At 40.7% G+C, this 72089-nt stretch overlaps 3 protein-coding genes across 3 annotated transcripts; 1 reads left to right on the forward strand and 2 right to left on the reverse strand.

Annotated features, from left to right (window-relative positions):
* Positions 1 to 31195: 31195 nt before the first annotated feature.
* LOC120740564 lies at positions 31196 to 36353 on the reverse strand. Its single transcript, XM_040043014.1, has 4 exons — positions 35929 to 36353; positions 35756 to 35836; positions 34224 to 35173; positions 31196 to 31292 (listed from the first exon to the last, which is right to left on the reverse strand). Exons 1-4 carry the CDS (start codon positions 36253 to 36255, stop codon positions 31196 to 31198), a joined length of 1455 nt encoding a protein of 484 aa, XP_039898948.1. The 5' UTR covers positions 36256 to 36353.
* A 4-nt stretch (positions 36354 to 36357) lies between these two features.
* Positions 36358 to 41321, forward strand: LOC120740565. The gene is made up of 8 exons (XM_040043015.1): positions 36358 to 37768; positions 38633 to 38757; positions 39033 to 39389; positions 39478 to 39697; positions 40020 to 40243; positions 40419 to 40567; positions 40724 to 40781; positions 41013 to 41321. Exons 1-8 carry the CDS (start codon positions 37729 to 37731, stop codon positions 41319 to 41321), a joined length of 1482 nt encoding a protein of 493 aa, XP_039898949.1. The 5' UTR covers positions 36358 to 37728.
* Positions 41322 to 45081: 3760 nt separating this feature from the next.
* On the reverse strand, positions 45082 to 46637 carry LOC120740566 (protein ALP1-like). Its single transcript, XM_040043016.1, has 3 exons — positions 46533 to 46637; positions 46043 to 46480; positions 45082 to 45872 (listed from the first exon to the last, which is right to left on the reverse strand). The coding sequence occupies exons 1-3, from the start codon at positions 46635 to 46637 to the stop codon at positions 45666 to 45668; spliced, it is 750 nt and encodes a 249-aa protein (XP_039898950.1). The 3' UTR covers positions 45082 to 45665.
* Between the last annotated feature and the right edge of the window lie 25452 nt (positions 46638 to 72089).

Raw genomic sequence — 72089 nt, forward strand, 5'->3', positions numbered from 1 at the left:
CTCAAAATTTCGAGTTAGCTCTGCCAATCAAAAATATACGTGAATGAGGTCGCTTTCTTGTTACCCGGAAGCATATGGCGCAGAGGAACGCGCACTCAAAAATGGATCCCAACAAATTGGCGCTTTCGCGAGTACGTTTGCTGATAGTAACACCATGTGATTCAGCTAATAACACAGGGATTTCATCATTTGTGAAGCCAGGCTTAAAACACTCAGCAATCTGTGCATTCACGACTGGATGTAATACCGGTAGCTTAGCTGTAGCATTTGTAGCTGAGGGCTTCAGCTTCCGGGTAACAAGGAAATGACGTCATTCACATAGATTACTGATTGGCAGCGCTAACTCGAAATTTCGAGTTACTTTTCTCAAAATTTTGAGTTAGTAAATTGAAATTTCGAGAAAGTAACTCGAAATTTCGAGAAAATAACTCGGAATTTTGAGAAAATAACTCAGAATTTCGAGAAAATAACTCGAAATTTTGAGTTATGGATCCTTTTTTTTTTTTTAGTGGCGGAAACGGGCTTCCACAGTAGTCAGTATAGTCTTTTAATAATATAAGTTTGCATATGATAGAATACTGCATGATGACCTCTTGTATTGACTCAGACTGTTGTTTATAGTTCACTGTGACCCGTTATGCAGGGAAGGAGCAGTACCTGCTAGATAAGAGCTTAACGAGCAGTTTCACTTCGTGCCAGGTAGAGAAGCCTCTCCTGGCACACACACGCACACACACAAACACACGTACACATCCACATTCCAATGTAATAAACGAATGCACCTACTGTTGTATATAAATAAAGACCAGGGCAGTGGCGGAGCCCTCACTCTCGTGCGAGTGCTCTGTGACTGCCCTTGCATGCAAGTAAAACTGTTTGTTTCTCCTCTCTGACTCTCAGCTGAAGAAGTGTCTTAGAATGTATCTCTTGACAGAAAACCTTTTAATCAGTACTGCACATGCCTCTTTGTTATTGCTAGTGGTTGGTAATACTTGTTAGATGCATGTGATTATTAAGTTATGGCTAGAAGAAACTGTGTTAAGGAAAGTAATTTTAAAAAATTAGTACTGATGTTTTTGTAGTAGTACTTCAAAAAGAATGAATGCAGTGCAATTAAAAGAAGAGATGTAAAAAAGCTTGTGTATTTTAAAGTACTTATCTGTTATTTTTACAATTTCATACGTATCATTTTATTTTCTTGCATACAAAACAACTTTCAAGAACTTGTGACAAATCGCTGGTACCAGAATCAGAATCAGCATACTTTATTAATCCCTAAGGAAATTATGTGGGTTACAGTTGCTCCAGTACAGTAACAATAACAGAAACAGACTAGACTGTAGTCTGTTTCTGTAGCTTGCCATCACCAGTGTGTGAATGTGTGTGTGAATGGGTGGATGATTGTGTATAGTGTAAAGCGCTTTGGGGTCCTTAGGACCAAGTAAAGCGCTATACAAATACAGTCCATTTACCATTTACCATTATAAGTAAATATCAAGAATATTGACAGTAACATAAGAAAGCACATTCCCAGCGGTTGAGAAAGTAATTAGTGCCCTTGTCCAGAAAGCAGGTTAGAACCCTGAGCAGTGGAGCTTTGATACCAGGATTCGTTATGTCTGGTACTATGCCTTGAATCACCCCATTGCACACATTAATGTTATTTAAACAGCAATTGCTGCAATGCATGTCTACTGTCCACAGAGTCCAGTTTATTTGATTTTATTTGTAGCCATGATATTCACTGATCCTACGTCACTGAAGTAGCATTTTGAGTTTGCACAGTTGTAAACTTGTGCAAATTAAAGTGCTCCAGTATGAGCTTTGACTTCAACCGTCTTAATGAGAAAAGTGTCAGTCAACAGGACCTCAAGAGTCCATTACTGTGATAAATGACCCAGAATTTAAGCTCACTCTCTTTTAGAACAAAAATCACAGAGTTTTGGAAAAAAGCATCCCCCCTCCACCGTCTTCATGGTATACATTACAGAAGGAAGCTCTGTCAGTTGTTTTCACTTGAAGCCTTAAAAAGTCATTTAAATGATTTTGTGATATCATCACTGGTTCTTGTTTATGATACGACTGTGTAAACATTAGACAATTTTAGCTATTTTATTGTTTCTTTTTACTGTTGGACTTATTATGCTGTCTGAAACAGGTCTTCCTTGTAAGTGAGACAAAGGGTCTCAATGGGATTACCTGTATAAATAAAGGTTAAATAAAACCCAAGTAAACATATTACTAAAGCAAACCAAAAACAGTAATATAAGGGCCTGCATGAAAACTGTCCTCATTTGTAAAAAAAAACACCACATACCACATACTGATTTCCCCCGGCTAGCACTGAAGAACAGTTTTGTTAAAAAAGCCATCCTAATTACCCATGGTTTGACAAGTGGGGTGGTGAACTTCATAAAGCTTCATTTTTTGTGAAGTGCTAAAGATTAACAAACCCCCAGAGTGGTGTACCAACTTCAACTTAAAAGAAAAAGTGGTCCCTAAACACTAAGACTGTCCCTAATGCCACTCTGGAGCTTCAGCAGTCATAAGCAGCAGACATTAAAAGCTTTGATTAGCAACAAGGAGAACATGTCTGATTTTGTAAACGTGAGCCATTTGACCATTAATGCACAACACAACACCTCTGCTGTGAATTCAAACCATCACGATTAAGTGGCAGAATGTCTCTCTTATCTTGTTTATACTGAGGAAAGCATCAGCTCGCGTGCTGCAGCATGCTGCCCACTAAACAGTAGAACAGAAGAACAAGGGCAAAACTCTGCCAGCAGATTTTTCCCTATGAACTTTTGTGAAAAAATCTTAGAAACAGTGTTAAGATAGATGCTCTCAAAGAAGGTGACATGGTTACTAAATGAAGAAAAAGTTGACTGCATGAACTGCATGAACTCTAAAGTGCAAATAAATAAATAAATAAGGGGAAAGTCTACTAACTTATCAACTTATGAACAAGTTTTAAGTATAATTTAAAAGAAAAACCCGTTCTAAACCTAAGACCCACTATGTGCATCATAGTTGGTCATTTAACTATTTTTCAGTTTGTTGATATAACTCGATATAGAAAAATGTGCCTCTGTTCGCGTGTATTGATAAAATGTCAAATGTTGGCTCAGCAAGATTTTATTCTTTTTATTTGTAAGAAACCGCTATCCTCACTGTGCATAACTTTCAAATCATCTTCACTGCAGAGTCTCTGACATCGCTGTATATGTGTGTGAACACAGAGCACACTGAAAAAAAGGGATTGGCCAGCTCTTGGATTTACGTAAGCATCTTGCGTGTATTTAACACAATTGCCTCATGCTTTAAAGTTAAGTGTAACTACATAGTGTAGAAACTACATGATATGCAGAGAGGCTAGATTAAATTGTTCATATCATGTTCAAGTGAAGTAAGTCAATAATATATCAATGTTAAATCCCGCGACACTGCACGGGTTTCAGACTCGCGCTCTTTAGATTGTGGTTTCAGGAAGGCATCCATCTCAGTCAAGTCGAGCGGCCACCTCTACTTTTTTTAGTATACCAAAAAAAGTAAATTGGGTGGTTGTTACATTAAAAAAGTCTAACTTGTAATTTGAACACAATAATTTCATGTTTCTATGAACGTAATTAAATCATGAAGAATCTGTATGAAATTCAACAACTTAATTTGTTCTTGTTGAGACGACATGATACAATCTAGTAAGAGTGGTTAGTTGCTGAACTCATGAAATTCACAAGATCGCACAAGATTTCAAACTGCAGGAAAATCACTGGAGTTATAAGAGGCAGACAACTACACATGCACCACGTGCATGCTATTGCTATTTATTGTGTATTATTACAAAAACAAAACAATTCTGCATTAAATACAGGAAATCATAGCTTTCCTACATTTCCTAGATTGTTGGCATGGTGGTTAGTGCTGTTGCTTCACAGTAAGAAGGTCCTGTGTTCAAATCCACATTCTGGCTAGTTTGCAGGTTTCTCTCTGGGTATTCTGGTTTCCTCCCGCAGTTAAAAGTCATGCAGTTATTAGAGTTAGGGTTAACTGGTGATTCTAAATTTATTCTATAAATAAAATTGAATTGAATTGAATTGAATCTGTGAATGTAAGTGTAAATGGTTGTTTGTTTCTATGTGATAGACTGGTCAGCTGTCCAGGGTGTACCATGCCTTGTAACCTATCACTTCAGGGTTATTTCCCAGCCCTCCTGCAACCAGGATAAAGATAGAAGGATGGTAGTTGTTGAAGACCCATTCAATTTTTATGGTAACCAGGATCTAGACTTTGTTAAACATTATGTAATATGAAGACAGTATGTAGTATTTAAGTGACCAAGTAGTATTGGGGTAAAAGTTATTGAATAGTGTTGAAATAAAATGACAAAATTGTGAAGGATTAAAATATTCCAAGAGCTCAACTTACTTCATCTGAACATGTTTCAATCGCGTTTTATGAACACAAAATGCACAGGTTTACTGAATATGAAAAAGTTGTGTTGATTTAACTCAGTTGTTTAAGTTTCTGCGAAAGCAAAACATTTGTGTGCAACCAATGTCCATTATTGAATCAAGTAAATCCAACATGGCCTTTTTTTCAGTGCAGCAAGATAACAAATTACACAAAAACATAAAAAATTATGTTCAAAGAGCCGGTGTGGTTGAAGTTAATCAGTGTATGAACTTTAGTTTAGCCATGGGCTGTTCAATCAATACCTCATTTTCTCCATATACTACTTACTTTATCTTAACAGGCAGCACCATCTAAATGCAACATCCCATCAAAGACGCCAGAGAAAAACTGTTTTCACAACACGACCTTTAAAACTCAGTAACAGTTCAGTTACTGCTCTATACATGCAAGTGTTGCTATTTTCACTGCTCCATGGTTACAATATTAAGATTACCGTTGTGTCTTAGTAGTGAACATTGTCAATAACTCTGTGTTTTGTTTTGTTTTTACTGCAGCTAAAGGCCTTATGTTGTAAACATGTCATTCTGTCTGTAAACATGATAGCTCAAAAAGTGCCCAGACAGTGAGCTGACACTGGCAGAGGTTTGCACTCTCAGAGTTCTTGTTGTTGTTGAAATAACTCGAGTCCACAAACTTTGGTCTGATTATTTTACCTCCATCTCAGTCAGATGCTAAATTCTGCATGTGGTTACATATTGTCTTAACAGCTTAGTGAAAATAATATCATTACATCGTCATCTTTTATGTTCAAGTTTCAGTTTTCTGAAAATCTTTTTGATTTTTTTTTCCGCTAGCTATTTGATCTTTGAGATATTCTATTAGATTCATGGTAAGTCTTTATAATACAAACTGTGAATAGGGTGCATGCACCCTGTAATTATGTGCAACTTGTGGGTAACAAGTCAGGTTTTGCAGGAAATTCATATCTGAATAATAGTCACATAAACATCAGCAGAACATCAGATCGTCTTGTATTCTCTCCAACTTCTCACAAACGTGACAGATCCATAAAAAAAAGATTCTTTTTCTTTTTCATGCTTTGCATCAGTGTATCATTTGCATCAATACCTCTTTGAACTGCATATTAAAAGTTCCCATAAGCAACTACAAATGAATATCCAAATTCAAAACTTCACACCTTTTATGTCCTTAATTTGTCACAAAATAATGAAAAAAGAGGCCACATAGGAACATTAAAGTACTTCAAGTTAATTGTCTAATTACTTTTGAGCCTATGAAAATGGATGACCTGTATTAAAAAAAAAACCAAAAAAAACCAATCCCTAAACAGTTAATGCAGTACTTTCTGTTAAACTCATTGAATTAAAACCAAAGGACTGTGCTTCAGGCACATACCCGTTGCCTTTTTTCAGGCAACTATGTAAATTGCACCACTGTACCAATACTCCAGCTGCATGTCTGTCCTTGAGACTGCAAGTTCATTACATCCATCACTGAAATATGAATACATGCATGTTTATGCGTATGTGTTTTCTTCCAAATGCCTGTGCATGACATGCCTTGTTAGTCAAACTCATAAAGGCTGCCATGGGACATTGGTTCTGGGTGTCACAGCTTCACACCTCAAAGGACCACTAATGATTCCTCTGATTCAATTTAAACACCCCCATCCAGTCACAGTATATTATCAGTGACAATATCTAAGAATGGGGGAGTGAGATACTTTTGTTCAGTAGAGGGCAAAGGGTCTGATATAAGCAGAGAGTGTTGGGAAAAAGAAAGGAGAACAAAGGAAATTAAGAGAACTGGGAAGGAAAAAGTGAAAGTTTGAAAAAGTAGAGAGTAGAAGAAAAAAATATCATAAATCCACTGTACATACACAGGAAAGAGAAAAGATGTACAACGTCAATATGTCGATCCCATCAACTGCTTAGTGGAGTCCTGTTGTGAATCCTAACCCATAAGTAAAAAAAAGTTTGCTCCCTTCCTGATTTCTTTCTTGTTGTCACACTTTGATATTTTAGATCCTCAAACTGATTTTAATATTAGACAAGAAAAACAAAAAATACAAAATGCTCTTTTTTTAAATAATCATTTCATTCTTGGAATGAATTCTTCCAGCTGTTATTGTGTCTGGTGCTATATAAACAAAATCAAACTGAATTGAACTGATTTCCCCCACCCTCTGCCAATTTGTTAAATCATAAACAAACTGAATGATCTGATTTTCTTTGGAAAGCTGTTCAGTTTCAATAGCTACACCCACCCAGGTCTTATTACTGCTAGACTTGTTGAACTAGGAAGTCACTTCCATAAGACTCCCACATAGCAAAATTGGTATGGCCCGGATCTGGCCCACACAATGTGCTTACACATGGTCCACATACCGCAAAGAATGACAGCCCTTTGGTGGCCCAGCTCTGGTTTGCCAGATGTGGCCCAAACATGGGTCAGCACAAGGCCAGTTGCAGACACACTGCTGGCCCTGTGCTGGGCCAGAACAGTTTCAGCTCTGGCCCCAAATGACAGCCTAATATGTACCTTAATCAAGCCATGTACTAACAACATGTTCGAGGACATAATAGTGCAAAGGTAACATGACAAAACTTATATAGCGCTTTTCTACTCTCCCAGGACTTAAAATGCTCAATACAACATGCCACATTCACACACTTTCTCTGAACTGAGTGCTTTCCAGCTACATTCATACACATTCTCACTCTTGACGTGCAGACTGGAGGAGCCAGGAATTGAACCACTAACCTTCCAATCAGTAGGTGACCTGCTCTACCTCCTGAGATACAGCCACTAGTTATGTGTTGGTCGCAAACGAAACGGCTCTTAGAGCCAGATCTTTGAAGTGAACGACGCGAGCCGTGGGTTTTTCTTTTTTCTCTCACCCTCTCTCTCGCACTTTTTTCTGCTTCACTCTGCATGCGAGCCTTGTGCTTTGTGTTGGGAAGAGGTGGGAGGGGTGGTAGTTACACTTGCAGTAGCACAGGAACAGAGCGGGAGGGAAAGAGAGAGAAAGAGAGCATGGGACAACAACGTCACATTAGAAAGGTATAGTAATCATCCACAACTATTTTCAGTTGCAGATGATAAAGGATTCAGAAAGTTTATTCATGCAGGCCCATATGACAGAGAATGTGCATCTTCTTTTTGTTTTCATAGTTTAATTTATATTTAATAATTAAGAGCCGAAAGAGCTGGTTCTCTAAAAAGAGCCAGAAATCCCATCACTAACAGCCACCCACTGGCAAAGACGAGTAAACCGTCACTAGGTATTGGATAAAGTGGACTCTCACAAACCTGTCAAACCTGCATTTGAAACGTTGGCTACCATAGCAGTATAGTATTGCAACATGGCATTTGGGTCTTCTACCCTAAAATAGGAAAATAGTAACATAAACAGTACCATCATTGCCAGACCTGGCCCACATCTGGTCGAGATACACTGTCATGACACCAGTTAGTCAGAAGTGCCAGCTTGATGCCCAATCTGGGCTAGACCTGTTTTCTATGGGCCTGGGCCACATAAACCAAACCACAATCGGGCCAGATATGGCATGCCATCATATAGACAGTGCCATCTATGCCAGGCCTGGCCCATATCTGGATGACATACCACTTACCATGCCAGAAGTCAGCCAGCAGTGCCGGCTTGATACCAGATCTGGGCCAGACCAGCTTGCTATGTGGGTTTTGTCTGACAAAGTGAAGTTGGCTAAAAGAGCTCAACACCTCATACCATGATATAAAGAAACTCAAGAACAGGTGAGTAACAAAGTCATTGCCATCTATCACTCTGGAAAGGGCTACAAAGCCATTTCTAAGGCAAAGCGACTCCAGCGAACCATGATGACAGCCATTATCCAGAAATAGAGAAAACTTGAAACAGGGGTGAAACTTCCCAGGAGTGGCTAGGTTAGCAAAATTACTCCAAGAATGCATTATCTAGGAACAAGCTATATTTAAGTGCTATTACCATTAAAAGAGGCCGAGGAAAAACTAAACATTTGGCAAGACACACTGAGCAGGAAAGTGCTGGTGAAACAGCTGGACGACCCCAGACCATTCTGCCAGTGGATTACAAGAATATAAAGAAAATGTGCTCTGATAAAGCACGTGTAGGTTACACCATGAAATAATCACTATGTAAAAGTTTGAAATTAACTGTGTTGCACAGACCAAGCTACACTCACCACACTTGAAATACGAACACTAAGTGAGTTTAGAAAGATATATAATATCTTTATATATATGCCATAATTTCACCTTTAGAATTCCTTAGTATAGGTCAGTATTCATGGGTTCTTTGGTTGACTTTGCAGAGCAATGATATATGTGCCTGCTTTTTTGCTGTATTCATCTCACAGCAGGAATACACCCTCCTGCTGCTGTGGGCAAATGATCTACAAAATTATTTAGTTATGCATGAGATTCACGTACTGTAGCTTGATCATGTGCAAAAAAAGAAATCTGAGAGAATTAATGGAGAAGAAAAAAGGAAGCATGTCATTTTATAATACTGGTATGATAAATAATGCTTATACTTCTAAAGTTAAATGAAATGTGGAGACATGAAGAGCACTAGACCGGTGACCTCTACAAGCACTCTAGGTGACCTATCACACAGGACGCTGATTCAGAGTAAATATGCCAGCTCTATTTGTGCCTCTCGTGTTCATTCATCAACAGTGTGTCATGGTACATGCACGGTGAGAAATAAATCTCCTCCACTTGAAATCACTCATCCTAATAGACTGCTTTTCTTTTCTTTTGAGAGATGGATTATTCGGAAGACTACAGCAGGTTCCATACTGAGTCCAAGCTTTGGCCTTTCGCTTCATTCATCCACACATGTTGTGCTCTTCCACATGAGCAGTGAATTAGAGCTGCACTAATCCTGAAAAAGTGAATCCTCTCCCCACCCCTCCACCACCACCACTCAGCAGATAATTTAGACAGTTTCAGAAGCATAGGGGGAACACAGAATAGCAAGCTTGTTTGCACAGCATTAAGTGCAAGTGGAACTTGCATACTTTATAATAATAATTATAATTATAATAATAGGACACTTTTAGGATGTTAGGACGCTTTGTTGTTTCTCCTCTACAACAGTATAGGAGAAAAAATGCTACTCTTCTTGCTGGGCACGCTGTACAGAAATTACACTACCTCCATCATTATTGCAATCACTAAAAAACTAGCCTTTCTGGCATGACTAATTTTTTTGTTATTCACACAAGAAACTGAATGAAGCAGTTTTAGGGAGTTTAAGCTTGTAAGCTCAGTCAGGTGTTGGACGTTGTGTTTTGCTGCATTTGGATAGGATTGCTGTTGCCAACCAGTTTCTATCTATGTGTTCTTTACAAACGACAATGCAATCAACCTACATGAACCCCTGTTCAGTTCAAAACACATCTGACAGTCACTCTTTTAAGTCAGTTCATGTTTTAGTATACATGGTTACCTGCCTCTGACATATCGCCGCCTCATGGTGGTTAGAGGCTTTTGCAGCCATGTTATCCTAGGGGTTAGAATAGTCCATAGTGAATAGTCAGTGGCAGTTTTTGGTATGGGCGACATGGGCTGTTGCCTAGGGTGGCATTGTGGCAGGTCGGCATCATGGCATCAGCAAAAAAAAGGTGCTCGCACCCATGCTGCCCCGACATCATAGCAGTGCATTTTGATTGATTGATAATACTTTATTTCATCCCAAGGGAAATTGGGTTAAGGCTGCCAGCCGTGCCAGCGCCATCTTACCCTTCCGACCATACATGCATTACACAAAACATCACATGGGGAAGACAGGTCAGAGAGGTATAACAATGGAAAATGCACCACATGAGGAAAGATAATGAGAAAAAAATAACTCCCCCCAGACTGAGCTCCAACAGGGAGATCAGTTTGAGAACAGAAAAAAAAAACACCTCTGCACATAGCACATGAAAAAACTCTTAATACACCAAAGAAACACATGACAAGCAACAGGGGTGGGTAAAGGGTGCAGCATCGGAAGGGAATAAGCATCGAAGGCGTTTGGAAAGGGAGGGGGGGATGAGTGTGTGCATATCAGTGTATATGTATGTGTGTGCGTGTCCAGAGTTCAGCTGAGACAGTGTCCTACGCCCTGCTAGGCTAAGTAAACAGTCTTCCAGCCAACCCGGGTGGCCTTGCATGGAATGGGAAGGAACAGACTAAATACAGTTGTTATCAGGGTGTTGTTGTTCAGCTCCAGCCTTGAGACTGCAGCTGACGCCCAAGGGGGTATCCGCATGAAGTGATGGTGGTTTTTACTTTAGTGCGAACAGCTCATATTAATTTCAAAGCAGTTCTACTTTTTGGGGATTGCATAGGCACCAAACGGTTTTCTATTGCCCATTTGCTAGGAGTAAGGGTGGCCTCCATTTACGAGGTGCACCTGCTGAATGCTGCACAGGCAGGAAAGGGGCGGGACGGCGGGGGATTCTCTGGTTGGCTGGAGCAGCTCCTAATAACCAGCTCACCAAATAAAACTAAATAAAAACAAACCAACAAACTAGGCCTGTCAACGTTAACGCCGTCATCACGATAAATGCAATTCAAATTTTTAACGAAATGAATCCATCTGGAGCGCAGAATGACTCAAAATCCCTGAAATGTCTCTGTCAATGCATTTCGGGCAGTTTGTCCAAAGTTTATCTGCGCTCCAGATGGGTTGATTGCATTAAAAATTTTAATAACGTTAATCCTGATGACAGCTGCAAGGGGCGGCAGAGGGAGTGTTTGCCCAGGGCACTAAACAGGCTAGGAGCACCCCTGTGAATAGTGATTCAAAGTAACTAAATAAAAAAGAAATCTCTGAGCTGTATGGTCCTCTGGGAGTGCAGAGATTATAATTCTTGATAGGGGATCCTGAGGCGTTTCCAGGTCAAGTGAGATCGTATATATGAAGTGTCCCTCAGGAGAATGTCTGGAATACTTTGCTTAGCCTGCTGCCACTATGACCTAACTAATAATAAGGAGATTAGTATGTCAACAATTTGACAACTTTAGATACTTGTCAGATACTCTTTGATAAGAAGGTAGACCTTTAAAGTTAGGTATATAGAAAAGGACATTTCACTAGATCAGCATTACACACTAAACAACTAGCAATACTTGCAAAAGTGACAGACCTTCATAAGTATGGATATGCAGCTGTGCTTGCTCCATTGTTCCATGATCTGTTACCATCAGCAGAACTGAGCAGGAAGTCACGAGTGTGGAAAACAAAGCAAACAAAGAGTGAAATCCAGAGCACAGGAGCTCAAACGGGTTTCAGGCCTGAGGAGGTGAACCTGCAGACTGAGGTGGAGCAGTGCTGGATGAGAGGCTGCAGGTTTGGTGATCAGAGGCAGATGTGGATGAGATGATAAATTTTGACCTTAGAAGTAAAAGATTTAATATATTTAAATAATTACAGTAAAAGTATTTGAAAATGTAGGTAGCTGTTCAGTCTATTTCAGTTAGCCCTCTGTTTTTATTCAGCCCTGATTTTGGTGCAACCAATGCTAAACGTTATCCAAAATTAATTTTAAATTTTTCATCATTCTTTTTTTAAATAATTCAATTGTTTCATGTGTTAGCTGTTATGTTATTTGTTGTATCTTTTGCTTATTATTTATAATTTATTCTAAAGTGTATTTTAACCTTACAATTTATAATGAAATCAGTCAATTATCAAGCTAATCATCTACTTAATGAAGCACCTAAAATCTTAAATACTTTTTTTTTTCAAATCTTATTTACAATAAAAAGCGTCTGGCAGCACAAATGAACCAGCTGCTAGTTAACGAGAGACACCCGGAATGGCTAACCGAAGGTCGAACGGTCCTGATCCCCAAGGACCCCAAGAAGGGACCGGTCCCATCCAACTACCGACCAATAACCTGCCTCAGTACTACATGGAAGCTCCTGTCAGGCATCATATCAGCTAAGATGAACAGGCACATGGGTTAATACATGAGTGGGGCACAGAAAGGGATTGGCAAGAATACCAGAGGCGCAAAACACCAACTACTGGTAGACAGAACAGTCAGCCGAGACTGCAAGACCAGACTGACCAACCTGTGCACTGCCTGGATTGATTACAAGAAGGCCTATGACTCAATGCCCCACAGCTGGATACTGGAATGCTTAGAATTGTACAAGATCAACAGGACCCTAAGAGTCTTCCTCAGGAACTCAATGGGGATGTGGCGTACAACACTAGAGGCCAACTCCAAGCCCATAGCACAAGTCACCATCAAGTGCGGGATCTACCAAGGAGATGCTCTGTCCCCACTGCTGTTCTGCATAGGCCTGAACCCCCTCAGTGAGATCATTAACAAGACTGGCTACGGATACCGACTACGGAACGGAGCAGTTGTCAGCCACCTCCTGTACATGGATGACATAAAGCTGTATGCCAAGAGTGAACGAGACATCGATTCACTGATCCACACTACCAGGCTATACAGCAATGACATTGGAATGTCATTCGGACTGGAGAAGTGTAGTCGGATGGTAACAAAGAGAGGGAAGGTAGTCAGAACTGAGGGGATTGAACTACCAGAAGGCAACATTGCAGACATAGAGGACAGTTACAAGTACCTGGGGATCCCGCAGGCTAATGGGAACCATGAAGAGGCTGCTAGAAAGGCTGCAACCACCAAGTACCTGCAGAGGGTCAGGCAAGTCCTGAGGAGTCAGCTGAACGGTAAGAACAAGATCCAGGCCATCAACACCTACGCCCTGCCCGTGATCAGGTACCCTGCTGGGGTAATAGGCTGGCCAAAGGAGGAGATAGAAGCCACTGACATAAAGACAAGAAAGCTCCTTACCATGCATGTCCAGCACCCTGAAGCTGTACGCTAAGCGGAAGGAAGGGGGCTAGGGACTGGTGAGTGTCGGCACCACAGTCCAGGATGAGACAACGAAAATCCAAGAATACATTGGGAAGATGGCCCCAACTGACCGAGTGCTCAGTGAATACCTCAGGCAGCAGAAACCCAAGAAAGAGGAGGGAGACGAGGAACCATCATGGAAGGACAGGGCCCTGCACGGTATGTACCACCGGCAGATAGAGGAGGTGGCTGATATCCAGAAATCCTACCAGTGACTGGACAAAGCTGGACTGAAAGACAGCACAGAGGCACTAATCATGGCAGCACAAGAACAAGCTCTGAGTACAAGATCCATAGAGGCTGGGGTCTATCACACCAGGCAAGACCCCAGGTGCAGGCTGTGTAAAGATGCCCCAGAGACAATCCAGCACATAACAGCAGGGTGCAAGATGCTAGCAGGCAAGGCATACATGGAACGCCATAACCAAGTGGCCGGCATAATGTACAGGAACATCTGTGCTGAGTATAACCTGGAAGTCCCAAGGTCAAAATGGGAGATGCCCCCAAGGGTGGTGGAGAATGACCGAGCTAAGATCCTGTGGGACTTCCAGATACAGACAGACAAAATGGTGGTGGCTAACCAACCGGACATAGTGGTGGTAGACAAACAGAAGAAGACGGCCGTAGTGATCGATGTAGCAGTTCCGAATGACAGCAATATCAGGAAGAAGGAACACGAGAAGCTGGAGAAATACCAAGGGCTCAGAGAAGAGCTCGAGAGGATGTGGAGGGTGAAGGTAACAGTGGTCCCCGTGGTAATCGGAGCACTAGGTGCGGTGACTCCCAAGCTAGGCGAGTGGCTCCAGCAGATCCCGGGAACAACATCGGAGAGTTCTGTCCAGAAGAGCGCAGTCCTGGGAACAGCTAAGATACTGCGCAGGACCCTCAAGCTCCCAGGCCTCTGGTAGAGGACCCGCGCTTGAAGGATAAACCGCCCGCAGGGGCGTGCTGGGTGTTTTATATATATATATATATATGTATATATGGATCCTGAAACGTGTATAATTCCTGCTATTCAGCTAACATTACAGTGAAAATTTAAAACACTCCTGAACATGCTAACAAGTCAATTATCTCAAGCATCTGTAACGCTATACAGTTATATCCATTTATTTGAGAATTACTACATTATAGCCTGCTTGCTACCTGTGAATGCTGCTTGAAAAAGTTGGTACAAACACTGTCATTAATTTAAAACTCTCTCTTCTCATGTTCATGAGTGTCCAAGGCTTTTACAGTCATCCTGATACTCAACTCCATGTTAATCCATCTTCAGCTAGGTCTTTCCTGCTTCCTCTAACATCCAACTAATATCCCTGCTACCTTCTGTTCCCCTCCATTTCTCCCCCATGTCCATCGTCTTTCATCTCACTAACTGTCCTGCTCCACCTCGCCTCTGTATTAAGATCATGTGTGTCACCTTAAGGCAAGTGTCCTCCAGGATGCGTCGCTTAACCTTCTGGTGTCGCCTGTTGTACCCTGTTCACTCACATGCACAGACACAGTCTGACAAACCTGCGAGCGGATCAAGACACATTCACACAGACACACATGTGTTTGATACAGTGACAGCAAGTGTGCTCAAAGATTTAATCTCTCTCTCTCTCACTCACACACACACACACACACACACACACACACACACACACACACACACAAACTGAATCAGAGGCAGACAGAAAGGTTACATTGATCTTAGTCATGGGTGAGATTGCAAAAGCCTTCATCCCTCATCTCTATCTCTCTGCGCCTCAACCCCCCCTCTCTTCCTGCACGTCTATACCTTGCTCTCTCGTACCTTACTTTCTCTCCTCCTTTTCTCCATGACCTGCTTTTCTTTGTTTCAGTCCTCTTCTTTATTCTTTCATTTTCTTCCTCCTTCTTTCTCCTCCTCCTTTTTCCTCCCCCTCTATGAGTCCTGGTAATATTTGCTATAAATCATGACCACCCCAACACACAAACAAGCAGTCTGCTAGACATACACAGACAGTGCGGCGGCCAGCTGTACACTGCTTGTTTATGTAGTTAACCATGCATTAACTGTAGCTCTCTGCATATTCTCACGTGTGAACATGGTAAAGATCCGAATGATTTAACTCCACAGTCAAATAGCCGCATTAGTCATCAGTGTGTGTGCACACACACAAACAATACAAACACACACTCAGATAATCATCGCATCTTCTGAGACAACATTGGAGCTCCTTTTATAATAACTTGCCACTATTCAACCAGGCCATTGAGTTGGAAGCAGACAGATTTTTGTGATGAGATTCTGAGCTGCTGAACGTGATCAGAGTTCAGATTGCTTTCACACTCCAAAAGGAAGAAGGCCTTTCATTAAAAAAAACAAAAAAGAAAGTAATTTCAGCTGGCATTTAGCAAAGCATGTGAGAAGTGCTGTTTAAAATCCTTCCAGGGTGACTAAAGAGGTTAAGCTATGATTTATTGGATTTCATTGATTTACAGGGTAATTATGCAGTTATGTTAGTTTGAATCATTTCTGGCCATTTTTTCAATTTTTCTACACATGAAGCTGAAGTCCTAAACAGGAAAGCATGCCCAATTTTAGTCATGGCTATGCACCATGTTTTTGCTCAAATACTAAAAATAAATAAATAAATTCTAATTTTCTGAATACCATTTTTCTTTTTTTCTGACCTGTCCAGGGGTCTATCCTGCCTATTGGCCTATGGTTAGTGGAATAGGCTCCACCCCCTCCATGACAAGTGATGGATGGATCTGATGTTTTTTTCCACAAGTGGCATTTGCAAACATGATTCTGATGTTTTGTACTACATCTGTGGATGTTTCAATGTAGTGAAACAGCAACAACAACGACACCTTTTGAGAAAAATACATATTTTGCTTAAGTGTAAAACTGGGTGACCAAGACAAGCCATATGCACCTCATTCAGTTTGACCACCAAGCCTGGACTAAGCAAAAGAGAAAGAATAGTATGTTATGAAGGGAGCCACAGAATCACTACTTGAGTCAGTTTCTGGATACAGTTCCAAAACGAAATCATCTGTTACTTACCATAACCTGCCATCAGTAAAAAGACTTAAATACTAGTGATGTGTCGGTCGCGAACGAAATGGCTCTTAGAGCCGAATCTTTGACATGAACGGCGCAAGCCGGCTCCTTATCGCGAGCCGTCGGTTGTTTTTTTTTCCTTCTCTCATCCTCTCTCGCACATTTTTTCTGCTTCACTCGGGAAGCGAACCTTGTGTTTTGCGCTGGGAAGAGAGTGGGGGGGGGGTTGTTGCATTCGCAGTAGCACAGGAACAGAGCGGGAGGGAGAGACAGAGAAAGAAAGCCAGGGACAACAACTCACATTAGATAGGTATAATTCAATTCAATTCAATTCAATTTTATTTATATAGCGCCAAATCACAACATAAGTCGCCTCAAGGCGCTTCATAGATACAGAGAAAAACCCAACAATCATATGACCCCCTATGAGCAAGCACTTTGGCAACAGTGGGAAGGAAAAACTCCCTTTTAACAGGAAGAAACCTCTGGCAGAACCAGGCTCAGGGAGGGGCGGCCATCTGCTGCGACCAGTTGGGGTGAGAGAAGGAAGACAGGATAAAAGACATGCTGTGGAAGAGAGACAGAGGTTAATAACAGATATGATTCAATGCAGAGAGGTCTGTTAATACATAGTGAGTGAGAAAGGTGACTGGAAAGGAAAAACTCAATGCATCATGGGAATTCCCCGGCAGCCTATGTCTATTGCAGCATAACTAAGGGAGGATTCAGGGTCACCTGGTCCAGCCCTAACTATATGCTTTAGCAAAAAGGAAAGTTTTAAGCCTAATCTTAAAAGTAGAGATAGTGTCTGTCTCCCGAATCCAAACTGGAAGCTGGTTCCACAGAAGAGGGGCCTGAAAACTGAAGGCTCTGCCTCCCATTCTACTTTTAAATACTCTAGGAACAACAAGTAAGCCTGCAGAGCGAGAGCGAAGTGCTCTAATAGGGTGATATGGTACTACAAGGTCATTAAGATAAGATGGGGCCTGATTATTTAAGACCTTGTATGTGAGGAGCAGGATTTTGAATTCAATTCTGGATTTAACAGGAAGCCAATGAAGGGAAGCCAAAACAGGAGAAATATGCTATCTCTTTCTAGTCTCTGTCAGTACTCTTGCTGCAGCATTTTGGATTAGCTGAAGGCTTTTCAGTGAATGTTTTGGACATCCTGATAATAATGAATTACAGTAGTCCAGCCTGGAAGTAATAAATGCATGAACTAGTTTTTCAGCGTCACTCTGAGACAGGATATTTCTAATTTTAGAGATGTTGCGCAAATGGAAGAAAGCAGTCTTACATATTTGTTTAATATGTGCATTGAAGGACATGTCCTGGTCAAAAATGACTCCAAGGTTCCTCACAGCGTTACTGGAGGCCAAGGTAATGCCATCCAGAGTAAGAATCTTGTTAGATACCATATTTCTAAGCTTTTCAGGGCCGAGTACAATAACCTCAGTTTTATCTGAATTAAGAAGCAGAAAGTTAGCGGCCATCCAGGTCTTTATGTCTTTAAGACATTCCTGCAGTTTAACTAATTGGTGTGTGTTATCTGGCTTCATGGACAGATAGAGCTGGGTGTCATCTGCATAGCAGTGAAAATGTATGCTATGTCTTCTAATGATACTGCCTATGGGAAGCATGTATAATGTAAACAGAATTGGTCCTAGCACTGAACCCTGTGGAACTCCATAATTAACCTCAGTGTGTGAAGAGGACTCTCCATTTACATGCACAAACTGGAGTCTATTAGATAGATATGATACAAACCACTGCAGTGCAGTACCTGTAATACCTACAGCATGTTCTTTTTTTTTTTTTTTTTTTTTTTTTTTTGCCTGTCCCGTTTGGCTCTTTTGCCATCAGAATTGTTGTCTAAAGGCAAAGAAAGATGCCCAACGGATTTACTTTACCAAATTGACCATCCCAGCCTTGCCGTAATGGTCCATTTGATTCACCTTTTATTGTTTATTTTATTTTCACTTACTGAATACGGGACAGACTTGACTGGGGGAAAGAAGGGGAGAAAGAAAGAGGGAAAGAGAAACAGCTGAGAAGAGGGACGGGGGAGAAGGGCAAAAGACAAAAACCAACAGAATGAGCAGAAGAAAAAAAATGCATATATCAATCACCTGGATCACCTGCTGAGAAAGAAAAAAGAAAACAAGCAGAAGAGAACAAGAGTAATAGAATAAACAACATCACAATGATATATGGGAATATGACAGTAAATACTAAATATTAAACATTATTGTGCAGCACATAAGATCAACAGAACACAGTGTGCTTTGAGGTAGGAGCCAAAAAGGGTGTAGTTTGTGGGTGTGATCACCCGTGTGTACACCTGTGAGCATGGACGCGCTTGTTTTTTCAAAAGGTTCCTTCATGTAATGATCTGCTAGAGGATGTGGGGGGGCCGCAGCCCCGTCCTCCAGGGCATGAAGCAGGTATGGAGGAGATCAAAACTCCAGACATCCAGAGGCCCCCAGAACACAAGAGACCAAGGAAGACCAACAGAGGGGCAGCCGCGCCACTGTCCCAGAAAGAGCTGAGGAGAGTCCCAGATGAGGGCTCACTCAGCAGCCGCGGAGCAGAAGCCAGGGGGAGTTGTAGTGACGCGCCCGTGAGCTCCGCCTGTCAGCCAGCCGTGCCTGAGTGACCGAGCCCCAGGCCGAGAGGCTGGGGGCACCCCACCTCCGAAGTGGCCCGAGCGAGCCCCAGGCTCCAGGCCCCGATAAGCGGCCGCCAAGGAGTGAGCCGGTGTGTACCCGGACGCCCATCCCCGGACACAAAGAACCACCAACGCACCGATGTCTGAGGGAGTCCGCCACTGGCAGGGGAAGTGGTGGTAGGGGGAGATAGGCCTCCAAACCTTGGAGGGCCTAAGATGTCCCCAGAGAGGTGGCGCCTGACACCTAACCTGACATATAGACACAGACATACAGGCACACACAGACACAAACATCCATTCCCACCCTCATGCTCTCATATGCACTTACTCCACACTCAACCAACGTGGAGACAGACATAAAGAGACGCTGTACACACAATCACACTCCCCAAGCATACTCTACAAACCGGGTCTAGGTACCCTTGCCCCCTGGAGGGGGGAACTGCACCCAGACCCAGGTGGTGTTACCCTTTTCCCTGCGGTGGGGGGAGGCAGACTGCCCCGACTCCGCAGCAGCAGGGAGGCCCCACACTCCAGACCGCAGTCGGACGGCCAACTCCTCCTCCTAGCCCCCCCGCTCCAGCAGGTCGCAGAGAATGGGGGTGAGAGAAGACTCCAAACCTCCCTCCACCCGCTCATTGTAGTGTTGATGCGTGTGTGTTCTAAGGTGCATTTAAAACCCAGGAGGGCATGGAGCTACCTGCCAGAGAGCAGCAGGTAAGTGCATGGTCCCTCCTGCTAGCCCTCAATGTCTACGTGTATTTAACATTGAGAGATGGGCAACGACGCCAGGGGTGGGGTGTACACCCTGATGGTACTTTGGATTCCGTGTATCGTGCCCACCCCCAAGATCCTATATGTATGTGTAATGAGAGTGTGAGTAATGTGAATGTCTAAGTTGTGGGATAAAATTGAGGCAGAGGCAGCCAGAAGGGGACGGGGGGGGGGGTAGCCTCCTCTGCACCCTGGTGACATACCCCTACTCCAAGGTCCTGCATGTGTGGGTGGTTGTGGTGGAGCGGGAAAAGGGAGGCAGCTGGAGATGGGGAGGGAAGGAAGGGAGGGGCAAGTGACCCCTCCCTGGGGCCAGCTCCCCCGCTGACCCCAGTAGGCACCCCCACACTCCGCGACCCGCCAGGGAAAGGGGGCCCAGGCCCATCCAGACCGGGGCCCAGCGCAGCAGCGCCTCCCGGCCCCACAGAGCCCGGGACAGTCCACCCAACCCCACCACAGAGAAAACTGCACCCACCCCACCATCCACTCATCTTCCAGACTACATAAGACAATAAACACCCAGGCTGAGATCTTCCTCCACCTCTCCTGTGTCTCCCCCTCCTGCAGAGAGAGCCCCTGAGGAGAGGAAAGCTCCTGCGAGATGTGACAATCTTCCCCACCAGTTGAAGAGCCCCCCAGGTGGCTCGATACACCGGCGGCACCCTGCTCCAGGGCTGGGCCCCCATGCACCCACCCGCCCACAACCCCGGCAACACACCAACCAGGACCCAAGCCCCCGAGGCCCGGCCCGGGCCCCAGCCCAGAGACGGAGCGCCCCCAGAACCTCACGCCCATCTCGGACCCACCCAGGGGCAGCCAGGCTACCAGGTCAGTAACCCACGTCCGTCAGCACAGACCCTCCCCTAGCCCCGCTGCACGCAGCCGCGAGGAAACAGTCACCTGAGAGCCAACAGAGCCCCTAACCGGACATGACCGCTACCCCGGGTTGAGCCCCCCAAGGAAGATGCCTCCGGGGAACCCCCCGACGCCCTAAGCCTGTCCCTACCCCCACACCAATCACAACAGTGAAGGCGGGACCAAACTATGACCCCCCACCCCCACTAGGTGATGGAGCTGATCAAAGGAGCCCAGAGCAATTGATCTGATTGATCTGATGTGGTGGCAGAGGCTGTATCAAGACTAATGTAATCTAATAGATAATTTCTATATTGGTTAGAATTAAGATTATTTTTATTTTTCCAGTTCATGAGGACTGTTTTCTTGGCTATGCATAGGGCAGTGAAAACCATATGGGCGATATTCTTTTCTGAAGTGACATTATCTAAGCTGCCCAACAAACACACTAAGGGGGAAGTTGGAATGTTACATTTCAGACACTTCGATAAGTCTTCACATATCTCGCGCCAAAACTTCTGAACTGGTGGACAGAACCAAAGAGCGTGGATATAATTGTCCGGTGAATTGGTTTGGCAGTGTGAGCAGTTGTTGGTAGACGTAAAGCCCATCTTGAACATCCGATGACCTGTATAGTGCACTCTATGTAATATTTTGTATTGAATTAATTGAAGACTGGGATTTCTAATTAGATGAAAGGTTTTTAAGCAAATCTGAGACCAGAAGTTTAGGTCTAAGTTAACTGATAAATCCGCTTCCCATTTTGCAATAGGAAGTGATATTGATTCATCCGTTTCAGAAAGCATTCTGTATATTTTGGATAGTAATTTGGGGGTTTTAAGAGTAAGAAATTGAACCACACTTGGTGGTGTTTGTAGTTCAACTTGACCCGGTTTAAATTTCTTTTTTACTATGGATTTAATTTGTTGATATTCTAAAAATCTTTCTTGTTGATCCCATATTGTGTAACTAGTCTGTCAAATGAAATGAATTCTGTTCCTTCTAGTATATGTTCTAAATATTTGATTCCTTTACCACTCCAATCTGAAAAGTTTATCATATTATTGTTTTGTAATATGTCAGGGTTGTTCCAGATAGGTGTACATTTGCATGGGATTAATGAAGACGCCGTCAATTTTAGAAACTCCCACCATGCTGTCAGAGAAGAGCTGATGTTGATGCTTTTAAAGCATTCATGTCGTTGGATGTTTGAGCTGATAAATGGTAGGTCTGAGATCTCTAGATTATTGCAAAGTGCTTGTTCTACATCTAGCCAAGGTTCATCTAAGAGGGTATGTTTTAGCCATCCTGAGATAAACTGAAGCCTGTTGGCTAAGAAGTAGTGCTGAAAGTTAGGCAGTTCTAGTCCTCCTTTATCCTTGGTCTTTTGTAGTGTTTTTAAGCTTATACGTGGGGGTTTATTTTTCCAAAGGAATTTGGACATACATGAATCTAGAGATCTGAACCAATCTTGTGGCGGTTTAGTTGGGATCATTGAGAATAAATAATTTATTTTTGGTAAGACCATCATTTTTATAGCGGCAACCCTTCCCATGAGTGATATGGGTAGACATTTCCATCTAGCCAGATCATCTTCTACCTTCTTTAAAAGTGGGATATGGTTTAATTTAGTTAGATCTGCAAGCTTAGGAGAAACATTAATACCTAAATATTTTATATTTCCCGATTGCAGTGGTGTAGAAGAGGAATTATGGAGGGAGCAATTAATCGGTAGGACTGTAGATTTTGACCAGTTAATTGAGTAATCTGATATTCTTGCAAAAGAGTTTATCAATTCAATCACCCCAGAGATATTGGTTTGTGAATTTTGGAGAAAGAGTAACACATCATCCGCATAAAGGCTGATTTTATGTTCCACGTTCTTGCATTTTATGCCCTTAATTACTGAATTCTGTCTAATTGCTGCTGCTAGTGGTTCAATAAAAATTGCAAACAGTGAAGGGGAGAGTGGGCATCCCTGCCTGGTGCCCCTCAAGAGACAGAAGCTGGAGGATGTCTGGTCATTTGTTCTAACACAAGCTGTTGGGGAATTATATAATATTTTTAACCAGTTTATGAAAGAGGATCCAAAACCAAATTTGTGTAAAGTTGCAAATAGAAATTTCCAGTTAACTCTGTCAAATGCTTTTTCTGCGTCTAAAGAGAATATTGTAGTTTCTAGGTTTTTACTGTATGAGTAGTCTATCAAATTAAGTAATCTACATGTATTTGTTGATGAGTGCCTACCTTTTATGAAACCAGTTTGGTCAGGATGAATTAAGAGGGGGGTTATTTTCTCCAGTCTCTTAGAGAGAGCTTTGCAGATTATTTTAAGGTCTACATTTATAAGGGATATTGGACGATAGCTTGAGGGATATACAGGGTCTTTGCCTGGTTTTAGCAGGAGATTAATGTTTGCAGAATTCATATTTGATGGAAGTCTGCCCTTTTCTTTAATTTCCAACAACGTTCTGTAGAAAACTGGTGCTAGAATCGACCAGAATTCTTTGTAGAATTCTGCAGGAAAGCCGTCTGGACCTGGAGCCTTATTATTGGGCATACTTATCAGAGCTTCCTGGAGTTCACCTGGTGTCAGTGGTGAATCCAGTGCCATTGCTTGAGTGTCCAATAATTTTGGAAGAGTTATGTTGTCCAAAAACTGATCAATTTCTTTTTTAGATGGGTTTATTTGTGGTGAATACAACGTTTTATAGAAATCCCTGAAAATGTTGTTTATTTGTATCGGATCATATATTGTGTTCCCAGATGAATCTTGAACAGCACATATAATTGTTTTTTCTTTATTTATTTTTAGCTGGTTTGCTAGAAATTGACCGGATTTATTACCATGTTCATAATTTTGTGGGCGTAGTCTTTGTACTAAGAATTTTGTTTTTTTATCAATTATCTCATTTAATTCTAATTTTGTTTTGCGTATTTTGTTCAATGTTTCCTGATCTTGGTGGGACGCGTAGGCTTCTTCTAGTGATTTGATGTTTTTTTCTAATTCCTGAATATTTTTGTTTTCTTTTTTCTTTTTATGTGATGAGAAAGAAATTATTTTACCTCTCATCACAGCTTTCCCTGCTTCCCATAGAACAGAAGCTGATGTTTCGGGAGTGTCATTATCCACAAATATGAAGTCCACCTTTTTAAAATATTTAAATAAGTCTTCATCTTTAAGTAGTGATATATTAAATCTCCAGTTTTTTCTTGGCGTAGTATTATTCTTGTGCATTAGTGTTAAAGATACAGGACCATGATCGCTGACAGCTATAGGGTGAATCTCAGTGTCTGAAATGTCGTTCAGCAGTCCCATATGGAAAAGAAATAGTAAAAACTTATATGTGATTACTCATGAAAGTGGCCACTTTCATGAGTAAATCATATAAGGCTTACATGATTTACTCATGAAAGTGGCCACTTTCTCATTCTTTCATACATTGTTTAGTAAGTATCCAAAACATAACAAGTTTCATTATTAATTTTTTCAAGGGATCTTATATCTGTTTTCACTCTTATATGCTTTCATCAAGTTTCACACAAGACAGATACAAACTTTATAAGATTTATATATATCTTTTCCATATGGGGTGAGCTGCTGACCAAAAAATAATCCAGACGAGAGTAGGAGTGATGGACATGTGAGAAAAAAGTATATTCCTTACTGGTGGGGTGAAGGGAGCGCCATGCATCGCAAAGACCAAAGTCGCTCATATACTGTTTGATTATATTTATGGACTGCCAATTACGCTGAGTTCCCGCTGTATTGAGCCTATCCATGTCTTCATTTAGTCCAAGGTTGAGGTCGCCTCCAAGAACAAGTGTGCCATCTAAGTGTTCAGAGAGTGCACTGAAAAAACCTTGAAAGAATGAGGGATCATCAACATTTGGACCATATACACTTGCAATACATAGCTTTTTATCAAGTATAGATAGTTTAATGATTAAGAATCTGCCCTCTGGATCTATAACTGTATCGAGTACTGTGAAATTAATATTTTTATGTATTAAAATTGCTACTCCCCTTTGTCTAGAATTATAACAAGCTGAGAACACATTGGGAAACTCAGGTGTTTTAAGTTCATTCGAACCTCTAAGAGGTCTGTGGGTCTCTTGTAAAAGGACAACATCTGCCTGTAGTTTTTTGAGTTGGTTAAATATTTTTAACCTCTTTACTCTGGAGCCAGCTCCATTTATATTCCATGTAATGAACCTCAGTGTACTCATAGATGTTTGTGTATAACTAGGGATGTATGCTGTGTGCGTCGCTTAGACAGGTGGAGAGAATACGTCACTTGTTCATAAATAAAGAGCAGGAGAGAGAGAAAAAAATGTGTGGCGAGATGCTCCCTGAGTCTGACTTTGTGTATGCATAGTTACTAATATGAGTAGGCTTGGCTTAAGTGTGTGTATCCTAAACGACTGTGTGCGCTGTCTGACTGAAGTAAAATGTGCTGCCGTTGAGCGCATGGTGCGTATGTGTCGAAATAAAGAATGTTTGCGGATGAGTGTCGAAGCAGGTGATCGAGGCAGTGAAAGGAATAAAGAAAGAAACCAAGGACAGGGGTGAGCAGCATAAAACCAAGAGGGGGAAAAGAGAGGAAAAAAAAACGAGAAGAAAAAAACAAAACAAAACGTAAACATTCCAATTAAATCACTGACGGAGAGTGACGGTGTTAATTCTGCTATGAAATCACACTTTAAGATGCGATTTGATACTGGTAAGTTAAACAGATGTTAATGCAAGTTAGTGTGAGTGGATAGGGAAAGGGTGCAGCTGATTCTTATCTGGTGTGAGGTTAATACAGCCACGGAGTGATGTTGGGGTCGCGGTGGAGCTGTCCGTCCACGTACAGCCGGTCCACAGCGATGACAGCGCGGGAGCCCTTCTGGATGAAGCCGCGTCAGATTGGGAAGAGGACCCTGCGTCGTTCCAAGATCTCTTTGGGGAACTGGTCGTTCACGCTGAAGTCCGTTCCTTTTAATTCCCTGCCGCGGCTTTTCACATGTTGCTTTTGTTTGAAGTGGCCGAACTTGGCCACGATAGGACGTGGTCTCCCGGCTGTAGCCCGAATGGGGCCGAGGCGATGTACCCGATCAAAGACGATGTTCTTCACAGTGTCCTCCGGCAGCTTCAGGTGGGTTTTGATGAAGCTTTTTACCGTGGTCTCCGCGTCCTCTCCAGCGGCTTCTGGAATACCAGAAAATACCAGATTATCACGCATGCTACGAGCTTGTAGATCGATAACTGTTTCTTTTATTTTTTTATTTTCTCTATTGAGCTGGGTAACATTATCTGTGAGACATTTCACCGACTCCCTTAGCGTGGCATTTTCAGCAGCAAGCGTTTCCACCTGCTGCTGGCTGTACTCCAGGGATTCTCGCAAGCATTTAAATTCTCGGTGAAGAATCTCCACCAAGGACAGCCTTGCGTTGAAACTGGACAATCGCTTGTCGATTGACTCCAGTATGTCAGCAATATCTTTGCTGACATCTTATATCTTATATCTCTGGCGATGTTGAGCCGGGGGAATCTGCCGGGCGTTGTCTTTTCGACGACGGCGTCTCAGGTTTGGCCGGGGAAGCTGCACACTGGGTCTTCTTCATCACGAGATCCTGAAAGCACTGATCAATATAATCTTGGAGAGTCTCTAAACTCTCCTCGTTGTTCTCCAGGGTGTTGGAGATTTAGACAAATAGTGTTAGTTATAAGATAATTGATAAGTGTATTTGGTAATACTGAAGCTTAAATGAATTTGTTCAAATCTAAACTACCATTTGCTTTAATTTTCCGCCAAAATCTCCGGCGTCTGACGTCAGTTACAACATGAGTCGCTTACCTTGTCCGTCACTTCCGTCACTTACCTCCCTCCTCCAAAACCAGCATGTTCTAATCGCTCTAATAGGATATTATGGTCGACAGTATCGAATGCTGCACTAAGGTCTAGCAGCTTGTCTAGCAGGACAAGCACAGAGATGAGTCCACTGTCAGAGGCCATAAGAAGATCATTTGTAACCTTCACTAAAGCTGTTTCTGTGCTGTGATGAGCTCTGAAACCTGACTGAAACTCTTCAAATAAACCATTCCTCTGCAGATGATCTGTTAGCTGTTTGACAACTACTCTTTCAAGGATTTTTGATATGAAAGGAAGGTTGGAGATTGGCCTATAATTAGCTAAGACTGCTGGGTCTAGAGATGGCTTTTTGAGTAAAGGTTTAACTACAGCTAGCTTGAAGGCCTGTGGTACATAGCCGATCATTAGAGATAGGTTGATCATATTTAAGATCGAAGAATTAATTAATGGCAGGACTTCTTTAATAATCATCCATAACTATTTTCAGTTGCGGATGATAAAGGACTCAGAAGGTTTATTCATGCAGGCCTATATGACAGAGAATACGCATGTTCTTTTTGTTCTCATATTTTAATTTATATTTAATAGTGTTGTGGTTTGCAGTGTTTTGTGTTGTTTCATTTTAAATTTGTTTAAAAGGAAAAAGCTGAAAATTTAAATAGTTAAAAGCTGAACTGTGACTAGTTGGTTTTCGTATTATATGATTTATTGCATTTTATGTAGAGTGAATAAAGAAAAGTATATTTACGGTGGCCCCTAGAGACAAAGCACGTACAAACTTCAAAACACGTACAAACCCTAAAGCGCGTACAAACTCCAAAACATGTAAAAGCTCAGAAGCACGTAAAAACTCCAAAACACGTACAAAAGACAACAGAAGTGCTCCAGGATGCTAGGCGCAGTGTTGAGCTTTTGTTACCTAGTGGCTACACAAGCCAGCAAGTACCAACGACCGGATTTGGTGTGTGGTAGTAACAGGTAAATGAACTTTTTTTTTTTTAATTATTTGAATATATATGAGTGCTTGTGTATAAATACACAAACAATACACATATGCTTTCAATTGTGTAATTTAAGTGATCTAGGTAGCTCTGTTTTGGAAGTTCAGTTAACGCTAGAAATGTGTTTTGGAGTTTGTACGTGTTTTGTTTCTAGGGGCCACTGTATATATTTATATATAAACATATATAAATAAAACCACTTTTTTTTACATTAGTAATTCATTTTGTGAATAATTTTATATTATTGTTAATAATAAATTAATTAAAGCAACAAAACAACCTGAAGAGCCGGTTCGGAGCTGAAAGAGCTGGCTCTTTTTAGTGAGGCGAGCCGAAAGAGCCGATTCTCTAAAAAGAGCCGGAAATCCCATCACTATTAAATACCACCTCCCCTTTCTACTGGCTTAATTTACAAGAGCCAAGAGTCTAATTTTTTTTTCTTTCCAGATCCACAAAAGTCTTGCAATGAGGACTTTGAATAACTGGGGGACAGATGAGCTGGTAGAATATGGATCCTCACTCAGCCAGTATTACATGACTATGAGAGTTTGATCTGCCAAAGGAAGCAGCTGACTTGCTTAGGTCTTCGAGAAATGCCCCCTGGCTCCAGCGACCAAATTTTCTTATTATAGGTATTATGAGAATGAACTTATTCCATTCTTTGTACAAAGGGTTCTAATTGGAGGCTACTCATCAATAGCGCTAAAGCCAACCTTAAATGTGTCCTTCTGCATGATACCAATTTATTTGCATTTATGCTTATTGGTCATTTTGTCTAGTTAAACAAACCTATGAAAATATGACAATTCTACTGGAGAAGCTGATATTAAATGAACACAAATGGACCATATGTGAAAAATGTGACAGAATTGGCAATCAGCCAGTAGACTGATGAACTTTTATACCTTCACTGTTTGATTATTAAGCAGATGCATAAGAAAGCTGTGAATCAAGGAACAGTGTTTGGTGCACTTTTCAATTATTGACATGTAACCCTGCAACTAGCTTTCAAAGTTTACATATAGCTTCTTTTTAAAAAAAACGAACAAAAAAAAAACCTTGCATGAGACTTCTGATTCTTTTGGATAAATTTCCTTCTGTTCCCCACCATAAGACTCTGTCTGAAATATCCTGGTAATTTCAGTATCCAATTTGTCCGTAGTGAGTGTGTTCAGCCCTCAGAAGAAAAAGAAAATTGGATACGAAAACTTGTCTAATTGCTAATGGGAGAAAATATCACCTCTGGAGCAATCTCCATTGATACGTTTGTTCTCGAACAAACACCCTGCTTAAGTTCATTAACTCATATTTGTCAGTTTATGTACAATCACTCGGTTACTTCTGTTGTATCTGTAAAAAACATCATGCGTTTCTTGGTGCTGAAAGCAGAAAAGAGTTGCTTTTAAATCTGTGTGGTTATCATTTACAATGGAAATGTAAATCATTGGACATCACCATGCACTGCAGCAAAGGAAAATTAAGAGCACACCTCACAAGCCAGTGGTGAAAACAGATATATCATAAATGAAGTTGGACTCAGCTTAAACGGAGAGAGTGTTGGGATGAGATGTTTTGGGATAGAGGAGGGTTGCAAAGCAAACATGTGGATGTGGAGTAAAAGATATCGTTTGAGCTTGATTTTGTGGCCTCTTGAACATCATCTCATTGTTTAGTCTTTTGTATGTGAATTCCGTACCAAACTAACAAAGCTGACAACAGATGTGGTGGAATGTGGAGGATTTACTTGTTTGTGCTTTTGTTGTGACTTTGTCACTTTGCCAGCATCAGTGATGAAAACCTTGGAACACTCAAAGCACTAGTTCTGTGCTTAGTTTTTTAGTATTTAGCCTTGTATTTACTTACCTATTTTGCATTTTGACATCATGTAAATTGAACACAATACAGTTTAAAGAGTTATAGACAAATATGCATATAATGGCTTCTCAGTGTCTCTACTGCTGTATAATGCTTTTTATCCAGTTGTGTAAAGCTCAACAGTTATACAGTACCGTGAAAAAAGGATTTGCCCTTTCCTCATTTAGTTTTTTGCATATTTGTCACACTTAAATGTTTCAGGTCATCAAACAAATTTTAGAACAAATTAGACAAAGACAATCAGAGCTATATTTAATTAATAAATTACAAATATTATCCAAACCTACCAGTGAAAAAGGTAGGTTGTGTCACCCTTGGCAACAAGAGCTCCGTCCCAGTGGAGTTCTTCCTGCAACATCTCAATCTTATTTAAGTTTCTACTTTGATTTGGTCACTCCAAAACATCTATATTTATTTAATATTTTAAAGTTTTCAGAGGTGGACTAGAGTTACACATAGGTGTAATTCTTTGTCCTGAAACAGCAAATCAGCCCCAGAGCACCATGTTTGACTGTTGTATTTTGTGAGATTCTTTTGATGAAATGTTGTGTTATATTTTGCCAGATGTAATATGACACAAACATTCCAGGAAGTTCAACTTTTTTCCTGTGAGTCCATGAAATACTTCTGCAAAAGTCTTGGGGCTCATCGAGGTTTTGCTTTTTGGCTAATGTGAGATGAGCCTTTGTGTTCTTTTTGGTTAGCAGTGTTTTCCATTCTCTCATAGATGCCATTTTTGCTCGATCTGTTTCTTATTCTTGAGTCATGAACTCTGACCTACACTGAGGCAATTGAGGCCTGCAAGTTCTTTAGATGTTATTCTGGGTGATTTTGGGACCTACTGGATGAGTTTGAGACGCATTCTTGGAGTAATTTTTAGGCCATCCACTTTCGGGAAGGATCACCACTGTTCCAAGTTTTCTCCGTTTGTGGATAATGGCTGTCACCATGGTTTGAGTCTAAAAACCTTAGAAATGGCGGTTACTTTTTCACACAGGCGCAGGGTAGCTTTTGGATAGTGTTTTTTTTCCACCATATCGAATTAAACGATCATTTAATTCATCAAATTGTTTTTTGTACTTACTTGGGTTATCTTTGCCAAATATTAAAATTTGTTTAATCATCTGAAGTATTTAAGTGTGACAAATGTGCAAAAAAGCTAAGAAATCAGAAAAGGGGGGATTTTTCACAACAATGTATGCTAAACTGTTAAATGTACAAGGTGCTGACAATCAGCAGATATCAACATAATGCAACAAATTCCTACACCAGGTCCAGACAGGAAAGTGAGACGAAATAACTGGAAGCACTTGAGGCATTTTTTTGCCCTTACAGTAAGAATCTTTATAATCTGTCAGGTATAGAAATAACTGCTTATATAACAGTCGCAATTCTGAAAAAAATAACTTCTGATTATGTGTGGGATAATTAAGTGATTTCAGAGACAGATGCTCTAAAGGGCAGTATGAGGCAAACACACTGCAACAAATCAGTCTATCATATGCTCAGGCATTGCTCCACAACTGACCTCAAAGACTATAAAAAGATTTTTTTTCTTTCATAGCTTCTCCTTAAAGCATGACCTTAATGTCTGTTTCAATTGCATAGCATTACAGAAGACATGACTGTTATAGTCTCCAAAATGCATCCAACTGCGTATGGGTCTATGACATAATGCCCTCACAGAGGAGATGAGTGTAACTGTCACACACACACACACACAATCTCTTGCTGAGATTGTGAGGTCCATGTGTTGACTGCTTTCCCTCAGGCTAATCTTAATCCTCACCTTTGTTGTAAACTGCAATGCACTGAAAGGCATAAGTCCGAGATGTCCAACTATATACCTCTTTTAAAAACCTCTTCTGGTTAAGCCTGAGGGGGAAAAAAAACAGGGGTGTGACAATTTTTGCAAGTGACTACATATTCTAGTGGTATATTCATTTGTCTAACAAGCAAAAGATCCCCAAACACAAATCCCTTTGAGGTTGTGTCAGGAATAAAAATCTGCCAAACTGAACATGTGGTGATGTATGCTGTAGTGACCCCATTTGTAAATGTGTATGTTTATATGTGTGAGCAGCTAGAAGTATCTTAATAAAATAAGAAAGGTACTCATGCTCATTTAAATCTGGGAGCCTATGGGTACTGCGTTATGGAGGGCTTGGCTTTTTAGCCTAGGAAATTGCTGAGAGACTAGAATACATAGTTCCAACAGACCACTCTGTTCTGATTGGCAAGCTTCAAGAAAATTCCCTTTTACTTAGTTTACTGTCACAATCCTGGGTCTGGAGCACACTCTGACAGGAAGAGGACTGGCAGACCCACAGCCACAACAGAATCAGAGGACAAGTTTATGAGAGTTAACAGCTTGCGTGAGAGGCAGCTTGCAGGACAACAGCTTCAAGCACAGCTTAATAGTGGTCGTAAGCAAGTGCCAGGTTCAACTTTGAAAAGAAGACTTTGAGCTGCAGGTTTGACAGGACGAGTTGCAGCAAGAAAGCCATTGCTAAGCCGTCAGAATAGAGGCTTGCCTGGGCCATGAAACACCACCATTTGACTACTGAAGACTGGAAGAAGGTATTATGGACTGATGAATCTAAATTTTTTTATTTGATTTCTATTGTAGAAAGAATGCCATTCAGCTGTTATATCGGCCTAAGGGGGCTACTTTGATGAGTCAAAAGTTTAGAATACATTTTGGTCTATAAATTCATTCCATGATTTGTTTGTTTTTTTAACTCCAATTCCTTATTTGTACTATGCTTTCATTTCAGAGTGCAATGAGACATTAAACTGCATAATTCTCAATAGAAAACTGGAAAAATTTGGGTGATCTCTAAAACTTTTGTGTAAAAATTAGTTATTTGTTTCAAAGGCTGTTTCACAGTGGCAAGTTTACATTATTATACAAATATACCTTAGTAAACATGATCAAATGTCGGACTAAATTTAAGAACATAAAGTCACCTGTCTGACGTTTTGCATCAGTTCTTACACTGCAAAAAACGATTTTCAAGAAAGTAAAAAAACCCTTGTTTATGGACATTTTTTCTTATTTTTTGTCTAAAAAGAAAATATATTCTTAACAAGCAAGTTTTGCACAAGAAAATAAATCTTATTCTAGGAAAATATGTCTAACTTTTCCTTAAAAGGATATTTCAGCTCATCTTGAGCTTTATTTACCAGTTACAAGGTATGAAAACCGTTTGGTTGAAATTCCCTAATAAAAACAAGATTATTTTTCTCATTTCAAGAGTAAGGCCACTTAAACAGCTGCTCAGTTTAAGAAATGTATTTATTGACACTAAAGTGTAATAAAACTGCTGTCAAGTTTGACAAAACATGCACAAAAGCTGGAACTAAAAGCACATGATAAACATGAAATACAGGCCCATTTGAAAAACAGAAACGGCATAACTCATTCACTTTAGGCCATGTCTGATGCTGATCTATTAATCTGTTTGACAAGTATCAGTACACATATCTTCACTGTGGCAATGCTACAATCGCATTCAACTGTCAGATTTGATAGAAAACTCAACAACAAAACTGTCCAAAACAATAACCTGATAATACAGTTCATGCATGTAAAGCAGTGTGCCTTTTATAAAACATCTGTTGAACTCATGTGTAGTCCAATTACATCACACAGGTAATATTTCATGACTGCATATGTCATATCTTTGTGTGTGAAACTGTAATATGGAGTGAAATCCATAAGATTATCAGCGGATATCAGCTCCGTTGCTTGTGCCATGTTTGGAATCTCTATCTTATATGACATGTAATCTTTGTCATAACAAATGGTATTGTGCTGCTGGAATTCAAAACAGTACAATGATGAATTGATCACATAGATATTTTTCACAAGCCCAAATATAGGTAAACCACTAGAACCAACAGCACAAACAATTAATGACCTATCCCTTATGTATTTGTTACCATTTAGATTAAGCCATTTAACAGTCACTGCATGGTTTACTTCATCATTTCCAAGGAAGGCCCTCATTTTTTCTTTTAAGTATGACATTATGCTTACTTCTGAGGTTGGTCCTAATGTGCATTCATTGGAAAAAATGGGGGTGATCAAAACTATCCACATTCTGACAACATTCATACATTTGATTATGCTTTATTAAAGATTTGCAAACATTTTTAAAATTTATTTTTGACGCCCATTGTTTGAAAAAGCAATGTTTCGATTCAAATCTCATGCACATATGACGGACCATTGGTCCCAAACGTTTAATTTGGCTTGGTGTATGAATCAAATAATGTTGTTTTGGTGTGATGTTGTTATATGGGAATAGGGCTTTCATGTGCTTCAAGTGCTGTTCAATGAGGATTTTCAACTTGTTAATAGTCTGCAGACTGATGACAGGAGCAAGTAAAATCTGAACTATCTCAATGAGTTCAAGAATGAATGCGTAGTGTTCAGTACCTTTGGCTGCATCAATCAGAAATGGCAAAATTTTCAGAAGAACAATCATTTGCCCCGAGGACTGCTTCAACTTATTGTCACTGGAAGCTAATGTACTGTAGGTAATAACACTTGGTTTATCTCTAATATCAACTGGAGAGTATGGGAAACCAGTCACTGCAGCATTGAAGAGATCTAAGTCTAGCTCTCCCATGAGAACTAAGTGTTTCAACACACACTTTATTTCTAATGGAGCAATCCCTTCAAAAATTACATGCATCATGTCTTGGGGTGTTTGTTGGATCAAGTTGAATGCTGGGAAATTAATAAGGTTGCTTCTTCTGTTTATTCCATATGTTGTTTTTAAGCTGCTTCTTAGATACTCTGTGTTGGCCTTCTCAATTTCGCTACATTGCCGGACATGTCGTTCAAATGTCCGTTCCTCAAAGTTATCCTCATCAAAATAAATTTGCATATCCTCAAATGAACATTCACACTGCCTGCATTTACTATGAGCAAACCCAACACCCTCTTTAAACCCGCAAAGCTCATGTTGCGCCAAAGTGTCGCCACATAATGAAACTAATGCTCCAAATATTTCACGTTCACCATTTCCAGTTTGAATTTTAACTCCATTATATAGCTTCACTAAGTCCTCATGCAGCCTTTGCAAGATTCCATCTACACCACATTCAGAAAGCGCACTCTTTTTTGCAATGGCAAGTAGACGAATGGCAGCTAGTTTTGATCGATATTTAGGATTAATGTTTCCCAAAGTATAATAGAACATTACCAACTTATTTTTGGAGGCATGAGACCCAAGTGGGTTACAAATTTCAATTTCATCTGAGTAAAGGATAATCTGTAAGGCAGAGGGGTGTGCAGAAAATAAACGGTGAGACTTCATGAGTTCTCCATCTATGATATCATATAAATACTCATTTCTGTAATTTTTCTGCTCATCTATCAATGCCAAAACTCTTGGATGGGACAATAACTGCTCCAAACTTCTGACAAGCGGAACATAATGAAAACATTTGGGCACAGTAGTGAGAAATCTTTTTTTCCCTTTTTTTCCCATGACAGCAGTATACCCAACACAAACCTCCTCGGACTCCACAAAATTGAAATTTCTCTTTATCACATCATCCTGCCTGTATGTTGTTGAAACAGAGGCAAATGGATCCTCAATCTGGTCGAAGACTGCCAAAACATCTCTTTCAAGTCCACTTCCATGATGCTGCTGGAAAACCTTTTGTACCTGACTTCTCAGATTATTGACCAACGATGCCTGATACTGTTGTAATGCTGCAACGACATCATTCACACCACTCTGAAAAACAGACAGAAAGGACAAATGACATCTCAGTTGTTTGCTATTAAAAGAGATTTATTTTTAGTGAATAGACAACTTATAATGTAAGGACTAATAACGTACGTAGCTCTGCAACCAAAAAACTGCATAGAATTATTTGACTGTTTCTTATAGATTTTTTCCCTCACTGAAACTGAAAAAAAAAAAAAAACAATTTTTAAATTCCTTCTCGGATTTCTTGCAAAACTCAAATTTTTAGTTTAATTAAGATTACAATTTTCCTTTTTAAACTGAGACTAAGAGTTAGGTGGCGGAGGAAGGCTTGTGATGGGAGCAACCCTGAAAAGGATAGGCGGAGGCAAATGGATGGATGGCTGGAGACTATGACTACCTTAGGTAAACTAAGGCAGTCATAGTCATTTGTTGGAAAGTTGGAGGCACATACAAGTGATGCTCGGTTTTGCATAGTTACTATTAGGATAATCAGAATGAATTAAAGGCTGTTACAGTTTAGGGAAAATTGTTAATAATAAATGATGAAAAAAAAAAAAATAGAGCCACATGTTAAAATAATCATTCTAATTTTGTATGAGCACAAACCTGTGAAAGACGATGTTTCTCTCTTGCAGTCAATACAAGAGCTGTTGCTTGTCTGGTAAGAACATCGTGGCAGGAGTCATCCTTCAGAAAAGAGAAATAAATATAGGAGTGTAATAAACTGGTAAAATGTTTTATCAAAAGAAGTTGTTATTGTTCAGTAGTGATAGACTTACCATAGATTGGGATGATGCTACTCCATCTGCGAACCCGCTTGGACAAGCTGCTGAAATGTTTGGAGTCGAGGTATCATTGTTGGTCTGGGATGGAACAAGGGGCCTTTGCGAGATATGGGCACCATCATCGAAGCCAGAGTACAATGTCTTATTATTGTCAAAAGTACCAAAATGTTCGGGGCACACACTGTCTGGATCATGCTGTATTGTGTTTTGATCAATCACTGCATCTTCTCCTGAGTTCAATCTGGTGTCTACAGCCGCATCCATTGTTGGCTGGCTTGTTGGCTGGTTTTCGACCACTGGATCAGTCCTGTAGGCCCACATGTTACTCAGACTTCTGTTCTCCGCTGATGAGGGTTCCCTCCTAGAACTGCAATTGAGATTAATTGATTAATTGACTAGTTAAAGATATTAATTACAAGCTACACTGATCATTTCTAAATAATTCTATTCTGCATTTGATAATTTACTCCAAAATATGTATGTTTTCAGACTGAGTTTAATAAATTGTTACTAATTTATTGCTGATTGATATTTGGTATCTTAACTGTAGTTTAAAAGCTTTAAAAATCCTCAAAAACCTAAACCTGGAAAGCTAAACTAAAGAACACAGGAAACATTGAAAATGTTGCAAAAACCTTACAACCTGAGGGAGGGAACACAGATGACACAGAGGAGAAAATGCAGACGATCCGACAAAGAACAGAGGGAAGCACACACTAAATATACACACACACAGGGAAACGAGGAATTGGCAGACAGGTACGAAACACAGCTGACACTAATCAGATGAGAAGAGACCAGGGGGAAGGGCAACAGAATACACCAATGCAGGGCATGGGACTATCAAAGTAAAACAGGAATAAACATGAACATCAAACCAGGGACACTTGACTCAAGACAAGGGAGGCACGGAGAACACCTAAACACTGGAAATAATTAACAAATAACCAGGAAACTAACTGAAACAATGAATATTAATAAACACAAACAACCAAGGAGACTCTGGACCACACCGTGTTTTCTCTATTAGGAGAAATTAAGCACTCAGAAAAATTGTTTAGAAATAGCATTGATGTGGATCATAAGGAATTAGCATTAACATATCTACTGTTAAGCTGTAAACACAAGTAGGAATCTAACATGAATACTTTATATGATTATTTACAAAGATATCAAAGTATATAGTCAGTCTCACCTTACAGATTTTTGTGTCCTAGTCGATCCGCTGCATCGTCCATTGCCAAGGTGGTCGGAGTGTGTTCGACGAATGTGATACCAAAATGAATTGTAAACACGATATTCTTTGACACATCCATCTATGCCACAAACTACACGGAAATCTGGACTATGGCTATGTGCAGAATTAATATGACTCAGTAAGGATTTGAGGGTCAGACCCACAAAAACGAAGCAGATAACACAGCGCCAAATCATTTTGTTTCACTGGTCTGTGAACCGTTTTTCCCATAAAGCCAAGATGACCAGGATTATTCCATTAAGGGGTAGGAATGGCTATCCTAATTCGGTGCCTTATAACAGCTGTACTAAGTAATAGTACCGACATGTCAGTATTTACTTAATATAATCTAACTAAATAGTCAAATCTTTAAATATATAGAATTTTATAGATATAAAAGAGCGAACTAAACCATTTCTGTACACAACCCCATACTCCTGAGTTGGTACAGTCCAGCTTCGCGCCTCTAGCTTCGCGCCTCAAATTTGGATTGCAGGATTAGTAATATTTTTCGGTCCGGGATACAGTGGTACAGTGTGAAGAAATTAAGGCATGCTATGGAGAAACTGGACGAAATAACAATTGCCACCCTGAAAGGTATGTGACTGTTTTGTTTTTTCTATGTTTTGTGTTCTGCTATGTTGCATGTTAAGTCGCTAGCATGGCAGGCTATACCCGGTTGTTAGCTTAGCTTGTGCGGTTAGCTTAGTTGCATTAGCATATTTAAATATGCTAGTGCTATTACACTACGTACATGGGTATTTCTGAAAACGGAGATTTTACGTTTTCATTTAAAAAAATAATCCTGTCCACACGGAAACGCAGAAATGAAGGAAAACGCTGCTAGGAACATGCCAAAGCAACAGGTGGCGATATATTCCTAACCATGTAGAAATGTTGGCCAATCAGAAGTCTAGAAGCCTCGGTGGGAAATAGTAAAGAAAGATGGGGCATAGAAGCAGAACCCAGTCTGGAGGGACAGTAACTGTGTGTGTATATGTAAGTATTTAAACACTGCAGAGAGTACAATTAACAGTAACAGTATTGTAGAAATTCATTTCACCGAAACAATAATGGGCGCACAAGACCCACACCTTTGACGCTGCGTTTTCTCCGTTTTTTTCGTCCACACCTAAATGCAAAAAAGGAGTTTTCGAAAATATCCACCCTGGCAAGCGTTTTTAGAAATCTCCTTTTTCAGTGACCGAAAACGCTGTTTACGTGTGGACGAAAGGTGCAAGCGAATCACAAATATAATACTTTTTCCAGTCAATGGGAGGAAGGTAATTTAGAACCTGTGGAGCAGTCAGGAGGGAATATAATGGAATAGAGTATTGTTTTTAAATGGTAAATATTAAATTATGTTTCTTGTGTATCCTGTTTGTTACCCAAGAAAAGCTGTCAGCTGGCTTGCACATGAGGATAATGCAATGTAGTGATAATTGGAAACTCCTATTGCAGAAGCAAATGTTGGAGAAGACCTGCTCTCATCACTTTCACGAGATGACATCAAAGATCTGTTTCCTGGTCCTGAACATTTCCTCAGGCGTCGGGCTCTATGGCTTGCAGTGCACAAATGTGAAGAAGTAAGTTCTGTCCTATCGCTGTGTGACAAAACTGAGAACACACCAGCTTGTTTTATGCAGTTTCAAGTAATTCCACCAATACTCGCTTAACAGATAGACAGTAGAATCTTCTTTAGTTTTGATTTAAATCAAGTGGCCTACACATTTATTAAATATACATATTTTTTATTGTTCAACACTTTACTGATATTTTGTTGTACTTTCTTTCATGTGTAGAGACCTAAAGTTCTTGTGCAATTTTATGTGAAATTAGCCCCATGTACACTGTATTTTAGAACAAGACTGCTGCTGAAAAAATGCTAACAACTACTGGAGATGGTGACTTCTCCAGAGAGGAACCCAGCACTTCTAAGTTTGTGACTATGTCCAACCCAGAGTACATAGTCTTCACAGACAGTGAACTTGAGCAAGCTCGACATTCCTACTTTGAAAAGAAGCGGCTGGGGACAGAGTGTGCTGAACCTTTGTCAAAGGAACTCTTTTGTCGACTCGTAAGAAACACCATGACAAACATGATTTCGATAGCAAGAGCAGCTGAGGACTCTAGATACCCCAGCAAACATGAGGTTGATGCCATGGCAAAGCGATTAATGGAGTACTACCCAATGCTTAAAGAAACGTGTGGTGAGTGGGTAAGTAGCATTTGCTCAATACCACTCTGTGTTAATCATGAGTGATGTATCTTATCATCTTTTAATTTTTACCGTTTGTACCTGTTAGGAGCATGTTGCTAAAAAGCTAATGAAGAGACTCTCCAATGTCAAAAGTCCAAGGAAGGGCAAAAAACCTCCTGCGAAGAAGCCAAGAAAGGATGGGAATGAAAGCGTTGCAAAAAGTGACAGCAGTGGGGAGTCCAGTGCATCAACTATTATTCTAGATAAATCACCAGTTAGATCGATGGGCACCCCAGTGCACCACCAGGATGGCAGTGATGAAGAATGTAAGTATAATAGAATGCACCCTCTTATTACACCCTGAGTGTAAATGTGGTTTGGACGATACTTTTTGTTTTTTTGTTAAAGATTCTGCTAACAATGGAACACAACTACTTCACTGTTTATCTTGGAATCTTTGTGTTCCATTTAATAGTGACAACTTCACAGGATGAATGAACAATTTTAAGTTAGGTGGTTAGTTAATTTGTTGATCTAATTTACAGATATATTTTGGTATTTTTGTTTTATTGTTTTGCACCAATAACAGATATATAAAGCCTTACTGTGGCAATAAATGATTTACACACCTCTGCTCTGTGTGTTTAGCTGGTTCAGCTGACTTCTTTGACAGCCAAAAAACCCAGGCAAGACACTACAAGACACTTCAAGAAATATACAAGACCAAAAAACCGAACAAAGCTGCTGTTACCCAACTGCTGAACCTGGAGTTTGAGTCTAGAAGACAATTCATTAACTCTGATGCTATACAGGAGCAGGACAGAGCAGTGAAGATACTAGAGGCATATCATTGTTTCAGAGAACTGGATCATGTAAGCAACACTTATTTCTTTTAGCCATCCTGTTATTCCTTTGGGGACATTTTGATATGATTTTCAAATTTCTTAAATACTGGCCCTCATGTTTAAATTGTTATCACTTATTGTCAAGACCAGATACAGAGCTAGACAGATCTATCTCAGTTGGGTTTCTGTCTGTATTTTTCAGGTCCTTGATGAGCTGCGGAGAATTATTCAACCATCCAACTTGAAATATATTTCTGAGATGAAGGATAGATGGGAAATCTTCTACTCGAAGGTGCAGTTTTATGGTGTCATGAAAGAAAGTTCTGAAGCCGCCAAAAACTTTGGATGGAGGTAATGCTACAGTATCTTGATTTGTCTACATTTATGCTTTGCAGATTACATTATTTGCAATGCTTAATGGTGTTGCCCTGTCTTATTTTTCTTTTTCAAACCAGTGGAACATGCAGCAGCTGTGTTCAGAGCCCTTCCCATGCTTTTCCCTTCCAGCACAGTACCACCTAAGAAGCTGGGCATCTGTAGTGAGGCTTTTTTCCATGTCCTAAAGGTAAGGCTGCAATATTCTACGTGTATATATTGTTGAATTTTGCAGTTACTCATGTTTTCATTTTATATATTTTACTGTGGAGTCAGTCAAATATTCTTAAAGTTCAGATCCCCGTAACACGTTGATGTTAATAAAACCTACAAAAAAGTTGATCTATTTTAAACTGTAATGCAACTCAAAAATTTTGTTTCTTACGGCCTTGTTCTAATTCTCTTTTTTTCTGTCATGTAGACTTCAGAAGACCCTGAAGGCTACCTGCGTCAGCGACCCCTGGCTTGTCCAGTTCTGCTTGTCTCTGAAGGCAACTGCATGATAGCTGTTGGAACCACACCGGTGAGCACTTTTGACCGGAAGGATCTTAATGAGGGACTGCTCTATCTGATGGCATATTACTATGCCCTCCACCTGACATATCCAAAGTGCATTTCCACACTGCTGTCTGTCTTGCAAACTGAAATACTCAAAGACTCCATCCATGACCGAGATTCAACCCCCTCTTACAAGAAGGCGCTTGGTGAGTGGAAGTCATTCATTGAGTGAGTCTCTCAGATGACAGACTCCATCTGCCTTGTTTGTCAGACTCAGTGTTAGTCAGTGAGGTTGTGATTTTTTTCTCTAGAAAAGTTGTTCAAATCTAAAACACATGTTTGTTTGTGTGGTCGTTAAACTTGTTCTTCTAAAATGTTATGTAATATAGGATTTGAAATAGTGATTGTTTTAAGCTTCAGCAAAATTTATTTTTGATACCAGCCATGAGTGTGTTATACTGTTATTATTCATGTTAAGAGTATCTGGAATATGCACTTCTTATATTGGCCATGTTACACAGTACCCTGCTGAAATGTATAATTTTAGACATGATTCTCCTGGAACAGACCTCAGTGAGTTACTGACCCATTTCTGTGTCAATAAAAGCGCAAAATCTAAGAGTGCTTTTGCTGTCTTAATTTAAGATGAATTCCCTTATTTTTAGTAGCTTTTTGAAGAGATGGTGTCTTATTCTCAGGAATTTTTGCTGATTATTGTTCTCAGAGTCAAAACATAATTCTTATACTTAGCTCAATCAAGAAAGAAACAATTCAGTTTTAAGAAAATTTGTCCTATAATAAGGTGTTTTTTTTTATGTGAAAAATCTAAATGAAGGTGTAGAATCTTAAAGTAAGCAAATAATTCTTGAAAACAGCTTGTTCAAGAAAGCATAATACTCATTTTAGGTACAGATTTTCTAAATATCAAAGTGTCTTTTACTTATAATAAGTCACATTTTCTTCAAATAAGCATACATTTTAGACAATTTTGACTAGTTAAAAAGGCATATGGCAGTTAGATTAATTTGCTAGTTTTAAGAATTCTAGTCAAGCAACTTTTGCTTACCCCATTGGCAGATTTTTTTGCTCAAAACAAGAAAATTTTGTCAGATTTAAGAATATTTGGCTTGTTTCAAGTATAGCTGTTTTTGCAGTGTATGTACTGCTTTCAGCTCTCTCTACTTACACTCTGTCATGTGGGATAGTTGCCCACTCGCTCTCTAACTGTGATGGGCCCTTCCTCCGTCACCTGTTATTCTCCAGTTAATTTTGAATTCTAACGCTTATCACAGTGTTAATGTTAGAGGTACAGATATATCTGATAGTTCAGGTGGAGCCAAGATTGACCAGAGGGAGGGTTGCTTTAATACAAAATATTACACTGTGTAAACCTGTGTTACAGCTTAGCTGTACAGTAAGGCTAACACAAAACATTATTTACCTTCAGAATGTGACTCATATCTATACTGAAGTTACACAGTAATTCTGCCATGTGTGCAAATGTGTGCCTCTGCACTTTTTTTTCTGAATGTAATGTAGGGCTAGGTGTTTATTAAAATTACTGTATGATATAGGGCTAAATCCAGACATTAATCCACACTTCTGCTCTTTGAGTCCGATTAATTGTTGCATTTTGTATTTTCTGCACTATAAGGTGCACTTACAATCCTTTGATTTTCTCAAAAATCGACAGTGCGCCTTATATCCCGGTGCACCTTATGTACGAATTCTGCTTGTGCTTACTAGTGATGTGTATTCGTGAACAAAATGGCTCTTAGAGCCAGATCTTTGACGCGAAGGACACGGCGGCTCCTTATCGTGAGCTGTGGGGTTTTTTTCCTCTTTCTCTCACCCTCTCTCTCGCAGTTTTTTTCAGCTTCACTCCGCATGCGAGCTTTGTGCGGGGGGCGGTAGTTACATTGGCAGTAGCACAGGAACAGAGCGGGAGGGAGAGACAGAGAAAGGGAGCCAGGGACAACAACGTCACGTTAGAAAGGTATAGTAATCATCCACAACTATTTTCAGTTGCGGATGATAAAGGATTCAGAAAGTTATTTCATGCAGGCCTACATGACAGAGAATATGCATGGTCTTTTTGTTTTCATATTTTAATTTATATTTAATTGTGTTGTGGTTTGCAGTGTTTTGTGTTGTTTCATTTTAAATTTGTTTAAAAGGAAAAAGCTGAAAATTTAAATAGTTAAAAGTTGAACTGTGACTAGTTGGTTTTTGTATTATATGATTTATTGCATTTTATGTAGAGTGAATAAAGAAAAGTATATTTACGGTGGCCCCAAGAGACAAAGCACGTACAAACTCCAAAACACGTAAAAAATAGAAAACACGTAAAAACTACAAAACACCTACAAAACAGAAGTGCTCCAGAATGCTAGGCGCAGTATTGAGCTTTTGTTACCTAGCGGCTACACAAGCCTAGTGATGCGCGAATCATGAATGAATCGTTCAATACTCGAGAATCACTTTACTGACTCATGAATCATGATTCACAAGCCCAACTGACTCACTGACTCATCCCTGTTGCTGTTAGCAGCAATGTATCTAGCTTATAATTAAAATTGTGGAGAAAAACACAACATCCAGTATCTTAACAAAAAAATTTCTGCTCTGAACTGGAAGAAAAAACCCTGAGTAGAAGCTCACATCAAGACAATAGCTCCTCGGTTCACAGTAGCATTGCTCTGCTAACATGCTAACAGCACATTTGAGCTACTCACCCCCTCCCTTCCTGTTCTGAATCGTAAGTATAAGCGAATCACTGGTCGTGTCCAAATTCATGGGCTGCATCCTCCTGAGGCCGCATTTGTAGACCGATTACGTCACAGCGACGCGCCGAAGGCTGTCCAAATTCGTAGACTCCTCCGAATGCAGCCGACAAATGCGTCCTCCTTTTCTTCGAATTTGAAGGATGGGTCGGGTGTGTCCTTCGTGGCCCACCATATCCCAGAATTCATAGCGCGGTCCAGCCAAGCTCCAGTTTCCGGCTAATGGCGGCCGCTACTAAGTTTTAAAATTACTCTTATTAATCTTTCTGGGTCACAAAATAAACTTTTAACATATTTTCAGGCGAGAATGTGGGTGTGTAAACTTCAAATATCTGCTTTGTGTTCTGCTGTGAAAACTTTTGGATTTAGGGATTATCATAGTTGTTATGGTTTTCTCTCTTCTCTTATTTTTTTGTGTGCGATCAGGACTATTCTCGAGAAGATGGGCCTGCAAGGGAAAGTCACCCCCTTGCAGGCCAAAAAGAAGTGGGACAACTTAAAGAAAAGATACAAAGTATGTGTGCTGTCAAGAAGATAATTTTTAAGAATGAAATTTAATAAATGTACATTTACTAAAAGTTGTATTGTTTATATTTGTCTGTCATTTCTGATTTCCTCTGCCTTTAGGATTGCAAGTGTCCAGGGTCAGGTGAGGGAGTCAGTGGGAAGCCCACTGCTGCTACTTGGCCCTGGTTTGGCCTCATGGATGAGGTGATGGGACAGAGGCCTTCCATTAGGCCCCCTGTCCTTATTTCCTCTCTCCCTGAGGACACTCCAGGGCCAAGTACAGCAGTGGGTGACCAAAGCGAGATGGAAGAGGAGACAGATGAGGAAGGAGGTCAGCCAGCAACAACGGGAAGGAAGAGGAGAAGGGAAAGACAGGATGAGCTCCTTGAGCTCATCAAAGAGGACATGCAGTACCAAAGGGAGGCTGAGGAGAGGAGAGAACAGGAGAGCAGGGACAGGATGGACAGACTTTTTTCCATACTAGAAAGATTAGTTCCTAAATAAGTTAAAAATATATTCAGATATGTTCTTACTTTGTTCTATTTGTTATGTCATACTAAAAGTTTTTGATTAATGAAAATTAGTTCCCAAATTGGTTGTGCCTTCAGATATTCTTTTTTTGAATACATTTCTTACCTTATTCTATGTGTTATTTTAAGTTTTTCATTATGAATAAATTGATGAAAACAGATTTCACTGAACTCATTTTATTTAGTTGTTTTTAACATGTATGAACATAAACTTTAAATGTCAATTTAAAACTCTTCAAAGGTAAATAACAATAAAACAAGAATATTTCTAAAACATGAATTTTAGTCAGAGAAGGAAAAATATATACAAATATTTACAAATTTTCACACAGGATTAACCAAAGTGACCTGTTCCTGGACCGTTTTTTTTTTTTTTTTTTTTTTAAATATACTTTGAAAGATCACACAAACAGAAAATCTCTGTGTTGCTGGATTTGCCGAAAGAAGATCAGACATGGATGGGGTGCTGCGACTGTGACCCGTGGTTTGTCTTTTCTCGTCAGAAAGTGGAGAATCGCACAGGGTGGTCTGCAAAGAGTTTTAGGATGCTTCCTCCCTCTGTCCACTGCATCGTCCATCCACGGGTTTGCAGGGCTGACTCAATCGACGGCTGCCACACCACTAAGAGGTTTTTCAGAAATATGCAAACCAGAGAAAGTGGATTCACTACTAGTATAATACTTGTGACTCTGTAGCAGACAACAGTTTGAAAAAGTGGTATTAAAAAAGATGCTTAGATAAATGTTTACTTGCCTGTTAACAGTAGTCATGGTCTGGTGGTACCTCCTCTAGGGCAGACACCTCGGCAGACAGCTGGTCCCGCCACAGAGCACCACTGACTGCCTCCAATCCAGCCTCCCCCTCATCATCCTCTGCTCCATCTTCCTCAGGTTCATCCTCAGGAGCCACAATGTCGCCAGCACTGAGGCAAATGTTGTGGAGGATGGCACATGCTGTTACTACCTGTAGTGATATACATATACACATTATTCTTTCATACACACACACACACACACACATACATACATATATATATATATATATTTATATATATATATATATATATATATACACACATATGTATATATATACACACACACACACAATTAATTTGACATTGGGTGGTCACTTACATGAGGTACAAAGGTGTGGTGCACCTCCAGCGCTTGCAGGAAGATGGCCCTGAACCTGTTCTTCATCATCCCAAAAGCATGCTCTATTATGGAGCGTGCCCTGGAATGATGGCTGTTAAAGCGCTGGGCTCCCACACCTTGGACTGGCCCCTTGTAGGATGTGATGAGGGGGAGTGGACGCTGGAGGCATGGGTACCCTCCATCTGCGAGGATGAAATGCCCTGGAGGAGGGTACACTGACTGTCTGTACAGTGGGCTGTGGCGGAGCACCCTGGAATCATGCACTGACCCAGGCCAGCCCACGTATGTGTCGATGAAGCGGCCCCGATGGTCACAAACCGCCTGCAAGATGATTGATGGAAACAGTTTTCTGTTCCTATAGCACTGACCATCAGGGCCACTTGATGCGTATGTGGCAGCCGTCGATTGCACCCACCGCTTTCATAAAGGCTCTGTGGCGTGCCAGCCCTGCAAACCCACGGGACACTACCTCCAGGTCCTCTGGGGTTGTTGGGAGGTGGATGACCTGGTAGCGAATGGCCAACACCTCTTTCGTGACTCGGTGGACGATGTAGTGGACAGTAGAACGCGGCATCCCAAACACTCTTGAGACCACCCTGTAGGATGCTCCACTTGCCAACCAGAAAAGAAACACCAGGATCTCAATTGTGGCACCCCATCCATGCCGCCGATCCTGGTTCAGGAGATTTAACAACACTGCCAGAGACTCCCTGCTTAGCCGAAAATCAGGCCTTGGATCCTCCTGGCTAAAAAAACGGTCCAGGACTGGTACACTTTGGTTAATCCTGCAGTACAACGGCCTTGTCTGGTTAAGGAAAAGGTGGAGAACAGCATAAACAGTTTTAATAGAAAGGTATGACTTCATTTATTTTATGACATCAAAGCATTATTCTGATTACTAAGCTTGAGTAAAATATACTAACACTGAGAAATAACATTTTATACATTTCATCTGTGTAGCTAAGCTTTTTTGTGAACTCAAAAATAACCCTGTTTTTGGCTTTCTGACAATTTTACTGCAATTTTAACAGATCATATGAATAATTGAAAATAAATGTAAACTTATAGAAGAACATTTTCTAAGAGATTTTGTTCATATATTTTGAATGACCGCCGTCACTAAGTCACTGAAATTATCCATAAAACTAGCTAAGTAATTCCTAAATGCGTGTAGATTAATAGTTTTACCTGGATATGATTTTCTCTGATGAGCCTGGAGTACAAAACATGCCGGCGATGACGACCGCGACACAGTTTTTTTAGATCGTTGATAATTAAAAATGAACACAAAAAACGGAGAAAGATTTCGGGGTCCATTTTCGATTTTCGTGCCGTGCCGCTGACGACCGGAAATACTCTGAATTAAGGGCGGGAGTAGATCGAGAAGGCTAGACCGTCCAATTCCACAGCCGTTTACTTCCGGCCTACCCAACCTTCTGAGGACCCGGCCCACGTAGACCGCGAAGGCCGGGTCCTCAGGAGGATGCAGCCCATGAATTTGGACACGACCACTCAGGACTTGCTCATCACCTCCCTCCTATGCTGAATCATAGAGCGAATGAATCACTCACTCACTCACTAACCCCCTCCCTCCTGTGCTGAATCGTAAGCGTAAGCAAATCACTCGGGACTCACTAACCCCCTCCCTCCTGTGCTGAATCATAGAGCGAACGAATCACTCACTCACTCACTCACCCCCTCCCTCCTGGCTCACAGTTTCTTCTTCTTCTTGGTTGGCAACCAATGTTAATGCGCATTACCGCCCCCTGGCTCACAGCTCAGTGGACATTTAGATGAGAAAATATATATTTAACACATTTAAGGAAAATACTAATAAAATAAAAAATAAACAAAATAAATGCTTATTAAGCAATTTTGATAGGAAATTGCTTAATTTTAGAAATGTTTTTTCTCTATAAAATAGTTGGGTTTTTTTTAGAATCATTCATCTTAGCAGTAGGATTTACATGAAAAGAGAAACAAATTAAGTTTGAGTGAAAATGTACATTTTTTGCACTCTGGTCAACTGACTCAGTGAATCAAATGACTCAAAAAACCCGATTCACTTTGGTGAGGGACTCATTAAAACTCGATTCAATAAAAAGAATCAAATTTACCATCACTACACAAGCCAGCAAGTACCAACGACCGGATTTGGTGTGTGGTAGTAACAGGTAAATGAACTTTTTTTTTTTAATTACTTGAATATATATGAGTGCTTGTGTATAAATACACAAACCATTAGAGCAGGGCAATATGGCCAAAAAAATATATCACAATATATATTTGAAAATTTGCGATAACGATATAACTGACAATATAATTTCTGCGAGACAAAATACAACTCCACAACCCCTTCCATTTAGTTTACTTAAACAAGCAGCTGTTTTTTTATGCGCATTAAAGCTATTCAAACATTTAACAGTGTAAATGCAAATTCCTTGCTGAAAGTTTAACCAAAAGGCATTTCCAGTAGAAATGGGCTGACATATCCTGAGCATAACCATGAATAATATCCACTGAAGTTAAAAAGAGGTGCTTTGCTACATTAAACTGCAGTGTGCCAAATAAAAAAGTCAAATATGTATTTTTTGGACCATAAGGTGCACGGGATTATAAGGCAACAAAGCAGTCAGATAAATCAAACTTTATTCAACTCATTCTTCTTTCTTCCTCCACTTCTGTACCATTGATTCGTTAATGCTGTATTCTATCACAGCTGCTCTATTCCCGTGTTGTTGCAGTATATTAATGACTAACCTCCTATTGTGGAGGGATTATCTCAGTTGTTCTCCTGACTGAAGTTTGGTCCGTTTACAGCATCCTGCCATGCGATTGCATTTGTCTCTAACCATTAGGAACCTTCACGCTAACTTTTATCGAGAGGAAAAGTGTTAGCGTTCATCCTCCAGCTTCACTGTGTATGTTATGCTAACACAGTGGTCCCCAAACTTCTTTTGCTAGGCCCCCCCTTTGTTTTACAAGAAAAATTCCCCCGCACGCGCGCACACACAAACACATCCTCCAACCACACACACCCATATTTTGCTCCATTGCGGGTTATTTCACACCTCAAACATTTAGTAAACAATTAAAAATTACAGGCAGTAATACAATAAACGACTAACTCTTTTACGCTACGTCCACACCTACACGGGTATTTTTTTAAACGTAGCTGTTTCGTCCACACGTAACCAGCGTTTTGAATCACCGAAAACTGATATTTTTTAAAACTCCTTTTTTGCGTTTAGGTGTGGACAAGGAATACAGAGTTCATCACGCAAAGTCAAAGGTATATGCTTTTTTTTACGTCATGCTGTGCGCCACGTTATTGTTTACGTGAGATGAATTGCAGAATGGCAGATAGAGACAAAATACTGTTACTGTTAATCTGACTATCTTCAGTTTTTACAAGCTTACATATACACATGCAGTTACTGTCCCTCCATTTACAAAAGCAAAGGCACAACGGTGTGATTATTTTACGTGTAGTTGTTTTTTTCCTGTGTAATAATATTCAACATTGCTATCAATACTTTTTTCAAAAAATGCCTCTCTGTGCAAAATGGGTTTAAAAACATAAACAACTGTGGGATGCTGTTTGTCCGTGATTTGAACCGAGAGAATTGTAACTTTACTGTATAAAGAGCTAACATCTCCAAAATGTCAGCAGTAGTTAGTCATTACAACAAGTGCTTGTGAACTAAAAATCAAGAATGTAGGATACTGTTTGTCCGTGATTTGAACAGCCCAGCGCATGCTCCCGACACAGGGAAAACCAATTATGCAGGGGAGACCTACCTTGGCACTTGTGCAGGTGAAACCAAAGGGCAGATATGCTTCACCGTATTTTCTAGTCTTTGGCTTAGAATGAAGTTGGTTTAGAAACATATTCAGCGATGCTTCATCTACTGCTTTGCGTTTGTGTGGGCGCCCCGTGCTAGCAGTGTCCAAGCGTTTTGTCCCCCCCCTTTTCATACCGCGCCCCCCCTGCAATGGCTCTGCCCACACTTTGGGAAGGTCTGTGCTAACATAGCTGTGTCACTAGCGATCACATAGCACATCATTAAATACCAGCTAGCCCAACTTCAGTAACCCTACAAACGTCACTGCTGTGTAGCTTCCTGTCTTCATTTATGTTGGAAGTGATTGCAGAGCTGTACGTTTGATTTTTTTCAGAAATCTCTCAGTCAGAACATGCTATATCATGCTTAAGTAACTAGCGAGCTAACTTCTGCTAACTTCCTGCTAACTTCTAACTCCGTTAAATGTAATGAATTCTGTTTTCATGGATGCCTGGATTTTAAACATCATAGTTACACCTGGTAAAGCAGCAACGCTGATCGTTTTATTAAAGATGGAAGAATTTAGACAGTTTTTAACTCTAAGTGATGTTCGTTTGACTTCGGGACCTTAAGTGATCTAGGTAGCTCTGTTTTGAAAGTTCAGTTAACTCTAGGAATGTGTTTTGAGTTTGTACGTGCTTTGGAATTTGTACGTGCTTTTTGGAGTTTGTACGTGTTTTCCCATATGGAAAATAAATAGTAAAAACTTATATGTGATTACTCATGAAAGTGGCCACTTTCATGAGTAAATCATATAAGGCTTACATGATTTACTCATGAAAGTGGCCACTTTCTCATTGCTTTCATACATTGTTTTAGTAAGTATCCAAAACATACAAGTTTCATTATATAATTTTTCAAGGGATCTTATATCTGTTTTCACTCTTATATGCTTTTCATACAAGTTTCACACAAGACAGATACAAACTTTATAAGATTTATATATATCTTTTCCATATGGGTTGTCTCTAGGGGCCACCACATATATTTATATATAAACATATATAAATAAAACCACTTTTTTTTTTACATTAGTAATTCCTTTTGTGCATAATTTTATATTATTGTTAATAATAAATTAATTAAAGCAACAAAACAACCTGAAGAGCCCATTCGGAGCTGAAAGAGCCGGTTCTCTAAAAAGAGCCGTAAATCCCATCACTAGTGCTTACTGACCTTGAACTGATTTTATGTGCTACATGGCACTGAAAAATCTGTCAAAAAATGTTTTAGTTTAGTTAGTTACTTTGGCAAACTACAAAGCCGCACCTCTTGATGGATTGTCGGATCATTACAGCTACCGTAGTCAGGAGCCTCGCAGAGTAATCTGGGCCCAAAACTCCGTCCGCTTCAGGTCCCAAAGTCAAACGAACCCTGCAACATTACTGAGAGTTAAAAACTGTCTAAATTCTTTCATCTCTAATAAAATGACCAGTGTTGGTGCTTTACCAGGTGTAACAATTACATTTAAAATCCAGGCATCCATGAAAACAGAATTTATTAAATTTAACGACGTTAGAAGTTAGCAGGAAGTTAGCTTGCTAGTTTCCACCTAAATATCATATAGCATGTTCTGACTGAGAGATTTCTGAAAAATTAAAACATACAGCTCTGCTATCACCTCCAACATAAATGAAGACAGAAAATTAAGCAGCAGTGACTTTTGTAGGGATGCTGAAGTTGGACTAGCCGGTATATAATGGTGTGCTACGTGATCGCTAGCGACACAACTATGTTAGCATAACATAAACACAGTGAAGCTGGAGGATGAATGCTAACATTTTCCTACTCGATAAAAGTTATCGTGAGGGTTCCCAATGGTTAGAGACAAATGCAATGGCAGGATGCTGTAAACGGACCAAACTTAAGTCAGGAGAACAACTGAGATAATCCATCCACAATACGAGGTTAATCATTAATATACTGCAACAACATGGGAATAGAGCAGCTGCCAGAGAATTCAACATTAATGAATCAATGGTACGGAAGTGGAGGAAGCAAGAAGAAGTTGAGTAAAGTTTGACTTTTCTGTTTCAATTAATTTCCATTTTGTTTCAATTAATGCGCCTTATTATCCAGTGAACCTTATGGTCTGAAAAATACGGTAAACGTTATACACTGCAGATCTGAAAGAAGATATGAACTGACATTTTATGGTGTTGCGTTATGTCTGCACAAATACCTAAGATGCTTCAAATCAGCTCGTTTAAAAAAAAAAAAGTCTTGATTGCCTTCATGCAAATTTGAATGTAAAATTTGGGATAGTTGGGGTGTTAAATTTCTGGCAATGAGAGAGGAAAATGTTAGAGTGAGCAAACTGATTGCTCAAAGATGTACCAACAATGCTACAACTTTGGCCCTGTCCTTTAATTCTTCAGTTCTTATCTTGTGTTTAGCACTGAGTCCTTCTCTGCTATTCATGCTAGTAATTATACTATGTGAATCTTAAAAGCTGTAATATCAACTTTAATAAAAGGTTGCAATCTCACCGTGGAAAAGAAGGGACAAGCGGCATGTTCACATGGATAAATCATTTGCTCTATATGAGTCGAAGTCTTCAGGACCTCACACAATTCCCAATTTTAACTGACAAGATCATCCTTACAGAAAACAATATTGATTCTTCTTCCTTCTCCTCTCATTTAACTTAACCGCCACATTGTTTTTAGAGGGGTAACACACATAAAATGTGAGCGTACAATATATTATTTATGTTTTTCTTAGAACATGACTTGCTCCCTCATTGGATGTGCTCATTTTTTGAGCTTGGCCGTTAAGTACTGAAATGACCTGACTGCATCCATAGTGTCCTTTTAACACCAAAAAAAGATTTTGTGCTGCAGCTCAGTGTTAAATATCATGATGACAGCTTTGACCACTTATTTTGTCTTTAGACCACACCAGTTAAGCTAATTCCACATATGTTATTCCTGTCTTGAAAAGAAAAAAAAGTGTCCCAGAGAGTTCCTATAGTACTACATCTCTTCATAGAGATGATGTAGTGAATGAATAGTGAATTCATTCAAGCTTTTGGAATTTTGTGGGTCATGATTAATTTAATCTTGCCATCAACAGATACAGAAGACTTGATGTGATCTTTCCAGCTTTGGCTTTCCATCAATTTTCAGTTTGCTGGACCATCTGCCTCCCCATCATCACATTTTTAATTTGCCCTTCACTGTTAATTTATTTATTCATGATATTGAATGTTATCAGTGAGCATATGGCCTGAATGTTACTATTACATCTACATGGATTTGCAACAAGCAGAGTCATTAAGGCACTGACTTGAAAATCTTGTCATTCTGCTAAGAGAAATATCTGACGACCAAAACGTTGTTTTTTTTCTTCGTTTTTTTATTTACACTATACTACATTCCTTCATGTGAATTGAGGTCGCCACACGCTAAAGGAGACATGTGTTTGCTCAGTTGTAAGAGGTCGCTGCTATGTTGCTAATGACAGTACGGCTTGTGTGTGAGTGATTAGGTAGAACTGATATAGCTTACTCATCTATATGATGCTGAGGCAACGTTACTTACCTCCACTTCTCTAAAGCTTTTCTGCATAATGTCACTAAAAGGGATTAGGTAGCATAGACATTGTTTTCCTAATGAGAATAGGTAGGTTTAATGTGGTTATTCTGACTTCCTACTGCTCCATATATTCAAACAACAAATCTACACAACAAAATCTCCAGTGTTAAATTAACACTAGAGAGTGTCTATATGGGTCCACACCTCTGAGTGTTAAATACAACACTGTTGAGTGTTAAATTAACACTTTTGACAGTGTTATATGTTTAAAAGTAACCTAGTCAGTTTTGAAGATTAACAATGGCTAACACTGAGCAGTGCTGATTTTCTAACACTGGAAAATAACTCAAAATGTTAGAAATATTCCAGTGTTAGAAAATCAGCACTGCTCAGTGTTAGCCATTGTTAATCTTCAAAACTGACTAGGTTACTTTTAAACATATAACACTGTCAAAAGTGTTAATTTAACACTCAACAGTGTTGTATTTAACACTCAGAGGTGTGGACCCATATAGACACTCTCTAGTGTTAATTTAACACTGGAGATTTTGCTGTGTATTTTTCTATTTTTATCATTTTAAATAATATATTTTAATATTATTATTACTATTTTGTTCATATGGGGGTATGTGCAACACAATTTCCTGAAAGGTGAATAAGTTAATTTAATGATATTTGTGCATTCAAAATGTCATAGTGAAAAAGCCTACATAAGTGTAGAGTCGGTTATATAACGATGTCTACTTACCTTCTTCAACCTCTACATTGTCTACATTGCAGATCCACCACTGGCATTAGTATTGCCAGATAAATGTAACTGTTTGGTTCTCCTGCACCTGCTTTCTAAACACATTGCTTTGCAATGTTAAAATACTATAACAGAGTAGTTCAGTGGCATACTGGTAACTTTAGAATATGTAACAGCTATCATTGCAAATAAATCAGTAATGTATTTAAACAATGGACAGAATTCTGCACATGTAATTACACTGTAAAATCTAATTAGTTCACAGAACTCAAAAAACCATGCAAACTCAAAAAAATTGAGTAAAGTTTTACTTACGATAATGAAGTTAGGGCAACTTACCCATTTTGAGTACACTGTACAGCCTCATTAGTTCCCAGAACTCAAAAAAATTGAATAAAGTTCACTTAAGATAATGAAGTTAGGGCAACTTACTCATTTTAAGTACACTGTACAACCTCATTAGTTCCCAGAACTCAAAAAAAATAAATAAATGCAAACTCGTTGCCTCAAACAAATTGAGTAAAGCTTACTTAAGATGACTGTTAGGACAACTTTTCATTGCAAGTATGCAGTATTAAGAATAACTTGATATTTTGACTTTACAATACTAATTGTTTAGCTACTGACAAACATTTCAAGTTCAACTAAATGAAAAAACAATTTGTGGTAACCTGAATATGATTAAAAATAATTAACAACACTTTTTGCAATGATGTTAAAATGAGCCCAACTTTTATTTTCAAATGCAAAAAGGTATAACAGCCACCATACGGGATACTATTCTGCTGAACAACAAACAATTATATTGCCATCACTGTTATATTCTTACAGTAAAACAAAGTCTCAGATTTAATTATTCTGAAAATAAGTTTAGGCCTACCACAAGTTTGTTTTGTACTTACATTACTTACATAATCAAAATAAAATATATTTATTGTTCTGTCACAAATGCAGTCTCTGATTTAAACAACACATTTGTTTTTAATTCCAACACAGGAGCTGGAATGTTGTAATATTTTAAGGATGGCTTGTTTCCAGTCCAGGCATTACTGCCTGAATGACTATCATGGATCGAGGTGATCCAAATGTAAGTGCAGAAGAAAGTCTTTAACTTCCCTTAAGTACAGTGGCAGTGGATGTGGGTTGGAGATGCAATGAGCTTGAACCTGCAGGCGACCATCTTCACTGGCCACACCATCTGTCACAGAGGACTCATCTCTCCGGGTGTCCTCCAAGCAAACAATCAATCATTTTTGGAACATGAACTTAATTGCTTTCTTAAAACATTTGTTTCTCCATTTGGTATAGAACAGACTCCAATTTAGACAATCTCAGGCTCCCTCCCCACCAGAGAGGTGACATTCAATGTCCCACTTGTCAGTCTGGATAGCCCTGACCACCACCCAACACACAATAATGTCATGAAAGCATCATTTTAAAAAAGGGCTATGCAAACATGGCCAATAACTTTCATTCTAATGATCTGCTTAATAATTATTATTATTATTTAAAATGTAATTAAACAGAAAAGTCTGTAAATATAAAAGCAGTTTGGTTATGTTGTTAAAGAAAGGCTATATTTGACATTAATAGATGTCACAGATGTTCAAAAGCTGCCACAAAGTATTAAAAAAAATAGACATCTCCGAAAACGTCGGAGCATTTTTGCAAATATGTGATGTCTTGATAAATCGAGCAGATATTTCAACTTTACACAGCCACATTCTCGCCTGAAAATATCTTAAAAGTTTATTTTGTGACCCAGAGAAAGTAATATTTAAACGTTTTTTAGCTGCGCTCCTCCACCATTGCTGCATTTACAAGTACACACAAGTACGCATACACAGGCTCCAACAACCACGGCCAACAAATGCGATCCTCCTTTTCCCCAGATTACCCTTTCTGGGTCACAAAATAAGCTTCTAAGATGCAAGCAGGACACTTCCAAACCGTTTGTCATTGAGGTAGATGCTTCAGAGAGTCAGGTTTGACGGAAGTAATGGACAAGGTAAGCGACTCATGCTGTAACTGACGTCAGACGCCGGAGATTTTGGCGGAAAATTAAAGCAAATGGTAGTTTAGAATTGAACAAATTCCTTTAAGCTTCAGTATTACCAAATACACTTATCAATTGTCTTATAACTAACAATATTTGTCTGAATCATCTCCAACACCCTGGAGAACAACGGGGAGAGTTTAGAGGCTCTCCAAGATTATATCGATCAGTGCTTCCAGGATCTCGTAATGAAGAAGGCCCATAGTGCATCTTCCTCGGCCAAATCTGAGACGCCCTCGTCGAAAAGATGTCGCCCGGCAGATTCCCCCGGCACAACATCACCAGCCGGCAAAGATATCGCCGACATACTGGAGTCAATCGACAAGTGATTGTCCAGTTTCAATGTGAGGCTGTCCTTGGTGGAGATTCTTCACGGGGAATTTAAATCCTTGCGAGAATCCCTGGAATTCAGCCAGCAGCAGGTGGAAACGCTCTCTGCTGAAAATGCCACGCTAAGGGAGTCGGTGAAATGTCTCACAGAAAATGTTACCCAGCTCAATAGAGAAAATAAAAAAATAAAAGAGAAAGTTATTGATCTACAAGCTCGTGGAATGTGTGATAATCTTGTATTTTCTGGTATTCCAGAAGCCGCTGGAGAAGACGCGGAGACTACAGTGAAAAGCTTCATCAAAACCCACCTGAAGCTGCCGGAGGACACGGTGAAGAACATCGCCTTTGATAGAGTGCATCGCATCGGCCCCATGCAGGCAGCGGCCGGGAGACCACATCCTATTGTGGCCAAATTCGGCCACTTCAAAGAAAAGGAACAGGTGAAAAGTCGCGGCAGGGAATTAAAAGCAGCAGACTTCCATCAAATATGAATTCTGCAAACATTAATCTCCTGCTAAAACCAGGCAAAGACCCTGTATATCCCTCAAACTATCGTCCAATATCCCTTATAAATAGACCTTAAAATAGTCTGCAGAGCTCTCTCAAAGAGATTAGAGAAAATTACCCCACTCTTAATTCATCCTAACCAAACTGGTTTCATAAAATTAGACAGAATTCAGTAATTAAGGGCATAAAATGCAAGAACTTGGAACATAAAATCAGCCTTTATGCGGATGATGTGTTACTTTTTCTCCAAAACTCACAAACCAATATCTCGGGGGTGATTGAATTGATAAACTCTTTTGCAAGAATATCAGATTACTCAATTAATTGGTCGAAATCTACAGTCCTTCCGATTAATTGCTCCTTCTATAATTCTACTTCTACACCACTGCAATCAGGAAATATAAAATATTTAGGTATTAATGTTTCTCCCAAGCTTGCAGATCTAACTAAATTAAACCATATCCCACTTTTAAAGAAGGTAGAAGGCGATCTGGCTAGGTGGAAATGTCTACCCATATCACTCATGGGAAAGGTTGCCACTATAAAAATGATGGTCTTACCAAAAATAAATTATTTATTCTCAATGATCCCAACTAAACCGCCACAAGATTGGTTCAGAGCTCTAGATTAATATATGTCCAAATTCCTTTGGAAAAATAAACCCCCAAATATAAGCTTGAAAACACTACAAAAGACCAAGGATAAAGAAGGATTAGAACTACCTAACTTTCAGCACTACTTCTTAGCCAACAGGCTTCAGTTTATCTCAGGATGGCTAAAACATACCCTCTTAAACGACCCTTGGCTAGATGTAGAACAAGCACGTTGCAATAATCTAGAGATTTCAGACCTACCATTTATCAGCTCAAATATCCAACGACATGAATACTTCAAAAGCATCTTCTCTTCTCTGACAGCATGGTGGGAGTTTCTAAAATTGACGGAGTCTTCATTAATCCCATGCAAACGTACACCTATCTGGAACAACCCTGACATATTACAAAACAATAATATGATAAACTTTCCAGATTGGAGTGGTAAAGGAATCAAATACTTAGAACATACTGTATATTAGAAGGAACATAATTTATTCCATTTGACAAACTAGTTACACAATATAGGATCAACAAGAGAAGATTTTTAGAATATCAACAAATTAAAAAAGAGACTTAAACCGGGTCAAGTTGAACTACAAACACCACCAAGTGTGGTACAATTTCTAACTATTAAAACCCCCCAAATTACTCTCCAAAATATACGGAATGCTTTCTAAAACAGATGAATCAATATCACTTCCTATTGCAAAATGGGAAGCGGATTTATCAGTTAACTTAGACCTAAACTTCTGGTCTCAGATATGCTTAAAAAACTTTCATTTAATTAGAAATCCCAGTCTTCAATTAATTCGATACAAAATACTACATAGAGTGCACTATACAGGTCATCGGTTGTTCAAGATGGGCTTTACGTCTACCAACAACTGCTCACACTGCCAAACCAATTCACCGGACAATTATATCCACGTTCTTTGGTTCTGTCCACCAGTTCAGAAGTTTTGGCGCGAGTGTCTGAATTGTAACATTCCAACTTCCTCTTTAGTGTGTGTGTTGGGCAGCTTAGACAATGCCACTACAGAAAAGAATATAGCCAATATGGTTTTCACTGCCCTATGCATAGCCAAGAAAACAGTCCTCATGAACTGGAAAAATAAAAATAATCTTAATTCTAACCAATATAGAAATTATCTATTAGATTACATTAGTCTTGATACAACCTCTGCCACCACATCAGATCAATTGCTCTGGGCTCCATTGATCAGCTCCATCACCTAGTGGGGGTGGGGGGGCATAGTTTGGTTCCACCTTTGCTGTTGTAATTGGTGTGGGGGTAGGGACAGGCTTGGGGCGTCGGGGGATTCCCCAGGAGCATCTTCCTTGGAGGGCTCAACCAGGGGTTGCGGTCATGGCCTATTAAGGGCTCTGTTGGCTCTTAGGTGATGGTTTCCTCGTGGCTGCGTGCAGCGGGGCTAGGGGAAAGTCTGTGCTGACGGATGTGGGTTACTGACCTGGTAGTCTGGCTGCCCCTGGGTGGGTCCGGGACGAGCGTGAGGTTCTGGGGGTGCTCCGTCTCTGGGCTGGGGACCTGGCTGGGCCTTGGGGGCTTGGGTCCCGGTAGGTGTGTTACCGGGGTTGTGGGCGGGTGGGTGTATGGGGGCCCAGCCCTGGTGCAGGGTTCCGCCAGCTCATCGAGCCACCTGGGGGGCTCTTCAACTGGTGGGGGAGGCTGTTACATCTTGCAGGAGGTCTCCTCTCTTCAGGAACTCACTCTGCAGGAGGGGGAGATATAGGAGAGGTGGAGGAAGATCTCAGCCTGGGCGTCTATTGTCTTGTGTAGTCTGGAAGATGAGTGGGATGACGAGGTGGGTGCAATTTTCTCTGTGGTGGGGTTGGGTGGGCTGTCCCAGGCTCTGTGGGGCCGGGCGGCGCTGCTGCACTAGGCCCCAGTCCAGATGGGCCCCCTTTCCCTGGCGGGTTGCAGAGTATGGGGGTGCCTGCTGGGGTCAGCGGGGGAGCTGGCCCCAGGGAGGGGTCACTTGCCCCTCCCTTCCTTCCCTCCCCATCTCCAGCTGCCTCCCTCTTCCTGCTCCATCACAATCGCCCACACATGCAGGGCCTTGGAGTAAATGTGTGTCACCAGGGTGCAGGGGAGGCCTCAATTTTATCCCACAACTTAGACATTCACATTACTCACACTCTCATTACACATACATTTAGGATCTTGGGGGTGGGCACGCTACACGGTTTCCAAAAGACCATCAGGGTGTACAACCTCACCCCTGGTGTCGTTGCCCACTTCCCAATTTTAAATACATGTAGACATTGAGGGCTATCAGGAGGGGCTATGCGCTTACCTGCTGCTCTCTGGCAGGTAGCTCCATGCCCTCCTGGGTTTTAAATGCACCTTAGAACACACATGCATCAACACTACATATGAGCGGGCGGAGGGAGGGAGGTTTGGAGTCTTCTCTCACCCCCATTCTCTGCGGCCTGCTGGAGCGAGGGGGCAGGGAGGAGAAGTTGGCCGTCCAATTGGGGTCTGGAATGTGGGGCCTCCCTGCTGCTGCCGAGCCAGGGCAGTCTGCTTCTCTCCACCCCAGGGAAAAGGGTAACACTACCTGGGTCTGGGTGCAGTTTCCCCCTCCAGGGGCAAGGGTACCTAGACCTGGGGCTTAGAGTACACTTGGGGAGTGTGATTGTGTGTACTGTGTCTCTCTATGTCTGTCTCCACGTTGGGTGAGTGTTGAGTAATTGCATATGAGAGCATGAGGGTGGGAATGGTTGTCTGTATCTGTGTGTGCCTGTATGTCTGTGTCTATATGTCAGGTCGGGTATCAGACGCCACCTCTCTAGGGACATCTCAGGCCCTCCAAGGTATGGAGGCCTATCTCCCCCCACCACTTCCCCTGCCAGTGGCAGACGCCCACAGACATCGGTGCATTGGTGGTTCTTTGTGTCTGGGGATGGGCGTCCGGGTACCCACCGGCTCACTCCTTGGCGGCTGCTTGTCGACGCCTAGAGCCTGGGGCTCGCTCGGGCTACTTCGGGGGTAGGGTGCCCTCGGCCTCTTGGCCTGGGGCTCGGTCACTCTGGCACAGCTGGCTGCCAGCGGAGCTCACGGGCACGTCACTGCAACCCCTGGCCTCTGCTCCGCAGATACTGAGTGACTCCTCATCTGGGGCTCTCCTCAGCTCTTTCTGGGATAGTGGCGCGGCTGCCCCTCTGTTGGTCTTCCTTGGTCTCTTGTGTTCTGAGGGCCTCTGAATGTCTGGAGCCTTGATCTCCTCCATACCTGCTTCATGCCCTGGAGGACGGGGCTGTGGCTCCCCACACCCTCTAGCAGATCATTACATGAAGGAACCTTTTAAATACAAGCGCGCTCATGCTCACAGGTGTACACACGGGTGCTCACACACACAAATGACACCCTTTTTGGCTCCTACCTCAAAGCACACTGTGTTCTGTTGATCTTATGTGCTGCACAATAATGTTTAATATTTAGTATTTACTGTTACATTCCCATAGATCATTGTGATGTTGTTCTTTTTTCTTTCTCAACAGGTGATCCAGGTGATTGATATATGTATTTTTTGTCTGCTTATTTTGTTTTTTGCCCTTTATCCCCGTCCCTCTTCCCCGCTTTTTTTCTTTCCCTCTTTCTTTCTCCCCTTTCTTTTCCCCAGTCAAGTCTGTCCCGTATTTAACAAGTAAAAATAAAATAAAATAAACAATAAAAGGTGAATCAAATAGACCATTACGGGAAGGCTGGGATGGTCCATTTGGTAAAGTAAATCCGTTGGGCATCTTTCTTCGCCTTTAGACAATAATTCTGATGGCAAAAGAGCCAAACGGGACAGGCAAAAAGAAAAAAAAAGATGCGAGCCGGCAAGACCAGAGGTGGAGGTTTGTGCATTTATATTAACAATGCTTGGTGCATGAACTCCACTACTACTGAGAGTCACTGCTCACCTAATGCGGAGTTTTTAATGGTCAAATGCAGACCTTATTATCTCCCCAGAGAACTCACCTCTATCATACTCACTGCCGTGTATATCCCCCCCGACGCTAATGCTAGGTTGCCATGAAAGAACTTTCTGCAGCCATTAACAAACACCAGAATAAACACCCCGAGGCTGCTTTTATTGTTGCTGGCGACTTCAACCACACCAACTTAAAGACAGTCCTCCCCAGATTCCACCAACATGTCTCCTGCCACACCAGAGGAGACAAGACTTTAGACCATGTGTATTCCAACCTGGCTGGAGCCTACAAAGCCACACCCCTCCCCCACATTGGACAATCGGACCATCTCTCCCTGTTCCTCACACCTCGGTATTCACCACTCATCCAACGTGTGAAACCTGCTGTGAGGACAATTAAAGTGTGGCCAGAGGGGACAGACGCAGTGCTCCAGGACAGATTTAAAAACACAGACTGGAATATGTTCACCCACACAGACCTGGACCAGTACGCCTCATCTGTACTGGATTACATCTCCAAAACCACAGACAGTGTCACCACCCAGAAACGGATCACCATGTACCCCAACCAGAAGCCTTGGATGAACCGGGATGTTCGTCTCCTCCTGAAGGCCCGCAACACTGCCTTTAGGTCAGGAGATGCACACGCCTACAGTACAGCCAGGGCTAATCTAAAGAAGGGCATCAAAAAAGCCAAACACCATTACAAAAAGAAGGTAGAAGAACACTTCTCCAACTCCAACCCCCGACGCATGTGGCAAGGACTCCAGACCATCACAGACTACAGGACCACCAAACCCTCCCCCGCATCCTCTGATGTCTCCTTCCTCAACGAGCTCAACAACTTTTATGCTCGTTTTGAGCGAGGGAACCCCACAACCACAACCAAAGCAGACATGACGCCAGACCACCAACCTCTGACTCTCTCCCCCACCGATGTAGGAGCGGTGCTGAGCAGGATCAATGTCCACAAGGCTGCAGGCCCTGATGGCATCCCCGGGCGTGTTCTCAGAGCGTGTTCTGGGGAGCTTGCAGGAGTGCTCACAGACATATTCAATCTGTCCTTGGCCCACGCTGTGGTACCGGCCTGCTTCAAATCCACCTCCATCGTCCCGATACCCAAAAACTCCAACCCATCTTGCCTCAATGATTACCGCCCAGTAGCACTCACCCCCATCATCACTAAGTGCTTAGAGCGACTGGTCCTAGCACACTTCAAATCCTGTCTCCCCCCCCCCCTGGACCCCCACCAATTCGCATACCGCCAGAACAGGAGCACAGAGGATGCAGTCTCCATCGCAATGCACTCTGTCCTCTCACACCTGGACAACAACAACACCTACGCCAGAATGCTGTTTATAGACTTCAGTTCAGCATTCAATACAATCCACCCCTCACAACTCATCAGGAAACTGACAGACCTGGGCATCAGTTCCCTCATCTGCAAATGGTTACTGGACTTCCTGACCAACCGCCCCCAACATGTCCGGCTGGATAACCACTGCTCATCTACAATCACGATGAACACCGGTGTACCACAAGGCTGTGTGACGAGCCCTTTCCTCTACTCCCTCTTCACCCACGACTGCAGACCTGCTGATGGTTCCAACACCATCATTAAGTTTGCAGATGACACCACGGTGATTGGCCTCATCAGTGACAACGATGAGGCCGCCTACAGGGAGGAGGTGGATCGTCTGGCTGAGTGGTGCGACAGAAACAACCTGCTGCTTAACACCGAGAAGACCAAGGAGCTCATCGTGGACTACAGGAGGAATGCTGACCCACATCCACCCATCCACATTAAGGGGACGGCTGTGGAGCATGTGAGCAGCTTCAAGTTCCTGGGAGTCCACATCTCAGAGGATCTCACCTGGACGACCAACTGCTCCAAGCTGGTCAAGAAGGCTCACCAGCGCCTCTTCTTCTTGAGGACTCTGAGGAAGAACCACCTGTCCTCAGACATCCTGGTGAACTTCTATCGCTGCACCATCGAGAGCATCCTGACCAACTGTATAACAGTCTGGTACGGGAACTGCTCTGCCTCGGACCGGAAGGCGTTGCAGAGGGTCGTGAAAACTGCCCAGCGCATCGCCGGAGCACCACTTCCTGCCATAAAAGACATCTACAGGAAGCGGTGTCTGAAAAGGGCTGGGAAAATCATCAAAGACCCCAGTCACCCATCACATGGACTCTTCACCCTCCTGCCCTCTGGGAGGCGCCACAGGAGCCTCCGGACTAAGACCACCAGGTACCGGAACAGCTTCTTCCCCACAGCTGTCAGACTCCTGAACTCTGCCTCCTGACATCTGACCCACGTTAAACTCATGGACTGAACATACACACAATGGACAACTGTACCCTCAAACACACAATAATAACATGGACTGAACCACCACTCACAACCACTAGCACTTTATATAGCCTCTGTAGAAACTATCTACACCCTCACTTATCTTAACTGCACTACTGTATAGCTCTGTGTAAATAATCATTCTCTACATTCGATAATCTTTAATCCTACAACTGTTTACAACTTGCATAGTTCCCATTTCTGTATAGCTGTATATCTCAGATTCTGTAAAGTTATTTATTTCATATTCTGTATAGTTTTTCATATTTATATCCTGTTCATAGCCTGTTCATAGCTTGTACTCACTACAGCCTGTACATACTTATAGTTATAGAATATTCACAACATACTTCATACCGTGTACATTATAACATACCATAATAGACCCATTTCTGTAATATACTCACATATCTATATTATTGCTAATATATATTGTAATATATCTATATCACTAAAGCACTTCTGGATGGATGCAAACTGCATTTCGTTGCCCTGTACCTGTGCATGTGCAATGACAATAAAGTTGAATTCTATTCTATTCTATTCTATTCTATTCTATTCTAGGGGTGACAAGGGCTGCGAGATTGAGACGCAGGCATTAGAGCCTCTTAATGTGTGTTTTGTTTGGGTTTCCACTGGCATGGAATTACTAAAAATAGAGAGACTTAATATATTAAACTAAAGATGGCACGATACCACTTTTGAATGTCCGATACGATTCCGATATCATAAATTTGGATATCTGCCGATACCGATATGAATCTGATACAGCGTATTTTGTAATCAATAGAACTGTTTTTTATAAATATCTTGCTGCATTTTGTATAATTTCTTACTCAAGTGCTCAAGAGAGAGCTATTCTGTTATACCTGTATGCAAAAAATACACTCCACCCAAAACATTTTATAGTTCAGCAACACTGATCAATTTAATAAATTTAAACCTACACCCTCCTCCCTAATCTGGTATTTTAAAGAGTACTTAGTGGAAATATTAAGCAACCTAACTAACAGGGTTGCCAACTCCCAGCAAAAATTAGGGAACCACCCCCCGCCCTTAATTGATGTAATCAACTTTAATTTAATGCAATGTAAAACAAATGCACAGAAATCAATTATTTTTCTACAATATTTAAATAGATTCAACATCTTTCTTCAACAGAATTGCAGACTGCACAGATGGTACCTTCCCAAAGGAAAAAGTACTATAGCTTACTAGGGTATATTAGACTTATTAGTTACTATATACAATAATGGATTTCTATACATTTAATCAGGTGACCACTTTTGTTGTAAGATTCAGATAATTATTTCTTCAAAGTTTTTAAATGATATAACAAAGAAAAATATTTCTTTGTGCCCCTCTCTCCCTGTTAATGCCCAACTTGGCAAAACTTTGCTAGACCCACCCCTGCACAGTTGCCAGCTGTCAGCTACTTAGAAAAGGATCCTGGTGTTATTTGTCTCTCAGAAACAGTTCATAACTTCCCTTCAACTCATTCATGTCACCTACAAGGTAAACCTGTTTCTCCATCACCTGTTCAGCTCTGATGATTCAGTAAGGACATCTCCTGGTTTCATCTTCATGTTTCCCTCTCACCACATATCCAAACCGATATCATGACCAGCAAACATCAGCTGATACTAGAAAGTAATATTAAATACATTCTAACAACAGCTTATCACGCTTAAACGTGCTGCTGCTGTTTGTCCGCTGGTCTCCTCTTTCTAGCGCAAAATGGGCGATAAACAAACAAGAAAGACGGGACTTGCGGCAGAAAAGCCGATCAGCTGATCATTGATCAGTTTCATGTTTGAAGTAATAACAGGAGAGGGAGGAGGAGCGAATGAGAGAAGTAGATGCAACTGCGCAGCAAAGACAGAATAACTCCAGCTTTGTGTCTATTTTTTAATTCTAACTGAAGTACGGGACAAATTGCTTCCTTTTCACCACAATATGGAACTCCGATGGCCAGACCAGCTGTGGCTCAACATATCAGTTGTTAAGCTTAATGTGGAAATACTACGCAAACATTCAGGGATGAACTCACACACTTACTTTACTTCTCTGGGATAGTTTTCGCCGAGATGAAATGCCACGGTTAGGAAGCATGTAGCAAGGCTCCAAATGCTCCAACAGACCACCGACAGGTCTCGCAAACAACAGCCGCTCTATCACGTGACACATACTGCTCTGATGCGCCGATCTGGGTTATGCCAAGTAGCGCATTTTGTGAGGTGATTTTGTGGTACTTCGGATCGGATTACATTTTTTATTTCTCTCCTATATCCGATCCAGTAATTTAGGTCAGTATTGGACCGATACCGATACCTAATATCGGATCGGTCCATCTCTATATGAAACAGGAAAATACCGCCATGTAATCCATTTATTTCAACAAAGTAACTGTATTCTGAATATCACCTTTTTAAACGGTAACTGTAACGGAATAGAGTTACTCAGATTTTGTATTTTAAATACGTAACCCCGGTACATGTACTACCCATCACTGCTCATAAAATAAAATGAAAACAAAAAAAAATTAGCAAATATTTTAGATGTCCTCTATGAAAAAAATCTCCAAATTTATAACTTTTTTTTTATCATTTGGAAATAATTTCTGCAGAAAAATCCTCAAAGGTGAATCCGCGAATACTGAATAGAGAATATGCATGGGCCAGTGTACCTAAAAGAGACAAGGTCCTAAAAAAAGAGGGAAAAAATACACCTTTCATTTTGGTGGAAAAATGTTGATCAGTCAAAAAAATTATATGTCATTCTGTTGTTTAGGAATAATAATAATAATAATACATTTTATTTAAATAGCGCCTTTCAAAGCACCCAAGGACACTGTACAACAGATAAAAACTGGAAATATACACAATGATAAAAATAAAAGATAAAAGTTAAAACATACAGAAATTTAAGAATAGGCAATTTTAAACAGATGAGTTTTGAGGGTGGACTTAAAAAGAGAGAAGGAAGATGGGGAAGTTTTGCGAGTGACGGCAGCAAGAGAGAGCGAGCAAGCCAAAGAAAGAGAGAGAGCGAGTTTTTGAGATGTGAGAGATTTGTGATGTTTGGATTTTATAGTTATTTTATGCGGAAGACCTGATTGGTCTGTAAATAGTTTAAAATGGTTATATAAAAAACACCTGATGCATTGGCTGCATTTTTAGGTAAATAGTTGCATATAACTTTGTTAATTAACCAATCATACCCTGGACCCCAGAGGATTAATTGTGAAATCTCAGGAAATGCTATGTTTAATGAATTTTGAAATAGAAAATTGAAAGTTGTTACTATAGTATGGAGAGGATGTTAGTAATTTAGAAGAGTCACAGTGCATTAGAGCCTATACATCCCAGCCCGCTAAAGTTCATCAGCATGAAGGCGGGCATGCAGCCTAGCTGCATCACCAGCAGCAAGTACACATACAGATAAAAATGAAGGAATTGGAGAAATTAATAGAAAATCATTGTATACAGAGTCAAGCGCATTGTTAACCTCCATATATCACCTTAGTTTGACAAAATCCCTTGCTTATTACGCCTCCTGTTTACACTTCCTCTCTTTGGCTGAGGGGGATTGTGGGTGTTGTATTGAAATATTGACTTGTAATATTCCCACTGGTCCTGGCTGCACTGACTCCTTGTCAAAAGTATTAAATGTCACACACTTCAGCTGCCCACACAAGTGCACGAACACAGATGTGATACACACACACACACACACCTACTCACGCACACACACACATACAGGTTTGCAATGTCGAATACACTCACAGTCAGACACATGGACAGGAATAGCACTGCTTACAGGTGCACTCATTCAGCTGAATAGTCAGATTAATGCCTACACACACACATACATACATGCACTCATTAATGCAAAAGAGACATACAGCTATGAACAACACAGCCCTCTAGAACCTCTCAGGGATCCTAGCTACATTTCAGTATCCATAAATTGTACCGAACCTGTTTGTTTAATTTATGTTTTTTAAATTATGTAATGGCCTACCAACACCATCCTGTGCAGTCCCCTAAAATCCCAAATGTACATTACTTGACATGGATGGTGCTATAAAATAAATAAATAAATAAAAAAAAAATACAGCAAAATGCAGACACCTTGGATACTTGTCATTGTTTTTGACACTAGCTCTTCTCTGTGGTTGGCTCATAGAACAACAACAGGACAAGCAAGAGTAGCCCACAGGCTTGGTTGTACAGCATATTTTTTGCACTGCCTCCATCTGACAGCAGACTATGGCTGTGTCTGAATTCTGGGGAAGGATGCTTAAAATGGCATATTTGGATGCAATGAAGTCACAGCGACGCGACGAAGGCTGTCCGAATTCAAAGAGCACTCAAAATGTGGTGACAAATGCGTCCTACCTCTCTGCGAGTTTGAGGGTTAGTCGTGTCCGAATTCAGGGGAAGGATGCGCCAATGCCATATTTGGAAGCAGTGACGTCACGGCAACGCGATGAAGGCTGTCCCAATTCAAAGAGTGCTCAAAACGTGGCGACAAATGCGTCCTACTTTGCCCTGAATTCTAAGGATGGGTCTGATGTATCCTTCGTGTCCTACTATATCCCAGGATTCATTGCGGGTCATAGAGGAGATTTGTTTCTGATAACGATGGTGGTCGAAGCAGGAGAGGAAAACACTTTCAAATGTAAGTATATGAAAATCTGGTTGTACAAAAGTTAAACTGTTATAGCGGTCGTGTTGTTAAGCTTTGGGCATCTGCATAGACATGTTTCTTTTATTTAAAATAACCGTAAACCAGCTTGTATCGCGGGTCCCGCGGTTTTTCATGTATTGCCGCTTACATACAGCTAATTTTGATTTTTTCAAATTGGTGATATGTTGTGGGGAACAAAGACCAAACGACTTAATTTATTACAATGAAGAGAAAACGATCACCTCTTCACTGGGGTGAAGAATTGGGCCGCTATGGCGTGGATGTACAAGAATAAATCAATGTACACATCATATGCATATGAGTACGGTCCTATTAACCGTCATGCTGTACAGCAGCGGTCCCCAACCTTTTTTGCGCCACAGACCGGTTTATGTCGGACACGGAGCCTTTAAGGTATCGCGGATGAATACAACCACATAAAATGATCCGACCAAGACAAAAACTGTGGTATTTTGCAAATATAATAATAAACGTGAATGTACTGTGTAATTGTGTAACTTTATTAGCAGCATCCTCCTGAAAATGTGCCAACATTGACAGTAACATCCTCCTCTCTGCCGCTTAATGCTCTCTGGTCGCTATGGTAACGTGTAAATATTTCTTTCAAAATAAGACACACAGCTACAACAAGGGAAAGACCCAGGGAAACAGAGTTTACGATAAAACCCCTGAAAACTATAAATTTCAACTCTCATGGCCCGGTACCAAACGACTCACAGACCGCTGCTGTACAGAACCTCTGATGTCCAGACGGTATTCCTCTGGTGTTCTACTGTGAAAACGTTTGGGTTTAGGGATTAACATAGTTGCCATGGTTTCCTTTCTTCTCTTATTTGTTGTGTGTGATCAGGACAATTCTGGAGAAGATGGGCCTGCAGGGGAAAGTCACCCCCTTGCAGGCCAGAAGACATGAGATAACTTTAAAAAATACAAAGTACGTATGTGTGTTATCAAGAAGATAATTCTTAAAAACACAAGTTAATAAATGTGCAATTACTAAGAGTTGTTGTGGTGTTTTTATTTGCTTGCTGTCATTTTTGATTTCCTCTGCCTTTAGGATTGCAAGTATCCAGGCTCAGGAGAGGGGGTCAATGGGAAGCCCAATGCTGCTACTTGGCCCTGGTTTGCCCTCATGGATGAGGTGATAGGACAGATGCCTTCCATTAAGCCTCCTGTCCTAATGTCCTCTCTCCCTGAGGACACCCCAGGGCCAAGCACAGCAGTGGGTGACCAAAACGACAGCGATGACAAAGCAGCTCAGCCACCTACGACAGGGAGAAAGAGGAAAAGAGACAGGGATGATGAGCTGCCAGACCTCATCACAGAGGACATGAGGCAGCAAAGAGAGGCTGAGGAGAGCAGGGAGAGGATCGACAGACTGTTTTCACTTCTAGAAAGATTAGTTCCAAAATGAGTTATGTATTGAGAAATTTATTTATTTGAATATATTTGTTACATTGTTATATGTGTTGCATTAGTTTAAAGTTTTTATGTTATTAATAAATTGATTCAAACAAACAGTAATTGTCACTGAACTCATTTTTAACATGTATGAAGATAACGCTAACTTTGAACAATATTACTTGGATATTTATTTGATAGCAATAAAGTAAATAACAATAACAATTAAACAAGAATATTTCAAATACACAGTATGTAAAGATGAAAAAACAATATTTACAGTTGTTCACACAGGATTAACCTGAGTGACCTGTTCCTGGACGGTTTCTTTTACAACTGTAATAGAATACAGGAAGTCTCTGGCAGTGTTGCTGAAGATCAGACATGGATGGGGTGTTGCAACTGAGACCTGCGGTTTGTCTTTTCTGGTTGGCGAGTGGAGAATCACACAGGGTGGTCTGCAAAGAGAGCTTTAGGATGCTTCCTCCCACTGTCCACTGCATCGTCCATCCACAGGGTTTGCAGGGCTGGCTCACTCGTGGCTGCCACACCACTAAGATGTTTTCAGAAATATGCAAGCAGGAGATGGTGGATGCTATATTATTAGTATAATACTTGTAACTCTGTAGCAGACAACAGTTTGATAAAGATTAGATTCTATACGTTTCAAATATATTTAGTTTATATATTTTATATGATACAGTACATGTGTAAGAATGACTGATGTTGTGCCAAAAAACGATCGTCAGCCAAAAACTAATTTCCGGTTTTTGCCCTAAACTGATTGCTCATATTTAACCTGCTATAAATAACTTGTTGGTCTATAATACGTGAAACATATATCAAATGTTTCCCTCATTAATGATATCAAGTCGCCTTGAGCCACCAGCAACATTCCTGTAACAAGGTAGAAGCTGCAATCAGTTTTTGGCAGTGACTTTTATATATCCTTTATTTATCCAGTTCACAAACAATCTTGTTGACATTAGAAATTTATTTTTTAAGAGTAATCTGGTCAAGAGGACAGCAGACAGCGCAACAAATATATCAAGTGTACCTACATTATAACTTATAACTTATATATAAAGATACTTGAACAACAGGTAATTATTGTATATAGAAAACCCCTTTGTAAACCATGTTCACCGAAGTCTATTTACCAACAAACATAAAGATATTACACATATTGCACACGGAAATCAGTTTTGGCAGGCGAACACTTTTTGGCACAACGCTGGCAATAATTCAATTATCCGTGTAATTAGCTAAGTAGATTAAAGGAAATTATTTTTCCTGGATATGATTGTCTCTGATGAGCCTAAGGTACAAAACGTGCGGGCGACGACGATAAGGTTTTTCTAGCTCCTCGAGAAATAAAATTGTCCACACAACGGAGCGACATTTCTGGGTCCATTTTAAAGTTTTCGCGTTGTGGCACTAGTGACCGGAAAAACACGCAAGTAAGGGCGGAGTTGAAGACTAGGAGGCTGTCCACAGCCCATCTGTTATGTTGGATACTCATTGTTTGTTAAATAAAGTTTCTATGGAGAAAAAAAGGGGGCTGTCCACAGCCGCTCACTTCCTGACTACCCGTCCGTCTAAGGACACTACCTTGTGATGTAGGTAGGTAGTGTCCTTATGAGCATCCTTCCCCTTAATTCGGACACAGCCACTCTCTGCAGGTAGACAGGCAGTCCGTAGCTGTCCAAGCACTGCCAACACACTAGCACAACACCCGCCTGTGTTTGTGTGTCTGTGTGTGTCTGTGTGTGTAACATGAACCTCGCCCTGAGCGTTTTTTCCAAGAGGCCTTAACTGTTCCCTCCTTGGAGAGAAAGACCCTTAAACATCCCTATCTGATATTGGCTATTGATTTAGCCTCTCACAAACAACATGCACACACACTCACTCTTTCTCTCTCTTGCTCACATTCCAGTGCTGGCATGTCAACAGACTCCAGCAGCTTCACTAGGCAAAAGACAGCACATTCTCTGCAACTA

Source organism: Simochromis diagramma, unplaced genomic scaffold (genome assembly GCF_900408965.1).
Source record: "Simochromis diagramma unplaced genomic scaffold, fSimDia1.1 OVJJ01000433.1, whole genome shotgun sequence".
NCBI classification, from domain to species: domain Eukaryota; kingdom Metazoa; phylum Chordata; class Actinopteri; order Cichliformes; family Cichlidae; genus Simochromis; species Simochromis diagramma.

Coding starts and splice junctions, on each gene's coding strand:
- LOC120740564 (XM_040043014.1), bottom strand. CDS start 36,255: ATGTGGGCCTACAGGACTGATCCAGTGGTCGAAAACCAGCCAACAAGC. Junction 35,837..35,928: donor TAGCATCATCCCAATCTATG/GTAAGTCTATCA, acceptor TCTTTTCTGAAG/GATGACTCCTGCCACGATGT. Junction 31,293..34,223: donor ATTGAGAAGGCCAACACAGA/GTATCTAAGAAG, acceptor TTTCCCCCTCAG/GCTTAACCAGAAGAGGTTTT.
- LOC120740565 (XM_040043015.1), top strand. CDS start 37,729: ATGGAGAAACTGGACGAAATAACAATTGCCACCCTGAAAG. Junction 38,758..39,032: donor CAGTGCACAAATGTGAAGAA/GTAAGTTCTGTC, acceptor ACTGTATTTTAG/AACAAGACTGCTGCTGAAAA. Junction 40,244..40,418: donor GTTTCAGAGAACTGGATCAT/GTAAGCAACACT, acceptor TGTATTTTTCAG/GTCCTTGATGAGCTGCGGAG.
- LOC120740566 (XM_040043016.1), bottom strand. CDS start 46,637: ATGCCGCGTTCTACTGTCCACTACATCGTCCACCGAGTCACGAAAGAG. Junction 46,481..46,532: donor CAACCCCAGAGGACCTGGAG/GTAGTGTCCCGT, acceptor CCTTTATGAAAG/CGGTGGGTGCAATCGACGGC. Junction 45,873..46,042: donor ACCACACCTTTGTACCTCAT/GTAAGTGACCAC, acceptor ATATCACTACAG/GTAGTAACAGCATGTGCCAT.